This window comes from Camellia sinensis, chromosome 3 (genome assembly GCF_055761805.1).
Source record: "Camellia sinensis isolate YWXY chromosome 3, ASM5576180v1, whole genome shotgun sequence".
Lineage (NCBI taxonomy): Eukaryota > Viridiplantae > Streptophyta > Magnoliopsida > Ericales > Theaceae > Camellia > Camellia sinensis.
Genome location: NC_138963.1, coordinates 8,132,854 through 8,204,942, shown reverse-complemented (window position 1 = coordinate 8,204,942; position 72,089 = coordinate 8,132,854). Strand labels below are relative to the sequence as shown.

Genomic DNA, 72,089 nt, shown 5'->3' with positions numbered 1-72,089 from the left:
TATATCACCATACTCAGGTCGTATTTTTTCAACATGGCTTTGACTAGTTCTACTAGAAGTCGTTGCAGACATAATTTCCCCGTGATGATACCAACAATTATAACCTGGACTAATTCCATAGGATTCCAAGTGATCATGTACAACTTCTACAGTCAACATGTATGAATTCACACATTTCATACATGGACATGGAATTGTTCCATCATTAGATACATTGCGAGAAGCAAACTCCAAAAATTCTTTAATCCCTTGCACATAATCTCTTGACAATCTACTCTTCTCCATCCAACTCTTATCCATTGATTGATAATTAACTAAATTGAAGTACCACGAAACAAAATAAAAAGTCAAATATATTATATAAAAAGTTATCTATACTAACATAAAAAACACTACACAACTTAGGATAGGTGCACATAGTAGAATTATTTTTATATGACTTTCTTTATATATCTTTTCCTAAAATTGAACTATTTTATATTTATACGTTTCATTTTATTTTTATTGTTTTCTTGGATTTCATTTTCACAATTTATGTAACATTTTAATTTTTATGAGTTATGATTTTTTACTATGCCGACCCCAATTCATAGGACTTAGGACTTAGTTTGGGTATTTGCTTTATGGTTGCTAAACTAATTAAAAGGGTGGAATATTTCAAAGTTTTTATGTTGATGATAAATCTTCTTTAATGGTCTTTGGATTCAACAAACAAAAGGGCATACATGAATGTTGAATTTCCTTAAATCACATTATTAGGCGAGCAAAACATTGCAAGTATACTATGCATTAAATTCATAGACAACAATTTTCTCGAAAAAAAAAAAAGCAATGAAGGAATGCATTAGTCAAAGAAGCATGAGGTTCAGTTGTGAACCTAAAGACAATACTATGATTGGCTAATTCAGAACCATTGAAACAAGCTAATTAGATAAGGGAATATGCTCAAATTTTATTTTGGTCTTGCAGGTATGCAATAATTTTATTTTGGTTGGCTTATTTTGGAAGCATAGGACCGACTGGGTTTTTATAGCTTCTTGATAATTACCAAAACTTATGGGAACATGTAATACGTGACTGTTGATTAATAATAACTAAACTTTATGTTGGCATCCAGCTAACCATTTTATGAGGAAGAAGAACCTGCATGATCCTTTTCCTTATATTTACCCCCTTCCAGTGTAACTTTTGTGAGATTGGGTGATATGGTAGATGAGCAAATGGATTTATGATTGGGGTTGATCACACTTTTTATTTTTCTTACTTCTCTCCCCCCCCCTTTTCACTCCTACAATAGCATTTCCATTTATCTGATTTGTCTTCTTTCTTTCTTTTTTTAAATATATATTTTATTTTTAAATGCATTATTCTGGATACAGAATCTGCTAAAGCAGCTAGAAGGAAGCTAAAAGAAACCATTTCCTCAGTTCTGTTTGACATGAATGTCCCTACTATTTGTGCTATCAATCAGGTAGAGTATTTGTGTATTTTATTTTCTGCATATTTTGATGGTTTTTATAAGGTAGAAACGAAAAGAGGTTATCAAACTTGGATTCCTTAGTTTATTTCTGCATAGAATGACCAATAAAACTGTTTTGTTGTTGTTCTCTCTTACCCCCTAATGTAATTATTGTAATACATGTGTAGGCAACTTTAGCTTTGTATGTAACAAGACGAACATCAGGAATTGTTGTTAACATTGGTTTCCACCAGACCTCTGTTGTTCCAAGTAAGCTATAGGATCTCATTTTAATTTCAAAATTAATATTTGAGCAACTTCCCGCAGTTGTACAGTGCAAGTGGACCAAAGCTTTACGAAACTTTCTAAATGCAATTGATTACTTATAGTTGCACAGAATGCTTATACTTTCCCTTCACTGCTGTCATTATTACATCAATTTTAGAAATCATGCATTTTCTACCCGTTGCTTTAATTTTTTTTCAGTAATCTCATTAATCTCTTTCTTTCTGTTCTTTTTTTGTTTATGCATAAAAAATGGCTAGGTGTTCACTACTGTTTTCTTATTCTCTATTACATGATTTCTGTTAAGTTTCTCTTTTCCTAATTGTGCATGGTCACCTGCGACTCAATTTTCTAAGTTTTGGATTCTATTCTGCAGTTTTACATGGTCAAGTCATGTGCAAGGTGGGTGTTAAAGTTGTGGGAATGGGAGCATTGAAGCTTACAGGATTCCTTGGGGAACAAATGCAGTAGAAAAATATACATTTTGAATCACTGTACACTGTGCGCACATTAAAAGAGGTATTGACAGTGCCCTTTGCTCTATGGACTCTGATATTTGTCTTTCCTCTCATTAATGAGGAAAAGTTTGGCCAAAAGTGTGGCTGGCTTGTCAGCATGTAGAGTAAATGTGACATTCACCAATTGATTGTTCTAGTCAGCTGGATGGCTCTAGAAGTCATGAATTCCACCCTAGAATCCAAGAAGAAATAACAGTAAGTGATGTTGGAAACATAGGGTTTTGTTCTGTACTTGGGATTTCGTATGTGTAGACATCCGTAAGCTTCCCTCCTCCGGATGTTTTCTCCTATAGCTCTTCAAACAGGCAGGGATATGGTATGGTTTTACGATCGAAATGTATTGCCCTTGCCTAACTGAAAGTTAAGAAAAGGGATGCCTACAACTCTATGAGTTCTAGGAGCCTCAAGTCTATGCAAGACACCCATATGGTTAGCTCTCTTTCTAGGGACAAACTTTTTTATTGTCTAATTGATGAAAGCCGATTGATAATTCAAAGCCTCGGTCTCTATTAGATATTGCATTTACAGCTAATGCTAATCCATGAAAATCTCACTTCTTAGTGCTTTTGGGTATATTCAATTACTGATTTTAGCTTTTATAAACTTTTTTGGATGATATAATTAGTTCATTTTGTCCCCCAATAGCTAGGTTGACAGCTCATAAGACCACAAAAACCTTCTAAAACACCAACTATTTTCTAGCTGTTAATTTGATTTGATGAGGACATATTTTGGCAGTAGAGTCTCAAATGCTGGGAGGGTTTTGCTCAATCCCCTCACTGAAGTATATGAATCCTGCTAATAAGATTTTTAAGTGGATTTTCCACACTTGAACAGTTAAGATCATGCCAGAGGGTCCTCCACAAAATAACAACTGAACCCTAGTATAATGTTTATTACTTCTTTTCTGCATATGTTTGACTTCACTTTGGTAATTGTACAATACTTTCCTGCTTTATCACACACTATACATATTGCCTGATTTTGTTTGGGTTTAATGCACTCATAGAACCTATGTTATGTTGCTCTTGATTATGATGCTGAACTATCTAAAGATACAGAAGGGTCATTTGAAGTTGTTGCAGAAGGTTGGTTTACTCTTTCGAAAGAATGATTTCAGACAGGGGAGATTCTATTTCAGCCACGCATTGCAGGAATGTAAGTCTAAGTTTTCTTACATCTTGTTATAATATGTGATGATTTGATCAATGGCAGATATTGTTTGCCTATACTTTACTGTGTTATAATATGTGATGATTTGATCAATGTGAAGTAAATTTCAAAAACAGATAAATTTTGTAATTGGAATGATTCCCAGGAAGTCAACCAAAAAAAAAAAAAAAAACAAAGAACAACAGAACAAACAAATAAACTAAACGGTAGGCACTATTACTCCATTGTGGCATTTCATCAAATATCTGGCATACATAATGATTCCTCAAGCATGAACTTTTACTGTGTATCATCAACAACAATCCATTCACTTCATTAATTATATTGGTTAAAATATGATGCTCATAGATGATCAAATATGTGTGTGTGTGTGAATATCATAATCAAAATACATATTATGTTAATCAATCTATTTTCCAAATTATTTTCCCAAACTAAAATCATTCAAGATGTTTCTAAAATCCTTCAAAGTAGAGAAGTTTTGGAGATATTAGAAGCCATGCATGGATGGCAAGTATCTCATCTTAACAATGAATTCCATGGACCCAATCTTGTTCGAAAACAGAAGAAGAAACAGAGAGGGGTAGAGACAGAAATTGAGAGACCAGAAGAAAGAGGGGATAAAGAAGGAGAAACAGAGAGAGGAGGCTAACCTTGAAATCACAGTGGTTCTGTAGCTTGATGTCGTCAACGTATGCCACGATGGAGGATGAACGAAGACTCTGATACTTGCAGGAGAGAAGTGTTGATAGACTAGGGCACAAATTGTAATCAAGGATGGTTGAATGGTTTTTGTTTTTTTTTTTTTTATTGAAATGCTGATATGTTATTTTCGGAAAAAAAAATCTGATTTGGCGCGAAATTTTCGTTTTATTTGGCGGCTTCATTTTGCTTGGTTTTTGTAACGCCTGAGGTCAAACCGTTGCTAAAAAAAAAAAATATAGCAACGTTTTAAGAAAAAAAATGCTACTAAAAATTTTATATTTAGTTGTGGTCAATAACAGCTACAATAGCTCATCTATAGTAGCATTTTTCAGACCGCTACAATAAAAAACGCTGCTAAAAGTGAATTTTTTTGTAGTGTGTGATAAGTATGATGTGATACTTCAATGTGGCAAGTATGAATGTGACACTCCAATGATGTGACAGTCCAAAAAAAAAATTAAAAACTTCTTAATGTACTTTTCCTAAATGTGACAACGTGACGGATATGATGTAACACTTCAAAATTTTTACTAAAAAAAAAAAAAACTCTTTAGTAACCAAATGTGACAATGTGGCGGGTATGATGTGACATTTCAAAAAAAATAAAAACTCTTTATTGTACTTTTCTCAAACGTGACAACGTGGCGGATGTGATATGACACTCTAAAAAAATTAAAAACTCCTTAGCATATTTTTTTCAAATGTGACAACGTGGCGGATATGATGTGACACTTAAAAAAAAAATCTCCTTAGTGTACTTTTCTCAAACATGACAACGTGGAACATGACAATGTGTAGCGGGTATGATATGACATTCTAAAAAAAATTAAAAACTCTTTAATGCACTTTTCTCAAACATGATAACGTGGTGGGTATGATGTAACACTCTAAAAAAAATAAAAACTCCTTAGTGTAGTTTTTCCAAGTGTGACAATGTAGCGGGTATGATGTGAGACTTCAAAAAAAAAAAAATTCCTTAGTGTATTTTTCCCAAACGTGACAACGTGGCGAGTATAATGTGACACTCTAAAAAAATTAAAAACTCCTTAGTGTACTTTTCCCAAACGTGACAACATGGCGAGTATAATGTGACACTCTAAAAAAATTAAAAACTCCTTAGTGTACTTTTCCCAAACTTGACATGTGACACTCCGATGTGGTTGGTATGATGCAACACTCTAAAAAAATTAAAAATTCTTTAGTGTACTTTTTTCCAAATACGACACTCTAACGTAGCGGGTATGATGTGAAATTAAAAACTCTTTAATGTATTTTTTCCAAATGTGACACTCCAACGTGGCTGGCAAATGAGTCATTATACATCCAAAAGAACTAAATGGATCACAAGAAAAAATATGGGACTATATGGATTACAAGTCCAAAATATGGAACTTATTGGCCAATCTCCCTTAATTTAATTAATCAATGAGGTGGTTGTCACAAAAAGGTTCACTCAACTTTTTAATACATATCCTAAAACTCAAGTTTAATAAAATTTGACGTTTAGGTAAACCACCACACTCATATTCAAGTCCATGTGACATAAGTTTCTTCTAAACAAAGAGATCATGGATTTGAACCCCTTTTATGCATAAAACATGAGGATCATATTACCTTGGCATGAAAGGGCTGTGGTGACTAACTTTCCAATTTGATTAGTTAAAAATTGGGGAGATTAGCAATAATAAGCACCAAAAAAAATGATATTAGGATAACAATTACTTTCTGCAATTTTGATATGACCTTGCTCTAAACAAAAGTGAAAATGGGAGAAAATTACCAGACTATGTTAATGCTATGAAGGGGAACATTATTGATTCATACAAACGTTATGGATAACATTCGAAATTTTTTATTTAACTAGATTTTAAAATGCCTTCCAAAGAAGTAGTTTATATGTTTGAATGAGATGAGTTCAAAATCTAATTTCAACTTTCCTTTTTGGGCAAAGGCATAATGCAATGGAATTAAGCTTTCGCAAGATCTTGCATAAATACCAAGTACGTATGTGATAAATAAATATTTTTACATATTATATAATTTATTGTTGGTGAAAATATCAAAAAAAAATATATTTTATTGATAAATAATACAAAGAAAATGAGATACAAATAGATCAGGCTGAGGCACAGATATCTCGTTTTCTTTAAGGAGATCAAGCCCACTGCGGTAGCAAGAACCCAAATACCGGTGCAGCAGTCACAAAACTATGACTTGTCCCCTCCAAGAAACAACAGCCCAACCACTTGTCGTATGGTTCATGCCAACTCTGCACAAGATGGTGAACCCAAAGCTCCACAAAAAAAAAAAAAACACCCTTCTTTGCTAGTAATCTCTCAAGTATAAAAAAATAGTTAGTGAGTTGATGCAGAAAAGAGTAGATGAGATGGACTATTTATAGGCCACTAAGATATACAAATGACCAAGAACCTAGAGAAAAGGGAGGGTGTACCAAACATTAACTCACCACCAAGTTCTTGAATTCTAATTAATCTTAATTCATGAACAAAACAAAAGGACAACAAAGTAAGGAATCTCAATACATGAACAAGATGAGATTCATGAATAAAATAAAAGAAAATTCAAAAACAATATAAATAAATAAATAAATAAAAGATATTAAAATGGTTCAACAATCCCCCACTCATTTTAATATCAACAAGGAAAGAGAGATTACCAAACAAAGATAGACTAGTATGCATCATGAAGGTCTGCTCTGCATTGAACCTTCATTAGTGAAACAATAACCTCTACTCTAGAGTCAGTAGTGGTCTCAGACTTGAACTATGACTGCTTAGGGAAAATAAAGTATTACTGCTCACACATAATAATCCAGGTGTTGACATGAGCTTTTAATAGCTAGCACATTACGGTCTTGTGCTTATCCCAGTTTTCATGAGCATATTTGAGAATAAGCCTTGTTCTCATAGAAAGTAGCCTCACTTTCATGCTCACATTGGTGAAATCTGTCAAGGATGTTCCTGTAATTTACACACCCCACTCAACAAGAACTATAAAATTTCATTAAGAGTATAAAAACTCAACCCTCCAACATTACAGGATAAATGCACTTACATCATAAGGATGGATAACAAAATATTAAGGAGTGCATTTTTACAACCACCATATGATTCGTTCTTCCCATTGAACCTAGTTACAGGATCACTGGTCCCTAGGTTGGGTATCCTCATACATGGTTTATGATTTTATAGGCTTCAAACCCATCTTCCTCAATGTATTCCAGACCCTATCTCTCGCCAAGGCCTTGGTTAACTGATCTGCAAGATTATCACAAGATTTTACATAATTCACAGTTATGATGCCATTACTCAAATAGGATCTCACATTACTGTGTTTCCTTCGAATAGGTCTGGATTTACCATTATAAAAATGATTGTTCACGCTACCAATAGCAACAGTGCTATCACAACGAATTAACACAGGAGGAATTGGTTTTTCCCAAAAAGGGATTTCATGTAACAAATCTCTCAACTAATTCGCTTCCTCACATGCTGAAGCTAACGCTATAAACTCAGCTTCCATTGTAGAATTAACAATTATAGTCTGTTTTTTAGACTTCCAACATATAACACCACCACCTAAGGTAAAAATAAAACCCGAGGTAGAGAGAGAATCACCTGACAAAGTGTTCCAATTGGCATCACTATATCCCTCAAGTACCACAGGATACTTATTATAAAACAAACCATAATTTTTGGTACCAGATAAATATCTCATAATTCTTCCCATGGCTAGCCAATGATCTTGACTTGGCTTGCTAGTAAACTTGCTAAGTACTCCAACAACACATGCAATGTCAGGTCTAGTATAGTCAGTAGCATATCTCAAACTACCAATCATGCTGGCATATTCCTTTTGATTAATCACTTATTTTTCATTTGTTACAACAGATAAATGTATGTTTGCATCAAAAGGAGTAGCAACATGTTTCTAATCTAGAAAATTATATTTCTTTAAAATTTTCTCAACATAATGCGACTGATCAAGAAAAATGCCATCATTAGTCTTGGTAATTTTAATTCCCAAAATAAAATTGGCTTCACCAAGATCTTTCATATCAAAGTGGCTATTAAGCATATTTTTAGTCTCATTTATAATATGCAAATTAGAACCAAAGACAAGTAGATCATCCACATATAGGTTAATAATTACATGTGCATTCTCACAAGTTTTATAATATATGCACTTATCACATTTATTAGTTTTATAGTCATTCTCAAGCATGCAGGAATCAAATTTCTCATGCCACTATTTAGAAGCTTGTTTTAAACCATAAAGGGATTTAGTTAGCTTACACACCTTGCTTTCTTGGCCAGGCTCCACAAAGCCTTCGGGTTGGTCCATGTAAATCTCATCATCTAGATCTCCATTTAAAAATGCTGTTTTCACATCCATTTGATGAATTTTTAAATCATGTATTACAACCATTGCTATCAATAGTCTAATGGATGTAATTCTAGTAACCGGAGAAAAAGTATCAAAGAAATCAAGATCAACTTGTTGCTTAAAACCTTTAGCGACAAGTCTCGCTTTATATTTATCTATAGTTCTATCCGGTTTAAGTTTTTTACGAAGGACCCATTTACACCCAATAGTTTTACAACCTAGAGGTAAATCCACTAGCTTCCATGTTTTATTTAAAAGTAGTGAATCTATCTCATCATTTACAGCCTCTTTCTAGAAAATAGCATCAGGTGATGATAAAGCTTCTTGCACTGTAAGAGGAATTTCTTCCACATTGTAAAGATAATAGTCAGGACTAAAATCTTTTTCAATTCTAGCCCGTTTACTTCTTCTTGGTTGGATTTGAAAATTTTCTTGTTCTTGAAAAACTTGAGAAGGAGTAGAAGAGCTAGGCACAGATAAAATATTTTCAGAAATTATTTGACCGCCACTATTTCTAGATTTGAAAGGAAATTTATTTTCATGAAAAATAGCATCACCTGATTTAAAAATAATATTATTTTCCATGTCAAAAAATCTATAAGTTGTACTATGCAACGCATACCCAAGAAAAGCACAGGTGGTAGCTCGTTTACCCAATTTAGGTCGTTTAGGATCTGCAAGCCTCACAAAAGCTAAACAACCCCAAACCCTCAAATAACCTAGATTTGGTTTATGCCCTCGCCACAGCTCATAAGGTACAATTTTAACCTTTTTGTGTGGCACTCTATTTATCACATGCAAGCTGTCAAAATAGCCTCGCCCCAAAGATTTGAGAGAGCGCCTGAATCGATAAGCATAGCATTCGCCAAGTCAATTAACGTTCTATTTTTTCTTTCAGCTACGCCATTAGATGAAGGTGAATATGGTGGAGTAGTCTCATGAATAATTCTTAATGACTGAACAAAAGAGTTGAATCTAAGAGATTCATACTCCCGGCCTGTATCACTTCTAATTCTCTTAATCTTTTTACCAAATTGATTTTCCACTTCAAGAAGGAATTCTTTAAATTTCTCAAAAGCATCACTTTTATTTTTTAATAAATATACGTTTGTGTATTTTGAAAAATCATCAATAAAAGTGATAAAATATCGGTTACCATCCCGAGTTAAAATTCCTTCAAACTCACACAAATCAGTATGAAATAATTTTAGCAATTCGGTATTTTTTTCAACACTTTTATGAGGCCTCTTGATGATTTTTGCTTTACTGCAAACTTCACATTTCTCAAAATTTTTTTGTCACTTTAGGAATTAATCCTAAATTATTCATGATTCCCACATATTTACTGTTAATATGACACAAGCAAGCATGCCAAAAATTAATAGAAGACAACATGTAAACCGAATTAGTAGGTGGTTTATTAATCTCAACATTCAATTTGAACATCCCATCACAAGCATAACCCTTACCCATAAAAATATCCTTTTTGGTAATCACATATCAGATTCTATAGTTTGCTTAAAACCTGCATTATTCAACAAATAACTTGACATCAAATTCTTCCTCATAGACGGTGTATAAAGCACATCTTTTAAAGTAAGCACACGTCCAGAAGTGAACTTAAGGTCAACCTCACCACTCCCAAGTATCTTGGTTAGGCTAGAGTCACCAAGCATAATTGTTTTCTCATCATCAAAGGGAGTATACACCTTGAACTAAGCTTGATCATAACAAACATGTCTATTAGCACCAGAATCTACCCACCCACCGTCTACATAATTAGCCATGCAAATGTTTGTAATTATCGCTACAAATGGCTCCTTGATAACGTTAGCCTTTGGGGCAGGTGCACGTTTTCGGAATTTGCCAGTTCGAGAAATATGCCTACTTTTTCCACAGACAAAGCATGTAAAATTTTGTGGAGGTGATGGACTTTGGTTCTTATTTGGATTAATCCATTTATTGTGAGGTTTACCATAATTCTTTATATTATTTTTATAAGGCTTCAAATAAGCATTCTTAGAATTGTGACCTTTGGGTAAGTTATTATTTGCAGAAACAAAGTTTACATTTGAGGAAGAATTGTCATTACCTGCTTGTGTTATTAATGCATCTTGGCCTCTAGCCTCCTCTTCGACTCGGATGCGAGTGATCAACGCCTCTAAGGAAGTCTCGCTTTGTTTGTGACGCATGCTGTTTTGGAATTCTCTCTAAGATGGCGGTAGCTTGTCAACAAGTCCTGCAACTACCAAGTTGTCACCAATCTTGATGCCTTCAGATCTTACTTCTGCAACTATCATTTGGAAATCTTGTGCTTGCTCCACAACATATTTTCCATCCACCATTTGGAAGCGAAAAAAGCGGCTAGCCGCATACTTTTTTGCTTCTACCTCTTCAGTATCATACTTAGTCTGTAAAGCTTTCCAAATTTTCTTTGCGGAAGTGTAAGTGGTGTCGTAGTAATCATAAAATTGATCAGTAAGGCAATTTAAGAGATAAAAGCGACATTTACACTCATCTATATTATAGGAAGCCACTTTTGCTTCATGTGCCTCGTGGTCTTCATCATTCATCTCTTCGGTTGGGATTTTGTTTGGGTTCTTCTCGGTAAGAACATATGCAACTTTCAAAAGGCTAAGGTAAAAAAGAACTTTTCCTTTCTACCTCTTAAAATGAACTCTCTTGAACTTGAAAGGCTTGTTGAGATCTCCAATTCCATCATTAGTTTTTTCTGGTACTTGATCCATGATTGTTCTCCTTAAAATTGTTGGTGAAAATACCAGAAAAAAATATATTTTATTGATAAATAATACAAAGAAAATGAGATACAAATAGATCAGGCTAAGGCATGGATATCTCGTGTTGTTTAAGGAGATCAAGCCCACTGCGGTAGGAAGAACCCAAATACCGGTGTAGCAGTCACAAAACTATGACTTGTCCCTCCAGGATACAACAGCCCGATCACTTGTCGTATGGTTCAGGCCAACTCTGCATAAGATGGTGAACCCAAAGCTCCACCAAGAAAAACACCCTCCTTTGCTAGTAATTTCTCAAGTATAGAAAAATAGTTGGTGAGTTGATGTAGAAAAGAGTAGATGAGATGGATTATTTATAGGCCACTAAGACATACAAATGACCAAGAACCTAGAGAAAAGGGAGAGTGTACCAAACATTAACTCACCACGAAGTTCATGAATTCTAATTAATCTTAATTCATGAACAAAACAAAAGAACACCAAAGCAATGAATCTCAATACATGAATAAGATGAGATTCATGAATGTGGGGGCCGAATAACGGGAGTCATAAAGAGGCCAAATAATTGGACCTGGAGAGTCGAAATATATATATATATATATATCACATTCGACCCCGTCTCGTAGATTCAAATCCTACCCTATTCGGCTTAATAGCCGGTTGAGCAAGGGATCGAGTGAAGAGCGGTTTGCAACAAAAAAAGCCGAGTAAATAGTTATACGGCGAATTGAGAGTGGGCCCAGTCTCGAGGCCTAAGAAAAAAAACATATAAATAGAAGAACATCAGCCAAAAAGAGGTATGTGAAAATCAATACGTTTAACTTAAAGTACAAGTAATCGAGAGAGTAGAGACTGACTTGTCCGTTGGAGTGCTAATTCGGACACCCCCGACCGAAGTGTTTATTCATTTTCAGGTCAATAGCAAAGGATCACGAGCGTCCCCCGGGATCCAAAGAGTATTTCCAAACCACCTTCCCCACAATTGGCGCTGTCTGTGGGAATACTCAACCACATCCATGGCGGGCGCAACGGAAGATCCTCCGATAATCGCTGATGAAACTACACTGGGAGATGATCTCATCCCAACAAACATGCTGGGACCAGAGACTATCGCCGCAAGATGTGCCTTGAACTTCAACTCACCCTCGACTTTAGAGCAGGAGACAATGCAAGCAATCATGGAACAAGCAAAGCAAAACGAATAGAGATTGGAGAACATGATCGCTGAGAACGAACGTCTCCGTCAGGATTTGGCCTTGGAAGTGGTGAAGTCCAAACAAGCTGTACGCCAAGATTCGGAACGACCTCTGAGGGTAGGTGGTCGACGACCTCGAGCCCGACCACAAGACACTGACAGCGACTCCGACTCATTATCCCCAGAGCCCAAGAGGAAGGGATGAAACGAGACTACCAGTTCCTCTGAAGAGAGTCCACGTATAAGGCATAAGCGAAGACAAAATGGTTCAGACGAAGAGGACCAGCACGACCCTTTTGTGCGGCGGATCGCAAAGGCAGTATTACCCAAGAAGTTCAAAGCTCCATCATTCACCTTGTACGACGAGAAATCGGATCCCATGGATCATATCTATCACTATAAGCAACCCATGACATTGTATGCAGACGACGAAGCTCTCATGTGCAGAATATTTTCGAGCAGTTTGGGACCGTTGGCAGTCAGATGGTATTATAAGTTGGAGCCGGTGTCGATTAAGAGTTTCCATCAATTACAAAAATCCTTCAGGGCAAGATTCATCACCAACGAGGTCCAGCCAAAACAAGCCGACTCTCTCTGGGCAATGCAGATCCAACCAGGAAAAACACTAAGAACGTATTCGGCGCGCTATTGGGAGTGCTTTAATCTTGTTGATGACACTTGCAACGACTCCATGGCCATCACCGCCTTCAAAATGGGTTTGCATCCTGACAGTGCTCTCTGCAGCTCCTTGACTAGAAGACCCCCCAAAATAGTCTGGTTGTTGATGAAGAAGGTTGAGGAATACTGTAAAGTGGAGGATGATGCCTTGCGGGTTAAAACCGGAAATGTGGCCAACAAGACGGCCCTTTTTGAAATTGCTCAGCCGATAAATTTTGTACCACCTCAAAGCCCTGACCCACGGCATCGGGCTAAACGAGAAAAGAGATGGGATTCTCACCGATCAAGCGACCAATGCCCCCATTGAGCAAATGAACAAATACAAGTCGATGGCAGGCGCACAAGGCGCACCGACAAGAAATACACAGAGTTGTCAGAGCCGATCAGCGCGGTTATGTCCAAAGTCCAACATCTTCTGTTCTTCAAATGGCCGTTCAAAATAGTGGGACCTCCTGAAATGAGAAGACGGGATAGGCGGTGCGAGTATCACAAGGATCACGGCCATGCTATTGAGAGTTGTTATGCATTGAAGGATCACCTGGAGGAATTGGTACAAGATGGTCAGCTACAACAGTACGTTCGAAAAGGCAACTCAACCAAAGCAATAGCCTTACGATAGGATTCACCTCCACTCGGTATGATCCACATGATTTATAGCCTGCCAATGCCATCCGCGGTGCATACGATTCAGTCGAATCCTGACCCTCAAAATCAACTCACTTCAGCTAAATGGCCCCATGAAGCTACGAGCATTGCTTTCGATGATTCAGATTTGGCCGGAGTAACACTTCCCCACATCGATCCCTTGGTAATTGGGTTACGCATAAACCGATTCAGCATTGAGCATGTCACGCCTCAAACTCGCCCCTAAAAGTTCGGGCATGACCCATACAGAAACGGACACTTAACCTGATATACATATCATATGGGGCCTGAACGGAAGCACTTAATATAATAAAATAACACAGAAAAGCATCCATTGAGCTAAACCTAACATGCCAGGATCACATTCATGAGGGCCATTTATTTTTATTTTTTTTTTCTACATACCCATACACATACATGATTGCATAATCGAACATTGGTATAAAAAGGGACCACATATGTGCATTTTAACCTTAGGTAAATAATCAAAGTGCAAGCCAAAATCTTATCAGAACTTGGCATAAATGCATAGACTTGGTCTGGGAGCCTGGACAAACTGAGATTGACAGCTGAAGGGTGAGCATCAAGGGTTAAGACGGACTCCCAAAGTGATTACCTACAGAACGGACATAGCACAAAGTGAGCGAAGCTCAGTGAATAATAGTACATAAACGATTCAATGTTCAACTTGAATTAAAATACATATCAATGCATACATAAATAATGAGGCATAAGGTTAATTGATTCTGTATTAATTCTTGAATGGCCTAAGGCCCAATCTTGAAACATATTGACTTGAAACATAATATCTTGGAACATAATGGCTTTAAGCCCTTGAAAAAAATGTGGCTATAGCCCTTGAACATATTAGCATTAAACTTTTAAACATGGTGACATATAGCCCTTGTACATATGGCATGAAGCCCTTGAAAAGTTGGCATAAAGCCCTTGAAAGTTGGCATAAAGCCCTTGAAAAGTTTGGCATGAAGCCCTTGAACATGTGGCACGGGGCCCTTGAAACATGTGTGTATGAATTCAAGAGGTGTCTCACACGGACTCTAGAGGTGACTCACTCCGTAGCACTTAGTTCCGTGTAGCACTTTGTTTCATATTATAATAACTTATCCGGAATGGCCATAGGCCTCATAACTTGCACATATGTATGGACTCAAGAGGTGGCTCGTACGGATTCTAGAGGTGACTCGCATTGCAGCACTTAGTTCCGTACAACACTTTGCTCCATACCGAAAATACAAAATGGCCTCTGGCCTCATAGATTATATAGAATGGCCATAGGCCTAGATTGGCTATAAGCCTCATTCATATATGTATGGACTCAAGAGGTGGCTCACATGGACTCTAGAGGTGGCTCACAATGTAGCACTTAGTTCCAAGTAGCACTTTGTTCCATACCAGTAATTAACAGGTTTTACAGACCAACCATACATATCATGTCATATCATAAACGGAAACAAATTCATACATATGCATTATGCTTAATTCATAAACAAAAATCAGAATTCAAACTTAATTATACCTGGCTCTTCAATAGTGCTAACAAGTCCATATAAAGCATTCTTGTTCTTCAGTACTAAAAACTTGTAATATCCTAGAACTTATAACATACGTGAACTTGTAACAGACTTAAACTTATAACATACGTAAACTTGTAACAGATGTAAACTTATAACATACGTAAACTTATAACAGACTTAAACTTATAACATACGTAAACTTGTAACAGATGTAAACTTATAACATACGTAAACTTGTAACATACTTAAACTTATAACATACGTAAACTTGTAACAGACTTAAACTTATAAACTTGTAACATACGTAAACTTGTATATACTTGAACTTGTAACATACATAAACTTGTACCATACTTGAACTTGTAACATATATAAACTTGTACCATACTTGAATTTGTAACATATATAAACTTGTATCATACTTGAACTTGTAACATATATAAACTTGTACCATACTTGAACTTGTAACATGCGTATAATTGTAACATACTTGAACCACGGTATTATGACCCCCGGGTAAGGGCCTTGCGCTAAGAATACCTTAAATACCTTTATATAAGTGAACAATCATTCCGTGATTCAAAACGTAACATGTTAGGAAATAGGGCATTTCTTGTCACATCATGTTATCATCGTATACTTAACAAAGATAAAATAATTCACGTTCTCAGGAGGGTTACAGAAACATGTTAAACCTTTTTGCCCTTATGTCGTGGTTTCTGAATAAATTCTCATTCACGCGAATACACATAGCTTTCCAAGTATTCTGATTCATCGAAGGTGTCTACCCTTGATAACCTATAACTGTCTCATATTTACTCAAAATCCGTTCTTCAAGAATGAACATAATTTCTCTTTATTCTTTAGGAAACGACGTAGTTCACTTGATCTATTACTCAGTAGCACATAGAAGCATACATCTTTGTTTGATCATTCGTATAAGTTAACATAGTTGACTTGTAATTAACAGAGTACTAATGGTAACCGTTACATCAGTCACATGAGTTAACTTAGTTAACTTAAGTCTAACAGGACATTCTTGATAATTATGAACAAAAGGTAAGCATGTTATACAGATTGAATAATATCAAAGATACGTGAATACCATAATTCCATAGTGCTTATACGTTCCCTTGGCTCGTCATGAATCACTATAGATATCTTGCACATAACGTTAGTATTCTTTGTCAACAATAAATAAAATGTATTGCACAATGATGCTTTTAGATTTTCAAATCAACATATTTGCAAGAAACAGAATATTAATAATAAGAACCATTAACGATCATTGAATGTACGGCTATCGTACTACTACTCACAGTGTTCAAATGCTTGGTCCGCCCCTGTAGTTGACCCTACACAAGTCATACTACACATAGAAATCGGGTTACATATAATTATTTCGTTCTTAACTTGTTTAATTCTCTTTATACCAAATTACACATCAATTTGCAATTCAACATAATTCAAATTAAATCCTTGAATCTCATTTCAACATTCCACAACCGAATTCATGTCTTCCATATCCTTGATAGATTATTTCCCCAAGTTTTCCTTTACATTATAGCATGAATTACAACGTTCATAACAAAGTTCATTCACAAATTTTAAACATAATTTTCAAACATTTCCAAATTCCAATTAAACTTGTACATATATAATTCAATATCTCAATTTCATTATTCTACCTTCAATTTGGGCCAAATTATTGGCTATCATCATTAATCAACCTAGGGTTTCAAGAAAATATTGAAATTGCAAGAAGAAAATCAAACTTATTAACCCATTACTTTATTCCAATCTTTCCCATTGATTAAACACCTAGGATTCATAATCCACCATTTTAACCCATTAATTTAACTCCCAAGATTCCATACCTCAAGAATCAAGCAAGCTTTGGTGAGATTCCTCCATAATTTCGGAATTCCATCGGTGGAAAATGTTGATCTTCATGCCTTCTTCACTCCTTGGTGGAAGATCTTGATCAAAACTTAGAGAAATGGTGAGGATTTGGGATCAAAACCCTAGGGTTTTCGGACCTAGGGAGAGAGGAGAGAAGAGGGGAAAAGAAAAATGTAAGAAATGATCTCAAAATCCCGTTTTTAAGTTGCTGTACTCGCAAAACCCGCTCGAGCATCCCTATTCCCGCTCGAGTGTACCTGCTCTCAGCACAGATTCCAAAACTTCAAACAGGCATAACTCTCCCATCCGAACTCCGTTTTAGGTCATTCTTGTGGTCAAATTGAAGCCCCGAAGATAAGCTTTCCAATGGTTCTAACCTCACATTCAAATTTAAAGTGTGGAAAAAGAAAAAGGCAAAAGAGTGCCGACTGATCGTAGACGAATTATTCGAATTAAAGTTTTTGGTCCAATCTTACTTTACCATCATATTACCACCTCAAGCAACACCCCAAAATAAAATGAGGAGGTTCCAAACATACCAATAAAAATGTCAAAAACGAACCCACGTGTTTCAGAAATTCAAATTCAACCTGGAGACCCGCTTGAGCGCCCAACCTTGCGCTCGAGCGTACGAACTAACAAAGCCTCCCGCTCGAGCGACCATTTCTACGCTCGAGCGGAAATTTATAACCCTTAGAATCTCAAGCCGTCTGCAAAATTGCTGGGAACCCCAAAAGTCCGCTCGAGCCTCAACTCTCCCTCTCGAGCGGAGGGACAAATTCCAGGTCCTTACAAGTCAATTTCAGATCATCAAACTCTTAAGGCTTTCAATTCTTAATCCCAACATTCTATTTGTGATAGATATGTCTCCTTATTCAATAGATATGAATCCATATTCATAAGGTTCACTTAATTAAACTTAATTCCATGTGACATTTCACCATAAGTATATAAATATGCATAATGAGGGACTGAAAATATATCGGAAACACATGCGAGGGTTGGGTTATTACAGAGCGCGTACTCATTGATCCGGGGAGCACATCGGAAGTTATGTATCACAAGACATTCACCAAACTCGGCTTCTCCGAATCGGATCTTTCTCCAGCCTCTTATCTATTTTTCGGCTTCAACGCGAATCCAGAATACCTGTTGGGGAAGATCACATTACCTGTTCGAGCGGGCTCCCGAACAGTGGATGTGGAATTCTTGGTCGTCAAGCTGCCATCGTCGTATAATCTCATCATGGGGCGAACTTGGTTGCATACTATACAGGCCGTGCCAAGCACTTATCATCAGCTGCTACGCTTCCCAACAGAACGCGGCATTGAGCAAATCCGTGGCTCCCAGAAATCGGCACAAGCATGTTATCTCCTTGCTAAGGTGTCGGATCGAGAGAGCCTCGATGATGTTGGGCGGCTTCCAAGTGAAAAGGCCACGGAAGCCCTAGATCTAGTTGAGATTGACGGAAACCCAGATAGGTTCTTCATGGTCAGCGCCTCCCTGAATCAAGCTGACAGGCAGCAGCTAATTTCCTTCATACTTGGCAATCTTAATGTATTTGCGTGGACTCCATATGAGATGTCGAGTGTAGATCCGTCTGTTTCGTAGCACCATTTAAATATTGACCCTAAATGCAAGCCGATTATTCAGAAAAATCAGCGGTTAGCTGCAGAGCACACTTCCGCCGTTGTTGAAGAGGTCGACCGGTTGCTTGACGCCGGAGCTATCAGGGAAGTGACTTACCCCACATGGCTTTCAATACTATGGTTGTGAAGAAGAAAAATAGGACTTGGCGAGTCTGCGTTGATTTCATGGACCTAAACAAAGCCTGCCCAAGGATTGTGTCCCCCTCCCCAGAATAGACCAACTTGTAAATGCGATGGCACGCCATCAGCGTATGAGCTTCTTCGAAGCTTACAGAGGCTAGGGCTGCTCGCGGGTCGGTTTTGGCTGGGTGCGGGTCAAAACCGACCCGACCCGCACTTATGCGGTTGGGGAAAAATGGACCCGCAACCGCCCGCGATGCGGTTCGCGGTTTGTGCGGGCGGGTGCGGTTCGGTTTGCGGTTTAGTTTTTTTTTATTTTTTTATTTAACTTAAGCAAATTTGACATTTTTTGTTACTTTCTAAACACTTTTTTTTTTAGAAGAGTTATAAATTAAATTACAAGATATACAATTCATGATCATAATAAATAGTCCACATGTTAGATAAGATGATATGGAACCATGCTTGAGGATAGTAATTAATCTTCCTCCTTAGCTTGCAAAAACAAACCCTTAAAAGTCAAACCAGTAATACTAATTTAAATATGCAAAAACAAACCCTTAAAAGTCAAACTAGTAACACTAATTTTAATAGTGGATTAATCTTCACTGTTTAGTTTTTAATATGCAATAATGTGATAATAGAATGACAATTCAAAATATCATATTTAACTGTGTCTACTAGACTAATGGAATATAATGATTTTTTTTTATATATATAAATAAAAGTCAAACTAGTAACACTAATTTAAATATCATTAGATCATGATAATGTATATAAGTGTCCATATAATAAATTTTACTTTCATCCAAAATGTAAAAATAAAAATAATAACTAGTTATCTCGATCCATCCAAAATGCAAAAAATAATAATAATAACTAGTTATTTTTTCTTTAAAAAAAAAAAGATGCGGGTTGCGGGCCGGTTGGGTTCGACCCGAACCCGATCTTTTGCGAATTTCTTGACCCGCACCCGCCCGCCTACCTACATCGAAACCGCCCAAAGCACTGCGGGTAGGGTAGGGTCGGACGGTTTGTGCGGGCGGGTGGGTTTGTTGCCCAGCCCTAACAGAGGCTACCATCAAATTGCCATGCATCTGGAGGACCAAGACAAAACTGCATTCCTCACCCCAAGAGGAACCTATTACTATAAGGTTATGCCTTTTGGGCTGAAGAATGCAGGGGCAACTTACCAAAGACTGGTCACTGCCATGTTCAAGGAGTAACTCGGCCACACTATGGAAGTGTACATTGACGATATGGTGGTCAAGTCCAAAGAAGAGCAAACTCATCTAGCCGATCTGGAAGAGACATTCGGCATTTACGCAAATACAAAATAAAGCTGAACGCTTCCAAATGTGTGTTTGGGATCGGCTCTGGAAAATTCTTAGGTTACATTGTCAACTACCGAGGAATCGAAGCCAACCCGAGGCAGATCACAGCAATCTTGGAGCTCGGCTCCCCTTGTTCAGTGAAAGAGGTTCAAAAGTTGATGAGGATGGCTGCCGCACTCAACAGGTTCATCAGTCTGTCCATAGATTGCTGCCGATAATTCTTTCATACACTACGGCAGGGCAAGGCTTTCGAATGGTTCGCCAAGTGCGAAGCGGCTTTCAACGGCCTCAAGACCTACCTCCGATCAGTTCCACTCTTGATAACACCTTCGGCAGGTGACCCGCTCATTTTGTATCTGGCAGTTTTCGACCAGGCCGTCAGCACCGTACTGATTAAGGAAGAGCTGGGGGAGCAGCGACCAGTGTATTATGTGAGCAAGGCAATGGTTGACGCCGAAACACGCTACCTTCCATTGGAAAAACTCATTCTGGCTCTCATCATGGCAGCGAGAAAGCTGATGCATTACTTTCAGGAGCATACCATCGGGGTACTAACGGATCACCCCCTCCAGTCGGTACTCCGTAGTGTAGAAGCATTAGGGCGTGTTTCCAAGTGGGCTCTTGAACTCGGCCAGTACGATATTCAGTTTCTGTCTTGAACCTCAATCAAGGGACAGGTGCTTGCCGACTTTGTGGCCGAATTCACTGGGGGCCTTCCCGACTTCAAGTCTGATGAAATTTGATTTGAGGCGAACTGGAGAATTTATGTTGGGGACATTTGGCAGTTGTATTGTGATAGATTAGCCAATCAACGGGGCAGTAGAGCCGAAGTAGTAATCATGGCCCCCGACGGCGCAATAATTGAGCAGGCCCTCAAACTCGGCTTCAATGCATCAAATAACGAAGGGGAATACGAAGCCCTTCTAACCGGTTTGCGGAATGCACATCTTCTGGGTGCTCGGTGTTTGCTTGTGTTTTGTGATTCAAAACTGGTGATCAATCAGCTAAAGGGAGAGTACGCGGCCAAAAATGACCGTATGGCGGCTTACATGAAAACGGCTAACTTCTTGCTGGCGAAATTTGACCATCACGAATTGAATCAAATAACATGAGATCAGAACACACATGCAGATGCCCTGGCTTTCCTAGCCTTCGCCATCAACTCAGAGATTAAACGAACCATCGAAGTAGGTTTCATCCCGAAGTTGAGCATTGGCCCTTCGGAAGAAGTCCAGGTCAATGTCATAGAGTCAGGACCGAGTTGGATGGACTCTATTGCTACATTCCTGTCTTCCGAACAGCTTCCAGCGGACAAGAAAGAAGCGCACAAGCTGTGAAACAAAGCCCTGCAATACTACTTGGATCCGCAAGGAAAACTTTATAAAAAATCCCTTTCTAGTCCATACCTGGAATGCGTGCATCTAGAAAAAGTCGAAGAGCTTCTAACTGAAATACATGAAGGCAGTTGTGGCGCACATTCTGGCGGCGCTCTTTGGCTCATTGAGCTATAACACAGGGGTATTATTGGCCGACGATGAGAGCAGATGCCGAATGTTATGTGAAAAAATGTGAACAATGCTAGAAGTTCTCCCCCTTAACCCACTGCTTGCTGAAGAGTTAAGCTCTATCACCAGTCCTTGGCCGTTCGCCCAGTGGGAACTTGATATCATCGAACCATTGCCGAGGGCCCTAGGGAACAAGCGATACTTGATTGTCGCGGCAGATTACTTCACAAAATGGGTCAAAGCGGAGGCATTAACGCACATTCGAGATGCTGATGTTAAGCACTTTGTATTGAGAAATATCATAACACGATTCGGCATTCCAAGAGCACTTATCTCAGACAATGGCATCTAGTTTGATTGTGGCATCTACCAAGAGCTGTGCAGCAAGTATGGTATCCGGCCTTACTTTTCCACGCCGGCTTACCCACAAAGGAATGGTCAAACTGAAGCCTCTAACAAATCCATCTTGGACGGCATCAAGAAGAGGCTGGAGAAAGCTAAAGGCAAATGGGTCGAAGAATTACCGAGTGTGTTATAGGCTCATCGACCTACGCTGAGGCGATCCACTAGAGAGACGCCGTTTGCTTTATGCTTTGGAACCCAGGCAATCATACCCCTGGAGATTGGCCTCCCAACCTTGAAATCAAAAGTTTTTGATAAGGGCCAAAACGACATGATGCTGGCCTTGGATTTGATTCTGATTGAAGAATGAAGAGATCGTGCCCTTGCATCCATGGCACAGTATCAGCAGCAGCTTGCTAAGTCATATAATCAACGTGTTCAGCTGCACCACTACACACCAGGACAGTTGGTCCTGAAGAAAGTACTCCCAGCTGCCAGGAAACCGGCTGATGAAAAATTGGGTCCTAACTGGGACGGCCCCTATTAGGTCGATTCGATCGCGGGAGTAGGGGCATATCGGCTCAAAGACATGTCTGGAAGGAGTCTGCCACGGCCTTGGAATTCAACGCACTTGCTTAAATTTTATCATTAAACCCGACCTGTGGGGAATGCTACTAGTTTTGAATGGTTCACCATGTACATATTTTTCCTTTGCAATGCAAAGTTCTCCGTTTCCTCATTGCGCAATTCAGTCCAAAAACCTCCGGATTCGGAGTGCCCTTCGTGGATATCACGATTGGCCAACCCAAGTCTCCGGATTCGGAGCCCCATTGGTACATGACACCTTTGGGCCGAAAAAGCCTCCAGATTCGGAACGCTTTTCGTGGATATCACGATTGGCCAATACAAGTCTCCAGATTTGGAGCCCCATTAGTGCAACACACCTTTGGGCCGAATAAGCCTCCAGATTCGGAGCGCCCTTCGTGGATATCACGATTGGCCAATATAAGTCTCCGGATTCGGAGCCCTATTGGTGTATGACACCTTTGGGTCGAAAAAGCTTCTGAATTCGGAGCGCCCTTCGTGGATATCACGATTGGCCAATACAAGTCTCCGGATTCAGAGCCCCATTGGTGCATGACACCTTTAGGCCGAATAAGCCTCCGGATTCGGAGCGCCCTTCGTGGATATCACGATTGGCCAATATAAGTCTCCAGATTTGGAGCTCCATTAGTGCAAGACACCTTTGGGCCGAATAAGCCTCTGGATTCAGAGTGCCCTTCGTGGATATTACGATTGGCCAAGTCTCTGGATTCGGAGCCCCATTGGTGCGTGTCACCTTTGGACCGAATAAGACTCTGGATTCAGAGCGCCCTTCGTGGATATCATGATTGGCCAAGACTCCGGATTCGGAGTGCCCGAATAAGACTCTGGATATCAGAGCGCCCTTCGTGGATATCATGATTGGACCGAATAAGACTCTGGATATCAGAGCGCCCTTCGTGGATATCATGATTGGACCGAATAAGACTCTGGATATCAGAGCGCCCTTCGTGGATATCACGATTGGCTAAGCCAAGTCTCCGGATTCGGAGCCCTATTGGTGCATGACACATTTGGGCCGATTAAGCCTCCGGATTCGGAGCGCCTTTCGTGCATATCACGATTGGCCAATATTTAAGTCTCTGAATTCGGAGCCAGAACCGTGCATAGCATGTTTGGGCCGAATAAGACTCCGGATTCGGAGCGCCCTACACGAAAGTTAAAGCATACAGATTCAAAGTGAAATGCTTCGTTAAGATTGAGTCGGCAAAAACTATGTATTTCATTAAATGCAAAAACTATGCATTTCATTAAATGCCTAAAGCATACAGATTCAAAGTGAAATGCTTAATTACTTTGAGTCGGCACAAATTGTATTTCATTAAGTGCCTAAAACACGCAAACGTTTAAAAGCAGAATATTTTATTAAATTAACCAACATAACCAACAAATACATTCAGATTAGTACATTGGAGCATTTACAATACGGTCAGTTCTATTCGGCGTCACCCTCGTCATCGCTTTTCTCAATTTCGAAAGCGCCATAAGAAAAATGATGGCGTTGGTATAATGGCGACGCCGATTCAACTTTTGCTTCTTGAAGAGCCTCTACGGCTTGAAGAGCCTTAATCCACCCGTGCCTAAAGCCCCGGTTCTCGCATCGGCAGACCTCCTCCGTGAGTTTCTCTTTGGTCTTGTTTATCCCGACTTTCCAGCCGTCGTGGAAGCCTTTTTCATAACCCATGGTCCTTGCATTTTCTACGGCAAACATGCTTGTCGTATCTCGATCGGCAATCGCGTGACTTAACAGCCGTTGGGTCACTCTCTCATCCACGACCGGGTTAGATTGACCTGCCGCACGCAGCTTAGTGGTTTGAGCCTTCCTAAGCTCCCTATGCTCACGCTCGGCCTTCTCCGCACGAGTCTTTAAGTTTTGAATTCGTTTATCCTTCTTCTCTATCTCCCGCTGCGCGGCACGCAAACACATGCCGACTTCATAGGCGGTGTATAGCCCTCTCACTACTCCGTGGATGCCCTCTCAAAATACTTCAAAATCCTATCGACCAACCATCGACTGCTGGACTTCCGGTGAAAAAATTTGTCGAGCAAACTCGATTGCTACACATGGGTCATTGACAATAGAATCCGCCTCCGTCATCGGTTTATTCCCTACAAAAACAGTAAAACTCAACGGTCGCGGCGTCACGTCGGACTCATTTCTCGGTCGTGGGGAGCTTCCCCGTTGCTGTTTTTCCTTTCGGGGTGATTTGCTTCGACGACTTGGGGGCTGACATTTTTTCCGTTCCCTAGACGTCCTACCTCTCATGCGTGTGGGCTCGCTGCTACAATTCATTTCAGTATCGAGCTCAGCCAATGTTCGCCCTTCTCCTCTGCTGTTGAAGAACAGTCTATTTGACATTCGCACTTATGTAACCTTACGCGGCAAACTGGTTTAAATTGAGTCTGAACACAATAAGTGGAATCTCTGGCGCGAAGAGCCCACCCCATTTATTCCAAATGCATGCAGCACCCTCGAGGCTATTTCATTAACGCTAAACTCCAAAAGCCCGATGCCGATCGACGTGTGCCGCAACCAGTCCATGAACTAATAATATTCGGTTTTTTAGAGTTCATGCATTGGTTGGGGTAAGGGCAGATATATTAATCTAATCAGCCAAATATCTAAGCCTGATGCCGATCGATCTGTGCCACAGCCACTCCATGAACTAATAATATTTGGCTTTTTAAGCCCGATGCCGATCGATCTGTGCCGTAGCCACTCCATGAACTAATAATATTCGGCTTTTTGGAGTTCATGCATTGGTTGGGGCAAAGGCAGATATATTAATATAATCGGCCAAATATTTAAGCCTGATGCCGATCGATCTGTGCCGCAGCCACTCCATGAACTAATAATATTCGGCTTTTCGAAGTTCACGTGTTGGCTGGGGCAATGGCAGATTTATTAACCTGATCGACTATTCGATGAGGATAACTTGTTAAATTGCCTTAGTTATCTAATCGACAAGTGTACATGAATGTTTTATCCAAAATAACAAAAAGCAATACCATTCATCAATAGCAAAATTAAGCACAAATAATAGCAAAGTATAAATGAGATTTTCATTAGTAAATTGGGCAGTCTGTAGCTATTTTACATATGAAAACTACCAAACAAAAAGCTACGAGTTTGCATGAAAATGCCTAGCAAAAACCTAAAAACTGTAGTCATTTTACACGTAAATAAAAACTACTAAACGAAAAATTCCAAATCCTTAAACAAAAACAACTAAAGTGTCGCCCTAATTAATCTTCGGAGTCAGACTCCAGCGGCTCAACATCCACTTGCTCGTATGGAATCGGTATAGCCAATGTCACATCAGCAGCAACAAGGGCTTTGAGCCAGCCGTGTTTGAATCCCTGATTTTCAAATTTGGGGACCTCTTCCACATAGTTGGCGAGAGCAGCGCTTTGCCCGGCCTCGTATGCCTTGGAAGCCTCGGAGTCAGCGGCTTCCTTCGCCTTCTTTGATTCTTCCAATTCAGCCTCCAGTCTGGAAATTGCCTCTTGGGCTAACTTGAGCGCATCTTCGCTCGCGTCTGCCCTCTTCTTGGCGGCCAATCTTAGTTGGTCCGCATTTCTCGCCCTCTCCATCTCGGCCTCGGCCCTGGCATTTTTCATCTTCGCCCTCGCCGCTTCAAAATCAACCCTACTCTTTTGGCCCTCTACCTCCGATTGTAAACGGCCAAGTCATTCGACGACGTCATGCTGGCGACGGCCTATCTCGGCTATTCTCTTGACCATCTGCAAAACAGGAAATTAAAACCAAAACAATATTTGCATAAAAGGGAAAGACAAGGTCAAGGTATATACCAGAAGAGCTGATTGAGCGGCTAATGCTATTGCCAGCAGATCCGGCTCTGCTTGGAAAGCCACCTTGTCAGCTGGCAATGAGACGGACGTAGCTATGCTCAGTGCGATGGCTGGGTCTTTAATAGCCGAAGCGTCAGAGGAGATTGGCATGTTTTTTTTTATCTTTGGTTGAATGACAAAAGGCACAATCACATCCGACTCCTCTAAACGCGGCCGTTTGTCAGTACAATTTTCTTCTGAGTCGGCCTCGACCTCGGCAGGACTCTTCTCTGCCCTTTGCTCAGCCTCTTAATCGGCCTGCACAACCGCCTTGGACTCAGCACTCTGGTTCTGAGCCTTCTCCTCATTGATAATAGGCAGGGAGGGCTGAGCAGGTGGCACAACCACTTCGGACTTGGCAGGTGGCACTTTAGATCGAATGGCCTCTACTCTTCGCCGCGCAGCCATTCTTTTTGCTTTTTTCTTCTTGACGAGTCGTGTGAGGTTTAGCCCAGCCATCTCTTCAGGGTATGCGCCGGGATGGTCTTCCAAATCGGTAAAAATGTCGTCAAACGGAAGATCCCCTCGGCTCGAAGTGGAGGGAGGGTTGTCAGAATTGAGGTCGGCCTCCTCGAAGGCCAACTTCAGAGCCTCGTTTACTTCGGCTTCAGCTTTGTCTACCTCAACTACTTTCACCCGCTCCGAATCGGACCCCTCGAAACCAACTTGTCGCAAGTTTTTGAAGTCGGTCAAAATAAGAGCCGTAAGAAACTCTTCACCCCTCGAAATTGGGATGTTTTCTGCCGCAAAAAACATCGTATATGTCGGATCGTAGCAAAGGAGAATGTGGGCCGCCCTCCCTTGTTTCTGAAGACTCGGACGACCGAAATATTTGAGTGCGACTTTAATTTTCGAAAGAACGGCGTCATCGGTTGAAGTCAAGACTTTCTTCAAATTGTTTCCTACACAAACAAAATCATGAGATCTCAAAAATGAAGATTTATAAATGTAAGAAAAATAAACGCAAAAAACTATACGGCCGCCTGGTTTGCTTCTCCGCCTAGGAATAGGATCAAGGCGATCCTTGCCTTCGCCGAATTCCCATTTACCTCGGACAACAACCATAACATCATCGACTCGCTTTCCAGAGCTAGAAAGCATAGTCACTAGTTGATGGTCGGTGTCCTTAGCCCTAAGGAAATAGCGTCCATGCCGACCAGAAGACTTTGCCAAGGCGTAACAATGCCGAATAGCAGGTATGCCGAGGTTAATCCTAAGGCGACGGTTTAGCTCTATAATCCCCATTACGATTCTAAAAAAATTGACATTGGGTTGAGAGGGGATTAGACTCCAATGGCGAAGGACAACCCTAAGAAATGGATGAAGCAGGAAACGGATTCCGCCCTCTGTAATTGATAAGAGAGGGAAAACGATTGTGCTTTCATCATCCCTCTCCATATCGAGAGTGCCGTCTGTCACAAGCGACAGATGGACATCATCAGTGATAGAAAAATGGCATCGAAAGCCAGAGATTCGATCCGCGGAGAGGAGGTCTTTCAAATGCTTTGCCATTTCAGTCAGCCTATAGGAGCGTACTAAACTAAAGACAAGCCAGGAAAAGGGATTCAAAGCAGAGAGGAAACAGAGAGGAAGAAAACTTACAAGGAACGGAGAGGACAATGAGGGATGAATGGAAGTTGCAGATGTGAGTCAGAAAGCAGTCCAAAAACTCTAAGCATCAAAAAATGTGTGTTTGAAAATGCGACAAGATCTTAAATCACAATAAATGGAAGCGTACGAAGGGGCGGGAAGTTGAAACGATAACTGAGAGGCGTGTGCTCTAACATCCGCGTTGGAATGAGGTTAGCAGCCGAATTTCGGCTCTGACTTTTCGAGTTCGAAACCAAACACTCCAGCTAACTGTCGTTAGTGGAGTGCTTGGGGGACAATTGTGGGGGCCGAATAATGGGAGTCGTAAAGATGCCGAATAATTGGACCTGGAGAGTCGAAATATATATATATATATATATATCGCATTCGGCCTCGTCTCGCTGATTCAAATCTTACCCTATTCGGCTTAATAGCCGGTTGAGCAAGGGACCGAGTGAAAAGCAGTTTGCAACAAAAGAAGCCGAGTAAATAGTTATACGGTGAATTGAGAGTGGGCCCAGTCCCGAGGCCCAAGAAAGAAAAGATATAAATAGAAGAACATCAGCTAGAAAGAGGTATGTGAAAATCAATACGCTTAACTTAAAGTACAAGTAATCCAGAGAGTAGAGACTGACTTGTCCGTCGGAGTGCTAATTCCGGCACCTCCGACCGGAGTGTTTATTCATTTTCAGGTCAATAGCAGAGGATCACGAGCGTCCCCCGGGATCCAAAGAGTATTTCCAAACCACCTTCCCCACAATGAATAAAATAAAAGAAGATTCAAGAACAATATAAATAAATAAATAAATAAATAAAAGATATTAAAATAGTCTAACACTTATAACGTGACATAACTTATCATGTTGTTACTAAATGATTAAGGAAAGCATTCATAATTAGTTTTTATGAAAATTCTGCATAAAAATTCTATTTCTAAGGCATGTATTGGTACCGCATATGTATGTACTTGCAATACCTATGTCGAATTCTAGCAAAGATGGTAACATGGAAAAAAATGTGTCCAATTTACATTTTTTTGGGAATACTAGAGTATATGATAACATTTTAAAAAAATATCTTTTTGTATATTCAACTGAAAAAGATATACTCTAGTTAATCTTCAACGATTACATTCTCCCATCAATAGTACTAACTTTTTTGTTGGTAACTGCCAAAAAATAGTTCAGTCGAAAAGGACTATTGCAAAAATCAAACTGCTATTAGATCCGTGATTTATAAAAAAAGATATTTCAAAGTTATAATTAACCTTCTTGTTACGGTGACTTTGATAGAAACACATATGGTGCAAGTTCACCGGACAACATTTTTTGATTAAGACACATAATCTGCATCTGTGGCAAGCAGCGATTCAAGAATATAGACACGAGGAAAACCCGTACTAATATAATGTTGTCCCAAGACAGACCAGCCCAATGCCTTTGAATTATCATCATGACCTGTCCATTTCTTCATAGATGCTCGAAGATATATGTATATATTCTTTTCAAACTCTTCTTCATGTTCTATTCAAGCCTGAGTGAAACAGCCCACCAGCCTTCATTGTAAATGGGGTTGGTTGGTTCATTGTAGTTTTCATCTTTAAATTTTTTTCAATACCTACCCAATTCCTCTAATTGCCTTTACCATATAACCCACGACTGTCATTAAAGGTGTCCTGTGGACTGTGGAGACCACAAAGCAATATAGCACTAAATTGGAAAGGCACAACACAAGAAAATAGGGAAAAAAAAATGTTGTGAACGGTGGTCGATTGTTTAGGAAATAGGAATCCATACTTGGTGGGAAAAAATTGAAAGCAGGGCATGATCTAACTTTGATAGGGAGTCGCATTTTGTGTGCGTGAGATTATAATTAAGAAAATGTCAAAAAACAATGTTTTTTTTATCAGCAAAAAGGAAGTAATATTTTATTAATTAAAAAAAAATGTTACAAAGAGGGAGAAACAAAAGGAAAATGAAGTTAAGTCAAACAACAATGTGATGATTCATATATCACTAGAAAGGCTACATGATGGAGAAGCAAGATAAATGTGAATTGTGATATACACAAAAGCTTGATAAAGTTGGATTAATATCACAAAGCAATGTTCATGGCATAGCGATCGCAGTTTAAAACCATAAAAGAACAATAGTTTTAAACCATTACCTAACTTTTCACATTGAAATGAAAGATAATGACATGCTTTCTTTTTTATTTTTTGAGAAAAAAGAAAAAAGAAATAGGAAATCCATAAAAAAGTTTGTTCTTAATGAGAGTTGAAAAAGTGACACATACCATACAATGAGAACATAAATACATATGCCAAGATTTGAAGCCCAAAAAGTTTTGGAACTAGATAGCACTAGCATGAAGAAAAAAAGACTAGTACTAGTCAATTTGTTAAGGGGAACTAATCCACCTAACCGCTGTTAGAATATTCACCATTTTTTTTTTTTTGGGGGGGGGAATATCATATAAATAAGAAACAACTAAAATAATTGCAAATAATTGGAGTGAAGTGAGAACTATGTAATTACTTGCATGCAACTGGCACATATCTCATTTATTTTCCACTGATTTGTAATTAGTTTTTCCATTACCATTTATATATGACATTTTGCAACTCTCTTTTTTATTTTTTTTCCTGGTTTTATGAGTGCCAAAATAAAGATGTGGGGATCATGGTAGCAAATGATGCAGTTCAGTAGTAGGACTGTAATGTTCAGGTGTGGCATTTTCACATAATTTATTACATGAAAGTCTTTTAGAAAAAATTAGGAGGGCAATTTTGTAAAATGGTTTGCATAGTGACAGTGGTGGTCCTCTGCCAGTTATGACAGGCTGTTTGGTTTGCAAACTCATGGGGTCCTCACTCAACTATTAAGCTTTTTCATTTCCCTCTCCCACTCTCACAAAAGGTCACACAAACACTCCTCCCAAACACTCCTTTTTGCCTCTTGTTATATAAAATGGGAGTCTGAGGAGAGCACAATTGCATATGACTCTCTCTCTCTCTCTCTCTCTCTCTCTCATAATGTTGGTTTTTGAATGAGAGGGCAACTGGAGGTTGTGGCACAAGAAGGTGAGTGTTGAGCAAGATGGAGAAGCAGGGCACGTGCATTACTAACTCATGCACCAAGGCATATTTTGAAGCGCAGTTACGGCTCTTTGATATTTTTCTGTGTACATAGCATTTCTGATCCTTCTATTACCTCTTGATGAGTTAGTGCTTCATGTGCCCGTCTTCCCCATCATGACCACTCGGCCTTATTACCATTTAATAGCAATACCAACTACCAAGAACAAGAACGAAGTTTGGTGTTTATTGCTGTTGAATCATGCAAGCAAGCATGAATTCATATACCGGCAAAGCTTCATTTTCAGGTAAGTCATAATTTATAAATTTCGCCATAATTAGACATTTTGATGAACGCTTTTCTTATGGTAAGTTAAAATTCAAAGTGTATGATGATTATAATAAGGATAATGATCAAGAGGAATGTTGTGACAATTGTAAATTAGGCAACTATAAAGAGAAGATGAACACGCATCCAGTGGTCCTATAGATTATGACTAGTGTGATTTTTAAACGAAGGTGAGATAGAACTATTGACTTGAGTATCAGATTGGCGGAGAAATTAAACCATGTGGAGGTTACCAGAAGGCATATCCATTGTTGATCCCATGGTTTGAAGTCTCTCTGTGTCTTTCTCTCTATCTGAATTGGGTTTCAAAACTGAAAAAACACTTCAGTTTATAACAAAATGTTGTTTTATTTAACGAGAGTTCCAAAGATATATTTAAAGTTAATCGAGTCTAGTGCCTATGGTTCAGTTCATAGCCAATAGTCTGCACTAATGATTTAACTGTGCTTTGGCTTGAGACAAAAATGTCAAGAAACTTTGACATTTAAAGCCAATTAAAAGCTGATTATTCAACATTTTATGTGAGAGTTCAGAGAATTCCTTGGACTCTTTGGTCATTAGTAACTGACTTGAGGGAATCATTAAGATAGGAATGGAAAAGATGAATTAATTATCACAATGGTCACAAAGACGCTATGCTATATAATGAAAGGTCCAATGTTTTGAGGACATGATTGAGAAGCTTCCAAGAACAAGAGATAATATACATTGGACAGATGTGTTGATCTGGGTATGTATCATCTTTTAAGTTTCACTCATGTTTTACATATATGCATCATCATATTTTTTTTTTTTCTACTGTCATTTTTTCATTTTCTGTTTTTTCCCCTCATTCTTCTTATTTATTTATTTATTTTTGTTCTTCTTTTTATAACGAAAGTGAAGCATTTGAAAATGAAGAATCCCACAAAATGGTTTCAAACAAAACGCATTGAACAATTTTCATGCAAGGTCTTGTGAAGAGATGAATGTAAATGCCACTAAAAAGGGTTCATACTTTGAATCAAAGGACACAAAATTAATAAAAGCACCTGAAACTTAAAACTATAATTTATGTAGTTGTGGAAGGTTTTCTTTTTCACTCTCACTCCCTCCAACAAGACAAGGTTTTAATGTCTTAATCTTGATTTGAACTCATAGATCCAAAACCAAAAAAATAAAGACTTTGAAGTAGAGCAGTAGAAGCAAGTATGGGGGAGGAACGGGAGAAAAATAATGAAAAGATCCTAAAATCTAAATGGGCCCGAGATTTGACAGAGAAAATTGGTGTTATAAAAGTTTAATATATAGTTAAAATCAATTCATTTCTTGGAATCAATGCTCTTTGCCAAAAATACTCATGCAATGTCAGCATGATAATGTACTGATGATGTTCCAAGAAAGTTGATGGATTTACATCATATATAGGCAACTGAGTATCACCAACAAGGAGGCGGTACATTTATGTCTCTATTCCAGCTTTGGTTTTTCTTCAATAAAGCACACACAAATACTTTCTTCTCATCCAATTATGAGATTTCAGGTATCTTCTACAGGAGGATTCTTTCTAATTTGGTTGTGTTTGGAAGCTACTTCACGGAGAGAAATAATTTTACACGGACATGTGTTGTGTTATTTCAGAGTCCCCTCTCTTTCTGTGTTTTCAAAAGTATGATGGTTGTTATCTGTTTTGTCCATGCGTTCCTACAGAAAAAAATTGAGATCTTTTCGATATGCGAATAACCTTTTTGGATTGGAGTTATCTGGGGAAAAAAAGAAGAAGAAGAAAAACAACCGAGAAAATTATTATAATTCAGTGTGTTTTTGGATGCAGTAAAAGGGACTAAATTAGTTTGGCTTTCCAAAACTGATTGTTTATGTGGAAAGCTACTGAGTTTGTGTTTCAAAAGATTGTAGTTTGAGACTCATGATTGAAGTTCTAATGAAGCTTTTAATTTGAATACTATGTAGTTGATCAAGCCTAAGACACTGTTGATCAGCTTCATGGTTTTGTTGAGTTACAGTGAGCAATCTCCAACAATCTCGTCATAATGGAGAATTCTTGCAAATGAAAGGCCAGATTTCATCCCAATTGTAGTAGAGGCCCTGTTTGGTGCAGCTTGTAGTTTTTTTTTTTTTTGGGTGGGGGGGGGGGGGGGAAGATTGTGAGTCTTTTATGCAACTTCTACTTACAACTTATAAGACAAAAGAGTAATGCTAGAGACCCAAAAATTCTACCAAATGTCACACATGGGTGTGGACCCACACCCTGTGAAGCGAAGTCCCACATCGCCGGAGTACTAAAGTAATATTAAGCATATAAGCGTGAGGGCACCCTCACCTTAATAGTTCCTTTTGGGGTGAGTTCTATCCAAAACCATATAACATGGTATCAGGGCCAGAGTACTCAAGAATGGGTAGAGTGTGTGTCCCTGACCTACACGCCGCAGGTGCTGCCGAGTGAGCACGTTGGGCGTGAGGGAAGGTGTGAAGCGAAGTCCTACATCGCCTGAGTACTAAAGTAATATTAAGCATATAAGCGCGAGGGCACCTGCCCTCACCTTAATAGCTAGCTTTTGGGGTGAGTTCTATCCAAGACCGTGTAAGATGGTGTCAGAGCCAGAGTACTCAAGGATGGTAAGATGCGTGTCCCTGGCCTACCTACACGCCGCAGGTGCTGCCGAGTGAGCACGCTGGGCGTGAGGGAGGGTGTGAAGTGAAGTCCTACATAGCCTAAGTACTAAAGTAATATTAAGCATACAAGCATGAGGGCACCTGCCCTCACCTTAATAGCTAGCTTTTGGGGTGAGTTTTATCCAAGACCGTGTAAGATGGTATCAGAGCCAGAGTACTCAATGATGGGTAAGGTGCGTGTCCCTGGCTTGCCTACACGCCGCAGGTGCTGCCGAGTGAGCACGCTGGGCGTGAGGGAGGGTGTGAAGCGAAGTCCCACGTCGCCTGAGTACTAAAGTAATATTAAGCATATTAGCGTGAGGGCACCCTCACCTTAATAGCTAGCTTTTGGGGTGAGTTCTATCCAAGACCGTGTAATACATTCATGTGAGACATTTGGTAAAACTCTTGGTAGAATTTTTGAGATTTCTAATGTTTTTTGAGACAAAAATAGCTTAAACAAACAGAAAAAGCAGATTATTAGAAAGCAAATTCTGCCTTCTTGAATATCAGTTTTCAACTTTCTGGAAGTGAGACGTTGACTCTATTCTGAACTTGTATGAGTTGTGTCACATTCATTGGTAAGGTATTTCAAGTCAATAGTTGCTGAACTTTGAACATGATAATTTTGATATGCTACTTTTTGTGGAAATTGGAAAACCAGATTATAGTAAAATACAATTTTTCTTTTTATATCCAAAATCACACCCTATTCTATTTAGGGTCTCGGAGTCAATTTAATCTTTTGAACACGATCAGAAGCCCGAAAGACAACTTCGAAAGAGGTTGGAATCATCTGCAAATGTGTCCAAAAGAGTAATCAAAGATGAGAATTTTGATTCAAACTCTATTAAATCTGTCTTTGTCACACTTATGTGTCATAACATGAGAACTTAGAATAGGCTTATCCCAATTATCAACCCTAATGTGAATAGACTAGAATGGATATGTTAGGTTTTTATTCTTGACAATTCCGTTTGACAAAATTTCTTTCAATTGTAATTATATTCGATCTTTTATTTCAGTGAAGTTATGAGTTTTAGATGCGAATCCAATCCGAATTGTGCCTATGCAGAGGAGTTTGTGATATTAATTCTTTCATGTTTGCCACTTTGGAACCTTTTAGAAGTTTCACTTGCCTGCAAAAGTACTGGGAGTTGTTTTTTTCTGCTCGAGCGGCCATTTCTGCGCTCCACCGTAGATCAGCTCGAGCGGCCATTCTTGCCCTCGAGTGGAGATCGCGGATCTATTTTCTATAAATATGTGTTTTAATCTGATTTTAGGGTACGACTTTCAGATCTTGTTCTTGGGTATTAGGGTTTTTATCTGGAGCTTCTTTGCATGTTTTCCTTCGATATTTGTGAGAGATTAATCATGAATTGAGTGGATCATATCAAAGTGTTTGTTTGCTTTATTTATTCAATACAAAAGAGAAAGTTGTTCTTCGGTGGATTTTGTGAAATTTGGGTCTGAATCTTTGGTGGATTCTGGAGTGGCTCATCGTCATGGATTCGATATCGGAGTTGTGGATTCAACGTTGGGCAAGATAATTCTGAGGTGAAGACCACGGTGGAAGAGACGTATAGGGGTCGGTTCAGTTCGGACGTGGATTCGCTAGGTAATTGAGAGTACACTTGTGTAATTCCTTTTGTCTTCTTAGTGAATTATTTTGTGCTTTTGCTCGTAGTTTTTTTTTATCACAATTGGATGCGCAATTGGATGCGCTCCAATTGTGGTTTTTCTACGTTAAAATCGTTGTGTCGATTTATTTTAATTGTTTGATTGAGATTGTTATTTACTAGTTAAAATTGATACATAATTACAATTCAATATCTAAGGGATTTCTAAATTTTTCAGGATAGTTGAAGCAGCCTAGACATGAAGTCCAAACAAAAATGTTTGAGAGCTCTAATAATTGATAGGAGCTCTAATTGAGGGTGGGCCCCACTGTGATAATGATGTTTGTGTCGTGTTTTTTTTTTTTTTTTTTTGGTATTTTGATTTTTTATGTCATTAGAACTCATTCATTTAGAGGGATGTATCATTGTTGGAAGTCCAAAACATACAGTGAATGGAGTCATAACTGATATTTTCTCAAATGAGGAAATTATGTTGTCCCGGCAGTTTTAAAGTAATTAAAACGATTAGGTCGATGAATCATTATGATGGGACACTAGATTGACCCGTTAAAGTGCTAATGATAATTAGGCATGATCATACAGGAACTGTATTGGACGGTTCATTACTCCAAATTAAACTTTGATTTGATTCAAAGGCCAAGTTTGAATGGCAGATTGGCCAGACAAAAGCAGTAAAGAACAAAATGTCCAATGCCACACCTAGTCACCGACACCAACCCCTCCTTAATAGTTGGTGAGAATCTATCTGTTATGAATTATAGTGATTCTGCTCTGCCAAAAACTATTTACTCAAATAAAACAAAATTACAACTAGAAGAATGTAAAATGAAACAAAAAACAGAACCATGAGACAACACAAATTTAAATCAGAATGTAAGACCAGAGAGTGCTAGAGCATACAAAAGTACGGAAAAACCTGTTAAGTTAACTAGTTTTCTTAAATGGATTAAGCTAAAATTGACAGCCACAACTACATGAAATAGAGCACAAAAATGCCTCTTTTATAGTAGGCAACAAATTGAATACAATCAATCTTGTTGCAATGTTCATGGTGGGTACGTGATCTTGTGGTTCAGCTCTTCATCAGCAACGTGCAAGTGATTGTATGGCTAGTTCAATGTTCATATGAGAGCTGCAATGATCCAAAACAAAGGTGAGTTTCAATGTGAAACACCGCTATGCACCAAGGATTACTGCTAGAGATTAACAAATTTCAGCTCAAGTCCCTCTCCTCCACCTTGGTCTGTCAACACAACCTTTTTGTACACACTCAAATATGAATATCAAGAACCAAACCCATCAAAAGCTTATTTCATCTACCTTTGCAAACTTCCAATAATTTTAACCTCATTTTGGTGTAGTGTGGGCCTATCTCACTGGATCTCGGATTGAAAATTGGTCTTTAATTGTGACCCATTTCACCCATGAAGATTATGCTTTCCTGCTCAAGGCCCACAAATGTCTCATCATTGTAGCTTTGTTCCATTCCTTTCAGTGATCTAACGGTCAAACCACTCTCACACCGGGAGGGAGCACACACTTCACCCCATTGGACTTACGCCCATTTTTTTTTTTTTTTTTTTCTAAGATTAGTGCCACTCCACAGAAAAGATGTAAGCAAACATTCAATTAGCTTTTAAAACTTTTTGAAGCAATATGAATAGAGAGTTATGGCCCAACAAATTAATAGTAGGAGGGTTTACGTATAGGTTCTAATAGGTAAATTTATTGTCTAATAGGTTCTATTATAATTAATGATAATTTTCATCAAATATTATTAAAAAACGTCACTAATTGTTAGTTTTTAGTAACAATTTAAAATTTTGTCACAAAAATGTCGGGCCTCGTTTGGCAAGTGGCTTTTTTAGCAAAAAAAGTCAAAAAGTTACTAAAAAAGTCAAAAAGTCAACAACCTATACAAAAAAGTCAAAGATTCCCTTTTCTCTCTACTTTTTGCACATCTTTTCGTAAAAAGCCAAAAAATCATCTCAAACATACTAATTTTTTTAACTCATATTTTAGCCAAAATAATCAAAAAGTTACTAAATTAGCCTATTCCCAAACGAATAAATTTTAGTAATAGTTTAAAAAAATGTCGTTAATTTTTAACTTTTTGTGACAGTTTGAAAAATTCGTCACAGAAAACGTTACTAATTATAAGTTTTAAAGACAATTTATAGAAACCGTGACAAAAAAGTCACTAATTGTCAATTTTTAGCGACATGTGCAAAAAATTATCACAAAAAATTATTTTGAGCAATGATTTTGCTAGGACTTATTTTCAATAGAATTTGGTAAGAATTAAGTTAAACTATTAGGACTCATTGGTAGTTGACCCAAGAGAGTTACATATAGGTCATAATAAGTATACTTATTAGGGGTGGGCGTGGGTCGGTTGCTGCCACGGAACCTCTAATCCGTCATCCGTCCGCTAGATTGGCGGATTGGAGAAAATCAATCCGTATCCGTCCGCCAATCCGGCGGTTGTAGATTAAGCGGATTGGCGGTTTGGCGGATGAATGCGAATCGGTTTGGCGGTTTAAAATTTTATAAATTTTCAACATAATTCAACTTGTGCACTTCCTCAAAAAAAAAAAAAAAAAAAAAAGAAGAAAGTATTACAGTAAATGACTTAAAAAAATATTACAATCACTGCATGCCTCATCTAAAGTAAGAAATTTTGAAACTTTAGAATATCACAATCACTGCATGACCCATTCATATAAAGTATTACAGTCTGTGGTTCTTAAAATATAAAAACAATTCAAACCACCAAAACCATGAACAGAGCAGTAATAGAGATTGTATGTCTCTGTATTGTTACATCTATATCTGTTTTTGAAAATAAAAACCAACCAGCATATATCATATTTTCTATTTATTATTTTTAGAGATAGATTTAAAAATAAAAAATATAGATAAATAAGACGTTTTTCTTTTTCAATTCAAAAAATATATTCAAGTTGAAAACTTTTTTTCAACAGAATATTTAAACTCTTTTTTAATTGAAACACAAACAGAATATTTAAACAAACTGGAAACACAAAGTCTTATAGATTAGTAGGGGTGCTTGCGGTTTGGCGGTTCGGTTGCGGTCAAAAGAATCTCAAATCCGTCATCCGTCCGCCAAATTGGCGGACTGGAGAAAATCAATCCGCAACCGTCCGCTCGTCATCATGCATCCGTCCAAAAGGCGGCGGATCGGATCGGTTCGGCCGGTTTTAGCAAATCGGTATATCCGCTGCTCACCCCTAATACTTATTATCCACTAGGTCCTATGATAATTAATGATATTTTTCATCAAATATTAAAAAAAAGTTACAAATTGTTAATTTTCAGTGACAATTTAAAAATTGTCATAGAAAATGTCATTAATTATAAGTTTCAGCAACAGTTTAAAAAATTGTTACAAAAAAATGTCACTAATTTTTAACTTTTAGTGATAGTTTTAAAAAATTATCATAAAAAAATATCACTAATTGTAAGTTATAGTGACAATTTATAAAAATTGTGGCAAAAAAAGTTGGTAATTGTCAATTTTTAACGACATATGTAAAAAAATATTTTTAACAAAGATTTTATTAGGACTTTTGTTTATTAGAACTTGATAAGCATTATCTAATTATTAAAACCAATAGATAATTTACCCAATGTAATGGACTCATTAATAGTTATGACATATTAACATGAAAGGATTGCTTATCAGCTTTGCACAAAATGAACGAATCATCAGCGCAACACTTTGCGCAACATTTGGCATGAAAGCTAAAAATCTATTTTGTGCGACACTTTTTGGAGAAACGTACGTTGCGTTTGGTAGAATTTTATAAATATGATTTGAGAATATGAGTTATATTTTGAATTTATGAGTTTTGAAATTATGATTTGAGTGTAAAAAATTTGTTTGGTGAATGAGTTTTGAAAAAGTTTGAAAAGAGTTTTTGAATTGAGTGATGTGACATAATTTTTATACAAAAACTTACAATTCATAATCAAAATTCTATTCAAAACTCATAAAAAATTAAAAAAAAATTGAAAATATTTTTTATTTAACATATAAAAATAACAAGTGCAAAAAAAAATAAAAAATAAAAAATAAAATCAAGAACACTATTCCGGTCAACCGGTCGGACGTTTGGGAGACATCTGGGTACACGATTTTTCAAATACGGGTGTGGAAATGTGTTTTGAAAATCGTAAACAAACGTGAAATTAGAATGTATGGATAGGAAACTATTTTCAAAATCGTTCCAAACAGAGCCTTATTATATCCTTTAAAAATGCAAACCTAAAGAAACGGTATGCAACTTTGTGGTGTTAGTTTTGTTATTGAAATTTTTTTCGATCTGCATCTTAACACAAATTTACGTAAATTTTCATAAATTTATATAAGAGATCTCACAAAAATACGTGGGTTAAATATAAAGTTGCACAAGTTTAAAATAAGCTTAAGTGAATTTATATTTAATTTATATATTTTTGTAAGATAACTTATTATGGCTTCGTTTGGCAGGAGTTTTTTTTGATTATTTTAGCCACAAAAGACCAAATAGGTTATTTTAGACGTAACAAACAAAATATCACATCCAATCCATAATCATTATAGTCTTCTCTTACAAAAAAAAATCAAAAAAATCAAAAAATTTAAAAATTCCTTCTCAAATCAAACTTTTTAACCCAGACTAAAATAGTCAAAAAAATAAAAAACTAACCCACTTCTCAAACGGTGGCTATGTAATTTTGTAATATGATATATATGATGCACATTATACAAAGAAACATTAAATGAAGTAGTTGATGATTCATTATTTTCTAGTTACCAAACAAATATGGGTCAAAATTATCAACAAGATACAAGATTTGTATACGGTTTTACATATTATTTTTTTATCATTATTTAAAGATAAATTTGATCACTTTGTTTCAAGAAAAAAAAAATTATTTTTAATTTGTTATAAAAACCAATGAAATTAAACCAACCACCACAAGTCACAAACAAAATCCCATTTCACTAAGGTCCTGTTTGTTTGAGGTTATAGGAAGGGGATTAAGCCTACTAATATCTTGGTATTATTAATATTTTGTTTGTTTTGAGAGATGACCTTAAGATTATTAATATCTTGGTATTACTAATACCCTTGGAAGGGGGATTCATAGTAAGGAGGTAGAGATGGTATTAAAAAAATAGTCAGGGAATTAGAAATTTTTTTATTTTTTTATATTGAATTTTTTTAAATATTAATATTTAATTTTTATATTTTTTATTTATTTTATTATTTTATATAAAAATAATTTAACAATTTCTCACTATTAATCCCCTCACTAACTGTGGGGACGTATTTTCTAAATACCAACGCGTGGCAATGTGATACCGACGTGTCAGCCGAGGTGCCACGTGTCCTGGTTGTGATGCCGAGGTTATCTCGACTAGGCCGAGGTTATCTCCGAAGATATCGGAATCCGAGATAAATGGATACGGGGCAAGAGTCCTAGAGTAAAAAGGGAACCTTGCTAAGATAAGGATAAAACTCTTAGGGAGTTTATCTTTATCTCTTGTGAAATCTAAAGTAAGCACTGAATGGGAGTCCATAGAAGTCAGGCTTCTAGTGGGATTAAGATTGAGTTGGTTATAAAAGAAAGGCACCCCCATGGGTCTAAGGTATGCTTTTTATGCTTAAGCTTGTGAGTTTAGCACTTGATTATCTTTGAGAGATATACTGACTTGATCGTCGGAGTGCCCCCGGGTGGAAGAGCAACTGCCGGAGCCTTTTCTTTCTGTTACAGGTTAGTTGAAGCCATCTATTCTACCAGTGCTTTTCCAGCTGATTACTAGGCGGGCAGTGTGGTCAGAAAATTACCCACACAATTTGGCGCCGTCTATGGGAAACTTAGAAGAATAGATAGCCAGTAACGGACAGAAGGAAAACATTGGGGGCGACACTCCTACTGGGAGTGGCAGATCAATTGACCTTGACGTTGAAAGAGACAACCATAATGCAGAAACTCATGACCAGGGACACGGAGAGAAAGACGTCGGCCAGGAGGGCGACACTTCGAAGAGGATAGACCAAGGCAAGTACTATAACGAAGATAACCTTCAGGTATGAAGGGATAGGTGCCTACGAAGGGATGAGAAAGTAAAAGAATTGGCAAACAAGTTGGCAGACCTACAGTCGGTCGTCAACTTCATGATGCAAAACAATGTCATGCAGCCACCATATCCGCTGTAAGATACGCCGATGCCAGCAACTAATACCCAGAAGGGAGGAAGAAGAACAATTCCCGAAGTCCCTCAGTACACTAGGAGCGGAAGGCACTCTCACCGACCTTCTAGGGAAGTCGGACGAAAGGAGCCGAGACGAGAGGAGTCCCAAAGAACGTATCACACGAAGGACCTAGAGCCCAGAGGACATCGGCATGTTCAAGGGCAGGTACTGTGCTTCGACACAACTCATGGAGAAGGGTCAAAAAGGGCTCACCACGAGACCGAGAGTAGTATACCGAAGAGACTGAAGTCGAAAGATAGCCGAGCTCCTGAGCGGAGCAAAGAAGACTTAAGAGATTACCTCAAGAGGAAGCAGCAGATTGCCGAAGCTGAGGTAACATCCCCAGATAAGCTAAGGACACCATTCTCGGTGGAATTGGACAGGTTCGAGGCACCAAAGAGATTCAGTATGCCGAGATTTCAAATATACGACGGCAAGTCAGACCCCAACTTTCACGTCGGACTATATTTGAACTCAATGGCATTGTATAGTGGAAACGAGCCGTTGCTCTGCAAAGTATTCCCCCCATCCTTCGGGGAGATTGCATCAGATTGGTTCCATAAATTACCGAAGGGAAGCGTGAAGACTTTGGAAGGCCTGGCCGAGATGTTTGTGGCCCGGTTTGTGACAAATAAGCTACAGCCATTAAGGGTGGACGCATTGATGGCCTTGAGGATCAGTAAGGATGATGGCCTTAGGGCTTATGCAAAAAGATACTATGAGGTATTCAACCGAATACTAGAATGTAATCAAGAAGTAGCGGTCGTATCATTCAAGAATGGCCTAAAAGACAATTGTCCGCTACGAAAATCTTTGGCAAAAACTTTGCCAAAAAGCATGGAAGAGCTCATGGCAAGAATCGAGAAGTATGCCAGAGCCGAAGAAGACACATCAGCAAATAGGGAGATAAAACAGGAGAAAGGGAACGGCTCGCCGATGCGAGGCCGAGGTAACAATGGAACGAGCAGGCAAGAGGCAGAACTAAGGGCCACACAAGCAGTAACAACCGTGTTCCGGATCCCAATTCCCAAAGTCCTAGATCAAATTCGAAACCAGCCCTATTTCAGAATGCCAGAAAAGACTCTAGGAGAGTTCATGGGAAGAAACATTGGTAGGCATTGTGCCTACTACAATGTAGATGGACATACGACTCAGGGTTGCAGAGCACTAAAAACATATTTGGAAAACCTGGTAAGACAAGGACATCTGAGAGACCTTGTTGATGAAACCAGAACAAGGGAAGAACGGGCGAGATTGCCTCAAGCACCAGAAGCCCCACCTCCCCCAGCACAATAACCACAGGCAGGAGGACCTCGGGTAATCAACGTAATCCACTCAAAGGTCAACGAAAACCAAATCCAAGGAGAAACCCAGAAGGTAAAACACCTACAACATGTCTATCAAGTCGGAGAGAAAAGACATCGGGCAGAACAGTACCAGAGACGGATGATAACCTTCACTGAAGCTGACCTAGAGATGGTCCAGCACCCGCATAATGATGCCTTGGTAGTATCCCTCCAGGTTGGGGAGTGCCAAGTGAAACGCATCCTGATTGACCAAGGAAGCTCTTGTGACATCATGTACATCCGATGTTACAAAGAGCTCGGCCTTCACCCATATGACATGGAACGATCCAACGGCCCAATGGTTGGGTTCAATGGAATGCCGACATGGCCACTGGGAGCAGTAAGCTTGGAGGTACAGGCTGGCACCAGGAAAATCAAGACAGAATTCACCATCATCGACACACCCTCCCCTTACAACGTCATCTTGGGAAGACCATGGTTGCATACGATGGGGGCAGTTCCCTCAACATTGCATCAATTGTTGTGATTCCCAATAGAGCATGGGATAGAAGAAGTCAGGGGTGATCAGCTGCAGGCAAAAATTGCTCCATGGCAGCAATGAAGTCTACTTGCAGCGTTCGAGAGCCAGAGAAGGCAGAAATTGAAGAAGAGGACGTGGAAGTCCTAGAAGACGTCGGCAAGGAGCCAGTCGAGAAGAGCGAAGAGGCACTAAAGAAAATCCTCGTCCAGGATGGGGATGAAGAACTTTTGTGCAAAATTCAAGATCAAGAACTACTTCTCAACACCAAGTTTTCCCCAAAGCAATGAGCAAGCAGAGGCATCCGACAAAGTAATCTTGGATGGAATAAAGAAGAGGCTGCAGGCAGCAAAAGGAAAATGGGTAGACGAACTGCCCAATGTACTCTAGGCATATCGGACTACGCCGAGAAGATCAACTGGGGAAACCCCTTTGCCATGGCTTATGGCACAGAAGCAGTCATTCCACTAGAGATCGGCATCCCTGGAATCCGAACCTAAGGGGTAGAAAACGGAACCAATGATATTCTCTTAGCCCGAGAGTTAGATCTTCTGGAAGAACGAAGGGAGAAAGTTGCAGTTCGGCTTGTAGCATACCAACAACAGCTTGCTAGAGCATACAACAAGAAGGTCAATTCAAGAGAATTTCAGAGTGGTGACCTCATCCTAAGGAAAGTTGTCAACAACAAGAAGGATCCCAGAGAGGGCAAGCTTGGACCAAATTGGGAAGGACTCTACAAGATCATCTCAGTACTAGGAAATGTGGCATACTGGCTTGAAGATAGAAAGGGCAAAGAACTGCAAAGATCTTGGAACACTTGTAATTTGAAATTTTTCTATCATTAAGACTCCTTTGTTCCTTGGCCATTTGCCAAAATAAATAAATAAAGATTTAGTTCTGTTTTCAAGATACTTGACATTGTCTCTGGAGTACATGTATAATGCGAACCCAAGTGAAACTCAGGCTCACATTAGGGGGCAGAGGGAAGAGAAAAGTATTGCTTGACACTTGTTGAAATTTGTGGACAATTTACAAATTAAGTTAAGCCGAAATCATTGGTTAACACTTATTGAAATGTGTGGACAATTTACAAGTTGGTTAAAATGAAAAGTATTGCTTAACACTTGTTGAAATTTGTGGACAATTTACAAGTTAAGTTAAGCCGAGATCATTGTTTAACACTTGTTGAAATTTGTGGACAATTTACAAGTTGGTTAAACCGAAAAGTATTGCTTAACACTTGTTGAAATTTGTGGACAATTTACAAGTTAAGTTAAGCCGAGATCATTGTTTAACACTTGTTAAAATTTGTGGACAATTTACAAGTTGGTTAAACCGAAAAGTATTGCTTAACACTTGTTGAAATTTGTGGACAATTTACAAGTTAAGTTAAGCCGAGATCATTGTTTAACACTTGTTAAAATTTGTGGACAATTTACAAGTTGGTTAAACCGAAAAGTATTGCTTAACACTTGTTGAAATTTGTGGACAATTTACAAGTTAAGTTAAACCGAGATTATTGTTTAACACTTGTTGAAATTTGTGGACAATTTACAAGTTGGTTAAACCGAAAAGTATTGCTTAACGCTTGTTGAAATTTGTAGCAATTTACAAGTTGAAGTTAAGTCGAGATAATTGTTTATCTTCATTTATTGAAATTTGTAGCAATTTACAAGTTGAAGTTAAGTTGAGATAATTGTTTATCTTCACTTGTTGAAATTTGTAGCAATTTACAAGTTGAAGTTAAACCGAATTAATGCTTAACACTTGTTGAAATTTGTAGCAATTTACAAGTTAAAGTGAAACCAAAGACAAGAACTTGCCGAGGTACATCATCGGTTGGCATAACCGAGGTGTGTCACCCCGAGAAGATTTTACAAAGTGGGAAGAATATACGTGCAGAATATTCTAAGTATAGAATAGCCCCAGAACAGCCAAGAAAAGGCAAGATTACAAGCATTCAATAAAAGAAAAAAGTTGTATTAACATTCAAAGATAAAAGGGAACGTCAGCCATACAAGAAGATTACATTGTTTCCAAAGATAAAGAAGAAACAAAGGTAAGCAAAGGAAGAACATAAAGCTAAGACTCCTCTCCATCGGTTTGTTGAATTTGAAGATCAGATACCACCTCGGCCTCATTCTCTGCCACTATCTCGGCGTCAATTTCTTGGAGAGTTTCTTCAACAGTCTTGACCTCAGAAGGGATGTCGACTGGTGCGATGTCGGGAACAGCTTCTTGGACAACCTCATCGCCTTCTTCATCATAAGTCAAGTCTAGGACTTGCTTATTCTGAAGAGGGGACTTGGCCCTATCAGCATCTTTTGATTTTCTAATCAAAGTCTCGTCCTCTTCCTCCTCGGCCTCATCCTCACCATCAGATTTGCCGACATCTTCACTTGGAGTTGGGGCTGGAGGAAATGGCAAGGGAATGTCGTCGGCCTTCCGCAATGGAAAGTCATCAGGAACATTAAGCTTTTTAAGAAGGGACATCCAACCAAGGGTGAAACCCTTGTTGCATGCCTCCTTCACTTGTTTTTCATTTGCCTCAGTAACGTCGGCCATACTCTATGAGTACGCCTTTTCGTCAGCGTCTTTGATATCAGCTTTTTTGGTGGCCAGGGCCTCCTGAAGCTCTTTTTCAGCTTGGGCCATTTTTTTCTCGGCCTCTCTCCTTTGCGATTTGGCCACCTTCCTAATGGCCTCAGCAGCCTCAGCCTTTTCTTCGGCTTCGGTCTGAGCCTTGATGGCTTCCTCAGCTTGGTCTTCCAGCTTCTTCATTTTTGACTGGAAGCCTTTGTTGGTCTTTTGGAGGCTGGAGACCTCCCTCTTCATCTTGGCAAGCCTCTCCCTATTCTCAAAAGACTGCATTGAGAAAGAGTGGGCATGCTGGATGGCCTGAAAGAAAACAGAGGTATTAAAGAATATTCAAAGTGTGAAATAAAGAGAGAGAAAAATTTACCAAGTAGAAGACGTTTACCTGAACGGAGTGCTGTAACATTAAGGCATAGTTCTCATACTGGCTATACTGGGCGTTCCGCTCCAGGTCACCTGGGAGAAGTAGAGCGGTACTGAATGCAACGCCGATATTGATATCGTTGGCGCTGTCACTTGCCATTACGGGCTTATCCTCTAGGGTGATTTCAGGGGCCCAGGGGGCATCTGGTTTCTTTGAACCCGAAGTCATTGCAGATGACCTCGGCCCTTTTGATTTAGAGGATTCGGAAGGAGGTACTTCGACAGACCTCTTCAAAGGGACAGAGGCAGTTTTCTGACTTGGAGCCAGTTTTGAGGCTGGCAAAGTGTCCTCAGTCTCAACCTGAGTCACTTTCGCCTTCGATTGAGCTTTCTTAATTCTTTTTGGTTTTTCTGGAGGTTGGGTTTGTGTTGGTTGTTCGTCAATGGATGATGGAATGTTGGCTAGAAGGTCTTTAGCAATTGGCTTTGCGTGACCCATCTCGGCTGTAAGAACAAGATGTCGGCGACGCTTTCTTTGGGATGGTGGAATGAGGTATGGAGGCGAGGTCGACGGCAGTTCTGCTGGATTAGAGGTTGATCTTTGGTCTGTTCACGATGTTGATGTAACTGGAAGAGTTGTAGCAGAGAGAGGAGATAAGCTCTTCTTATTCTTTTTCCTGGAGACGTCAGGGAGAGCTGATTTGTATGTTGGGATGAAGTTGAGAAGCAGGGGTGCCTTTTGCTTCTGAACTGGCAGGTCCAATAATTTCTTTAAATCCTTGCTGGGAACAAAGGATTGGCGAAAGTTTTTTGGCGGCTGAGGAAGAACTGCAAAAGCAAAGACAAAGCAGACATTAGGAAATAGATAAAGTATACAAGACTTTAAAAGTAAAACAAGTATGAATGTAAGGCTCTTACCATTACCCTCTATAAAGATTGATCGTCGGAAAGAGAAGAGATGAAGGTCTTCATTTGGGGCGAACTCTCAGTTCCTCGAGGTAATGAAATAATCGTCACCAGCTCCCTTGTTGGAGTCTGGGAGGTCGGCTACAATTTTGAATTCTGTGGACCTCGGCTTAAGGTAATAAATGTAGTCTTTTTCTTTCAAGTTAAGGCCACACATGGTATAGCAATATTGGATGTCGACAAGGGTGATCCTAGCGTTTTCCTGTTTAGCTAGGGCTATAATACCATTGATCACTTGGTAAGAATTGATGGCCAGTTGCATAGGGTTCAGCTTATAGTAATGGAGAACCTCACGAAACAGAATGTTTAGTGGAAGCCGAAGTCCACACTCAATAAAGGCGACTACGGGGAAAGGCATGGAGTTGGCAGTGGGCATGCTGGAGTCATCATCCCCAACCAACCTCAAATGGACGTCGGCTGGGATGTCAAACCCCTGTTTAAAGTATTCTAGTTCGGAGGGGGTGTTTACCCTATGTTTCCATATACCCATGATATCAGCTTAATCTTGGAAGGTGGGTCTCAGAAGATGTTTTTGGAAGGTTATTGGAACCTCGGCAAACAGTAAGGTAGGTGCAGGTTTCAGTTTTTTCCTAAGTTATGGGTTCTACAGACAAATCCCAGACCTAAATCTATGGAAACACGGATTTAAAGCAAGAATCTGGAAAAGATGCAAGAAATAGAAAACAAAAACGAAGTTTCAGAAACAAGAACTGCGATGGGCTATCAAGAACATGAAGAATACAAGAGTATATGACCAAGAACAGTGGCAAAAATGCAAAGAAGTAATGAAACAGTGCGTGTGTTCAAAATGTGGGCAAAAGCAAAATCATGGATAAATGCATTCAGATGTATGATTTACGAATTAAAAAAGCTTGAAACAGTACAGTAATGGCGACAGCAAAAAAAGAAGAAACATGAGGGAATTGAAAATGAAAAGAACAGTAGCTTACCAGAAAAAGGGAAGTCGGAAAGGGATTTGCCGATGTCCTACGACGGTTGCAAGAGTAGAAGACTGGTGGAAATCTCGCCGGAAGAGGTGAACGAAGAAGGTTGCAGAGCTTTGGAAGCTTGAGCAATGGAGGGTTTCAAAAGCTAGAGAGAGATAGCAGGAGATTCGAATGAAAAAGTGAATAGACGGAAAAAAGGGGAGAAGTTTTTGATTAAACAGAAACGGCGGCAAAAGCAATCAATACGCCTAGAAGAACGAGGGCGTCAGACGGCGCACATGAAAAAAGAGGCGGCTAACAGACGGGTCATGTGTACGGACCAGTAAGAGGGAAACGCGTGGCTAAAACGGTTGGGTTGAAGTGCATGACAGCTCATGCGCGTGAGAAGGTCCTTAAAAATCTCGATTTTTTAGGGAAAGCATGTCGGTCTGAAATAAATAATCTCGGCTGTCAAATTTTATCGATTTACTGGAAGAAAATACAAATATAGGTTCCATCACCTCAGAATGCCGAGGTAATAGAACCAAAGGGGCAGTTGTGGGGATGTATTTTCTGAATACCAACACGTGGCAAGGTGACGCCGACGTGTCAGCCGAGGTACCATGTGTCCTGGTTGTGACGCGGAGGTTATCTCGACAAGGCCGAGGTTATCTCCGAAGATATCGGAATCCGAGATAAATGGATACGGGGCAAGAGTCCTAGAGTAAAAAGGAAACTTTGCTAAGATAATGAGAAAGCTCTTAAGGAGTTTATCTTTATCTCTTGTGAAATCCAAAGTAAGCATTGAATAGGAGTCCATAGAAGTCAGACTTCTATTGAGATTAGGATTGAGTTGGCTATAAAAGAAAGGCACCCCCATGAGTCTAAGGTATACTTTTTATGCTTAAGCTTGTGAGTTTAGCACTTGATTATCTTTGAGAGATATACTGACTTGATCGTCGGAGTGCCCCGGGTAGAAGAGCCACCGCCGGAGCCTTTTCTTTTTGTTATAAATTAGCTAAAACCATTTATTCTGCCAATACTTTTCCAACTAATTACTAAACGGACAGTATAATCAAAAAATTATCCACACACTAACAATTCTCTTATTATAAATTCCTTCCATTCTATCCCGCAAAACAAAAACGCCTAACAAATCTCTGCACCAGAACACCACGACCACAAAAAACCTTTCACAACAGATCCACACCAAAAAAAAAAAAAAAAAAGGTGTCCTTTTCAATCATCATTCTGTGTGTGTGTGTGAGAGAGAGAGAGAGAGATCAATCGGGGATCGGTCTGGTATGGCAGAGGCGCAATCTAGCTACCCCTACCCGCCGATGGCAAACCCAGTGGCCGTGATAAGCCCACAATATTGCGCACCGTACCCAGTTGATCTAACCATCGTGAGGAAGCTCCTGACCATAACAGAGGGCAACTTCGCAGTCACCGATGTCAATGGAAACATCATGTTCAAGATCAAAGGCAAGATTTTTAGCCTCCGCGACCGCCGAATCCTCCTCGACTCCGCCGACAACCCCATCCTCACTCTCCAACAAAAGGTCACTCCTTCGTTCTTTAACCTTTAATCCCCTGTTTATTGTCAAATTGTAATGGGTTTTTCTCGATTCTTACCCATCTGTCAATTTGATCTTAATCCCCTGTTTATAGTCAAATTGTAATGGGTTTTTTTCTCAATTGTAAGTAATGGGTTTTTCTCAATTCTTACCCATTTGTCAATTGTATGTCTATTTGACGTTGAATGAAATGGGTTTTGTTTAAAAATTTGAAAGTCTAAAACAGGGCTTTGTTCGGCAGTCTATCTCCCTAAACCATGATATTTACATTTTTTTTTTTAAAATTTAAGTATAAGCTCGATATATACCCATTAAATATCATGATTTGGTGATGAAGACGCTAATCCGTTTTGATTGAGGGGTTTGACAAGAAAAGAAAAGAAATGGAGAGAATTAGGTTTCACTTCACTTGTTTGGATGATTAATGAAGTGAATAATGGTGAGAAAGACAAATCACACCAAATTTAAGCTTTTGCTCTTACAGAAAAATTATGATACTTAAACTACCCCTCTGAATACAAAACAAATAAAATAAAAAGACACATGTATTGTTTGTAGTTATTGTCCATCCAAATAAGAAGGGGAGAAATCACAATCATTTCTTTTCTTTTCTTCAATCATTTCCTTTATTTTCTCATCTCACAATCCCAACGAAAAACAAAAAAAAGGTAAGAATGAAATTACTGAAATTTGTATTATTTCCATGCACCTCCACTAATTCGGGGCCTTAAAGTTAATGATTGGGCAAATCTTGGGTGACTTGAACTCGAGAGCTTGTATTTTATCCTCAAGTTTTTACCGCTAGGCCAATCGCTTGGGGTTGATGGAAGGGTGGTATTGAGACTTATCCAAGCATGAAAAGTTGACTCTTACAATTATTAGAAGTTAAAGTGACAAAAGTAAGATTTGGTATAAGAAAAGCCTTGTTTGGAGAAGCTATTTCTTTTTATTAATTCTGACATTGATTCTTGGTTTTTGGTCTAGTTCTTGATTTTGTTTCCTCTTTGAGCTAGAGTTTGTATTCATATTGTGTTGCTCTGCCCCCTTGGATTGTGTCTTGAACATTGAGCAATATTATAATAAAAAAAACATTTACTTATCCCAAAAGAACGGAAAAAAAAAAAGAAGCAATGGTATATTTCAATTTTGTTGACGTTGGCTTTCAGATATTGACTGCACATAGGAGGTGGCAAGTGTTCAGGGGACAGAGCTCAGACCCCAAAGATCTGCTTTTCAGTGTTAAGAAGTCGTCACTTATCCAATTCAAGACCGAATTAGATGTGTTCTTGGCTGCCAATACTAAAGAAGAAGTTTGTGATTTCAAGGTTAAGGGAAGTTGGCTTGAGAGGTCATGTGCCATACATCTTGGAAATACTCCAACCATCATTGCCCAGGTGAATTTGTCTTAGATCAAACCCATCTAATGCCTTGTTTGGTTGCATGAATTGTTTTATTTTAAATTAGTCAGTTGGGGTTACTCAAAACAGATTTCAATCTCCCAAATTTAGATTAAGCAATTCAATGTTTTTTAAAAGAAATAAAACCTACTTAATGTTTATCAAATGAATATATATTTTTGAGCTGTGTCAGTTTTACAACTAAATCCATCATAAGGGTTTGTCTGATTAGAAATGAAATGATGATTGAAAGTGAAATTGTTAGAAAGTGAAATGAAAGAAAGGAGAAAGAAGAAATTAATTTTTTGCCTGCATTTGATTAGGATGAAAAAATTTCAAGAAAAATTATTTGAAATTTTGGTTTTCTAGTTTGAAAAGTATGAAGTTGTAAGAAAATTCTTCGATTATACGTAATTGTCTTCATTGAAACTATGGGCAAATTTGAAAAACATGAAAATCGTTCCCCACTTTACCAAGAAAGAAAATTCCATGCAAATTTTGTGGGAAACCAAAGCCTGGGTTCAAAAATTTAAGATTGTATGAAATATTTCATTTTTCAACACTTGCTTTCAGAATTCTTTTGCTTAGCATACACTAAAAAGTTTGTTTGTTTGTTTGTTTTCTGTTCTCTTGCATTTTCCATCACTATCTTGTTAATGAAATGGACCCTAATGATTTGATTACAAAAAATATATAATTTAAAATGGCTTAATTCATGTTTCTGAGACAACCAAATGGCACCCAAGTAGTTGATCCCTATCATATATGTTTAAAGGGGTTGTTTTTCTTGATGATTGTTTAATTGCAGATGCACAGAAAACACAGTGTTCAAAGCGTTGTTCTTGGAAAAGATACGTTTGTGGTGACTGTGTATCCAAACGTGGACTACGCCTTCATAGTTTCTCTTGTGGTTGTTCTTGAAGAGATCAATGAGGACAGAGAAGATTGAAATCACCTCAAGTGAAGTACCTCCTGTTTACATTACTAGAATCATTCCTGTTTACATTACTAGAATCACTAAATGTGGTTTACTAATGTGCCACTCATTATGATGATTCCTAGAATTTCTGGAGGGCTTACATAAATAAAAGTGACAATTTTGTGTGTGAACAAGTTTTAATCCGCACATACTCATTGCTCAAATGCAGTTTAGTTTGAGATTATTTTGAAATGATTTTGTCTTGTATTGTTGGATACAATTACAATTTCAAAATTATTCACTTTTGCAGAGATTGATGATTTAATTTTGAGATTTGGGTACAGTAGTTGAAACAGGGAGGTTTGAGTTCAGTTTCTGATGAGGGAGGGTAGTTCTGAGTTCACCAGCTCGGCCAAGATGAAGGGGCATTGTGGGCTTGTTCATGACATTGGTGTTTGAGTCCTAACAACCTCTTCCCCCTCTCTACCATGTTCAAAAAGAACAAGAACAATACAGAAGAAAGTTTCCTTCAACTCTTAGTACTTACAGATGATTTTTTGAGCGTTGGAGATTCTTAGTACTAAAAAGACGATTTGAGTGTTCCCATTATATTCCAATTGCTCTCTATTCAATGCTTTTGCAGGTACTCTTTGATGCCATTGTAGGGGAGGCGTAGCAATTTGATGATTTTTGTGAATGTCGTAGATTGTTTTATGACTTTGGCATATCTTTTTGTGTTGTATTATTGGGTACAATTACAATTTCAAAATTATCAACTTTTGCAGAAATTAATGATTTAATTTTGAGATTTGGGAAGAGTAGTTGAAACAGGGAGGTTTGAGTTCAGTTTCTGATGAGGGAGGATAAGCCTGATGGAAGTTTTATTTTGTCATTTTACTCAGAATTGTGAGAGTTGGAACTTGTTTATTTCTTCTCCTCTATGAACAAGGCCAAATTGGTCAAATTTGAGACCAATCATCAAAATTTCGACCGATTTTATGCAGGAGCTCGAGCATAACCAGTTTGATCTGGTCTTAGCAGTTTGATCTGGATTAAGCAAGTGACACCAACCAAAGCAACTTTAATTTTTTATTCTTTCATCCTTGGCTTGCTACTTTGACTTGGTCCCTGGAATAATTAATTGTAAGTATGCTGTCAAGCTACGACTTTTTTCTGATCTATATCATATTGATTAGGACACCAAACAACGAAAACAATAAAAAAAATCTGTACACACATGCAACAGGGAGTCGTTGAATTCATCCGCAAGCTATAAGAACCTCACTCAAGGACCTCTAACCATAACTCTAAACAGAGGTTCTTCATCTGCAAGCTATATGGCACAACCAAGCTATTATTTACCCATAGCTAATCCTGTTTGGGTCATAGGTCCTCAGTATTGCCTTCCTTATCCTGTTGATCTTGCCATCGTTAGAAAGGTCTTGACCATAACAGATAGTAATTTTACCATTACAGATATGAACGATAACATTCTGTTTAAAGTTAAAGGCCGCATATTAGCCCTTCATGATCGATGCACCTTACTGGATCCTGCTGGAAATCCTATTGTTACTTTACAGCAGAAGGTAATTAAATTCAATTCCTTTATACGAAATTGTTATTTGTGTTATTCTTCAGTGTATATATAAACTGTTTGTCATATGCTCTTGATGTGCACATCTTTGAATAGAACCTTTAATAATGTTTTGGTGAATGCAGATAATGACTATGCATAACAGATGGCAAGTGTTTAGGGAGGAGAGCAAAGACCCTGCGGATCTGATCTTTAGTGTTAAAAGATCTTCGGTCTTCCAACTCAAGACCAAATTAAACGTGTACTTAGCAAACAACACAGCCGAGGAGGTTCGTGATTTCAGGGTTGAGGGAAGCTTGTTCCAGAGGTCCTGTGTCATTTATGCTGGCGAATCATCCACCATTGTCGCTCAAGTAAGATATACTCCTCAAAAGTAAACATAAACAAAGAGATTGCTGCCAATTTTGTTGTAGTGTGCATAGAACTGAATTCATTGACTTTGGTGATTGTTGCAATGCAGATGCACCAGAAATACACCGCTGGAAGCATCTTGTTTGGGAAGGATAGGTTCACGGTGACGGTGTATCCTCATATTGATTATGCATTCATTGCGGCTCTTATTGTTGTTCTTGGTGATATTAACAAAGAGGAGGATGATGCTTATTGGTATGCTTGATGATATTAACAAAGAGGATGATGATTGCCTAGTTGACTTTTGTCGCAAGAATTTGCCCCGTCATGTTGTTATGTATTTTTTTATGGCTTTGTAATTTTTGTGAATGTTATTAATGAGTCGTTTTTCATTTTAAAATTAATATAAAAATCAAGAGAAAATATCATTTTACTTATTAAATTATTACGCGAAAATCAATATAGTACCTAGTGTGGACTCGCCTTTTTCTCGCGTCCCGCCTTTCAGAAAGGGTTTGAAAGGAAAGGCCTCACAGTTGGGACTCCTGGAGTTTTGAATCTAGTATTACAAGTACAATATGAAACTGATAAACACTAAAGAGTCCAAATTCGGTAAATCTTTTGAAAAATCGATTTTAAAATCAAATAATGTCAAAATTGGACTATTTTGTCAGATATAGAGTCGTCACTTAAATATTTTATTTGTTGAGAAAATTTATGAAATCCTGACTCGTGTCAAGGGCACGTGTCCGTCATCACTAAAATTGTCTCGGCTCGGGAATTTGGGTACGAGAGGGGAAGGTCTTGAAATAAGCACCCTCGCTCGCACGATCAAAGATCGGCCTCTACTAATCATGATATGTCATTTTATAAACATTATGCGTTCTTATTACGGTTATTAATGTAACCTTATTATGTGATGCGCACAAGCAAGTATAGACTAGTCACAAGATTTGGAACAATTCAACTCACGTTTGTTTTCGAAAATGGTTTGAATTTGCCACTCTCAAGTGGGCTTAAAAATGTAGATTTGCTACCAAATATAGGGGGCTTAAAATATAATTTGCCACAACAAAGTGGGCTTAAAACACACATTTGTTGAATTGTTCCAATTCAAACAAGAAGCCTTCATCTAGAGGCATTCATGCAGTTTAGCATTTAAGCACATAGCCTTATGGCAAGCATGCGAAACATGGCAATATGGCAATCACACTCATGCAAGTATGCTAAAGTATAAAACTCATAGAGTACGCTAAATCAAAACAAAAACTAGTTAGAAAAATGCATGATCCTAACTATGCAAGATATCTAATGCAACACATACAATAATGCAATTAGTAGGCTTGGCTACTAATTATGGCATATGAATTGATTTGAACAACATGCGATTAAACACGTATTCAAATAAGATATTGAAATAACAATACAGTTTGAATAATGCGCCGAGCCTCGGTGCATGCAAGACAAATGAATAGATGCAATCATGCAAACATAAGGTATGCTAATTGAAAATGTCCCTAATCTAACCATCGAAAGCGATTAAATAAAATGAAGAAAGATGTGGGGTTGGAAGACATACATACACGCATGCAAGCATGCACACTCATTACAACATTACGCTCTCGCGAATGAGGGTCCGAATAAATAAGCTAACTAGTTACGCTAATTATTACAACACAATTAACTAATTATTCTAAGCTAATTACATATTAAAAAATAAATTAATTAGCTAAACACTTTAACTAACTAATTACAAAACAAGTAAATTAGCTATCACTAATGAAAATTGCCTTGCCATCGGACACCTCTGTTTGTACTTGTTTGAACACTGAAAATTGCACCAACTTCCAGAACACTTCTGATCTCCTTTAGGAGCACACAGAATGGCCGGTCGGCTACCATTGGTGGTCGGTCGGCTACTTCTGGTGGCTGGTCAACCACCCCTTCCCTGAACTTCTTTTTTTGCTATAACAGAGAACAAACAGAGGCAAAATAATGTATTCTCAAGGAGCGTATGTATTGCTACCCTTCTTATCATCACACAAACTCAAATGAGTGTAGTTCTTGGCTCTCAAGCCATTAACCAAGCAATTTTCATGCATGATGGCCAAAGAACCAAGCTTGTACAAGCTTAATGAGTGCAAAACATGACTCAACAAAACCACCACCCTATCATGCATGATCAAGGGTGATGGTGACCAAGAAAAGTGGCATGTTTTATCACTTTGAGTATAAAACGTCTCATTTTTCTCGTGTTCGAATTAACGTCCGATCCGAACACATGCAATGCAAATGAAAGATACTTATCTTGCTTCTTTTACTTGCTCATTTTTATTTACTCATTTTAGCTTACCAATCCATTCTTTAATTGATTAGTCCAAAAGTTGAGTGTCCTCAAATGAAAAGATGGCTTAAACCACAAGTGCCTTGAGCAGGAAAGAGACCTCATGCCGTTGGTTAGTAGAAACCCTTAAAAGAGAATTGAAACCATTAAGCACGAGTGTCTCAATTTCACATTCAAGCCAACAAGGGGTTCAAAGCCCCTTTCAAAATAGATGAAAGATTGAAGAATAGAGGGAAATTGCAGAGAATTCAGTGCTGAAATGGAGTACAAAATGACACTAAAACATGCAAGCAACTCATGTAATTCATGCTAAAAAGCCTTTTTACACTACAACCACACAATACAAGCCTCAAAGGACCAAACCGGCTCAAAACAAAGTTGAAACCAGTCAAAACAGTAGCAAAAACATGCTAAGATTAAGGTACAAAATGCTAGAAAAATATGCTCACATGTTAAGCTATCTAAGCATGCAAACAAGACACAAGGAGGGGGAGGCTACCCCCTCCAATTTTGGACTTCAAAATGAGGTTTTTACCACTGAAATAACTCTGAATTTCAGTGGTTTAAAGGCCCAAAAAGTTTGACTTGAAAGCCTTGAAAGATGGCACAAAAGCTCACATAATTAAGCAACAAGAATGGTGGCTCACCCCTTAACACAAAATAGCCTAAAACCATCATGTTAAGCCTCAGAAACTAGAGTTTTTTGTAGTTAAAAACCAGCTTAAAAACAGTATAAAAGGATGGCAAAACAAGTGTGCACAATAAGCTTAAATGGGGTAGGTTCTCTACCTTTGAAGCACAACACAAAACAGCCACAATTTCAGGCTCAAACCTCCTTTCAAAGCTCAAACTAGGCTCCAAGGGACCTCAGCTCCAAGGTGGTCAAGTTTGGTTAAGGGTTAGTGTGCAAAGGTGTAGAGAAAACTAACTACAAAGCACAAAACAAGAAGAGAGAGAGATAATTCTAGAGAGAGAGAGAGAGAGAGAGAGAGAGAGAGAGAGAGAATTTTGACCCAAATTTTCTAACCCCTCCAAATGGGAGAGAGCACCCTTTATATATAGAAAAATAAGATTAAGGCTTGAAATCATCCTACCATACACGTGTATGGAGATGCACTTCAGTGAACAACAACTGGCATAGCTGGCAAACAAATATCTGAAAAAGGAGAAAAATGGCCGTTGGCCACCACTGGTGGCCGACCGTCCAACAACATAGCTGACCGGCCACCACTGGTGGCCGACAGGCACAAGTCATGGCCGACAAGCCACCCTCTCCTCCAAATTTGAAACAACAAGCTCTTGGTCCACAACCAAGCACAAAACAAACATGGTTCGAAGGCTAAAAAACGAGGCGCTCAGCCAAGATCTTCGGGTACTCAACACAAACACGAGCATACAAAATTATCGAGTGTTCAAACAACGATGTCCAAGTCTCGAGGACGGTCAAAAATGGGGTGTCTACAATTATCCCTCTTTGACAGAACTCGGAAGTCATGAAATGACGGGAGTGAATATCAAAGGCTAGAGATGACCCATTTTGACAAGGCCAAAGACTTGGTCAAACAGACAAGCAAAACAAAGAACGGTTGTGCCCACAGGCTGTCTATGTATCCCTTTATAAGGAATCAAACCAACGTAGTTTTGGGGCAAGATGCAAAATGATATGCACGATGCAACAACATAACTTATGATCATGCAATAAGGCTGTAATGAAACATCTAGATGCCAATGTTATGCAAAGAAATGATATAGCAATCTCACATGTGAAAAGAAATAAGCAAATAAGAACTAAACCACATTTCATGCAGAAAGGATGTAAGAAAATTATGCAATCTTAACTATGCATCACGCAGGAAAGGTAAAGAATAACACAACCATCGGGCACACCCGAGATATCAAACAAGATTCTAACGCATTGCGCACGCGAGGAGAAATATGGTGTGAATCAGGGACACACTTGAAAGTTTTAAACTTAAACATCCCAACACGTCACACGCAAGAGGAGAAGAATCAGTGAGAACATCAGGATGCACCCAAATGCCTCTAACCAAAGCAGGGGGAAATAAGCATCGGGCACACGTTCAAATGCTTCTAACCAAAGCAAGGTGTGGTATAAGCATCGGGAACACGTCCAAATGCTTCTAACCAAAGCAAGGTATGGTATAAGCATCGGAAACACATCCAAGTGTTTCTAACCAAAGCAAGGTGTGGTATAAGCATCGGAAACACGTCCAAATGCTTCTAACCAAAGCAAGGTGTGGTATAAGCATCGGAAACACGTCCAAATGCTTCTAACCAAAGCAAGGTATGGTATAAGCATCGGGAACACGTCCAAATGCTTCTAACCAACAACGAGTGGTGTAAACACCAGGCGTACCTGAATGCTTCTAACCAATAAGAAGTGGTGTAAATACCGGGCGTACCCGAATGATTCTAACCAACAAGGAGTGGTGTAAACACCGGGCGTACCCGAATGTTTCTAACCAACAAGGAGTGGTGTAAACACTGGGCATACCCGAATGTTTCTAACCAACAAGGGGTCAGATCAAAGGACATAAGCCGTCTCACCTGGAACTTCTCTGAATGAACCATACATACAATATCGTCTGGTTGCATCAGCCTTGAATGAACCGCACATACAATATCGTCTGGTTGCACCAGCTCTGAATGAACCACACATACAATATCATACATGCATAAGAAAGAGACTTAATAGATACAACATGATAAAGGCGCATACTCTATGCGAGATGAATAACCATAACAATATGTTAGGGAGATGTTTCATGCATAACATGCAAGGAACAAAACTGAAGCATATCCTATGCAACAAAAATTGAGGCATGCTCCATGCAACACCAAAATGCATAGTTTATGCCATACTAGCGAACGCATGTTCTAGGCAACATACACAAACATTTTTTAATGTAAACGTGAGAGCACGTGAAGGCATGCACAATGCAATATGCGAACATTTTCTATGCAAATGCAATACAACGCACTATGTGAACATTTTCTATGCAAATGTGACGACAACATAACTTATGCAATAACATGTTCCACACTAGCGTACAGAACGCATGTTAATTAAAAAAAAACACGCTCTAAGTTAAAGTACCAAATGCATGACACACGCCTCACATATGTAATAAAGGAAGACGTAGCTACCGAAGGATGAAAAATCCTTCAAATGCGACAACTTCAAAAGCAACTCTTCGATCTACCTCTCAGAAGAGTTGTAATACACAAAAAGGATACACCTCGTCTAATGAAAGGGAAACAATGATCACTGAGAACATAATTTCAAGCCTTTGCAAAGAGAATTTGAGCTCGACAACAATTCTTCCTTGCACCTCTTGAGGAACAGGGCCCAACATAGTAGGAAAAACACCAAAATAGGAGCATTGGGAATTGATAGACCACTAGGGAGGGGTGCCGGCCACCCATCGGCCATCCCTAGGCATTGTCAGCCACAAATTAGCCTTGTCGGCCATTGATGGCAGATTTGGGGCAGAATGGGTTTTTCACCCTAGGTCTTTATATTTACACCCTAAAACCTCATTTCTTCATAACCTCAAGTTTGAAAATCACCCTCCTCCTCCTCTAGACCTTCCTTCTCTTTAGATTTGAGCCTCAAACGCGTTTTCCAACGCCCCATAAACACATTATTCGCTAAACCATCGGCTTGCACCAGACCATCGGCTTGCCCGAGCCGGTAGTTCCCATGTCACCTCCGACATATATGAGAGCCATAGAGAAATACACTTTCCAGGAGATGATTGATTTCACTAGAGGCTGGGATGTCAACTTCTTCCGAGTCGAGGGTGATTACATAGACTTCATTCAGACATATCTTATGCCACCTCTGACTGGAGCTCGTAGAGGTGAGAGAGCGAGGGCTTCAGCTGTGGAAGAGAGAGGCAGGGAGGCTAGGGTGACTAGGACCTATGGTAGGATATGTTCTGGGACGAGACAGAGGACTGGGCGGCCAGAGCTGCCTACCACACTCAGCTGCTGGCGACACATCGAGGAGGCTTAGTAGATCCCCATCGAGCCCGCACCAGCCGGGCATGAGCTTGTTGGGGTTTGAGGCCCGACTCCAGTATGTACCACACTTTACACTATGTATGTTCAATTCATTTCAGTTGTGCTTTATAGAACACAGATCTTCTCAACGTACTTGTAGGCACCTATAGAGTACATCGGGCAGGCCCTCGAGCTAGTGGCTTCCCTGACAGAGATGGTGCAGAGGAGCATGAACCTGTTCAGCCTCTACAAGATTTCGATAATTTCCTTCATTTTGCACTTCATGCCATCAAACTTTCTACTAATACATTAGCGTTTCAACTATAATCCATTCCACGCTGCACTGATCTGATACACTGCACTCAAACACTGCATTCATACATTGTATTCGTTTATTGCATTCCAACACCGTATTCAATCACTGCATTCCAACACTACATTCAAACACTGCATGCTGCACATCATTTTCATTCATTTTTTTTTCATCTGGTATACACCGCAACTAATGTATTTGACAAACTGTCATTTTCAGATCCCAGCCACATCGGATGCTCTAGCGGGAGCTGCAGTAGGACCATCAGTACCTCCTCCGGCAGTAGGGAGAGAGAGACGGGAGGCTCCGGCTTGCAGCCGAGGCAGAGCTAGGGGCACCCATGATGAGAGTGGCCCTTCAAAGCCTGTTTCGGATGATGATGATGATGAGACGAGTGAGGACGAGAAGGCAGCGAGTCCACAGCCATAGTCATCTGAGGATGGAGAGGACAATGCTGACTTAGATTCTGAGGGCGGAGATGATGCTCAGGCAGGTTTAGCTGCTAGCTCAGACACAGGGGCCTCTGATAGTGGCGTTGATGGAGATAGTTCTGAGTCCATGCCCAGGAAGAGTAGTTGGCACCGGTTCACATGTTCTTGCTTAGTTTCTTTTTGCTTTTTTTTCTTTTTTCTTTTTTTAGCTAGTAGTGTTAGCACATTGTACAGTTTTAGACAGTTTCATTTCTTAAAAACTTGTACCCTTTTGTAAAAAGAAACCATGATTGAAATGAAAATCAACTTTTTGAAAAAAAAGTGTTTTGTTTTACATTCTGAGCATCGTATTGCACCACATTGCACAAAACAGGATTCAAAACTGAACATTGTACATTGTATTGGCAATTACTTAATCAGGTAATGAACCGACTGACACATAACAAACATAGTAAAACAACTCAATAAACAACTAACGATAATAACTCGATAAATAATACAACAACTCGATAAGCAAAACAACATCAATATAATTTGATAAGCAACACAACAACTCGATAAACAAATCGAAACAACACAAAAGCAACTCAACAAGACTACTAAAACAGAACAACAGAATATGCCAAGAGCAGAACAAAACACAAGCTCTCAACATATAGAAATTGACCAGAGGACAGATCAGAGGACCAAACAGGAGGCCATCGGCTAGGAACAGAGGTTGTCGGCCATAAGAAGTGGCTGTCAACCACTAGTAGTAGTCGGTTGGCTACAAAAGGTGGCCGGTCGGCCATCAACACTGGCCGGTCGGCTATCAATGCAGGAGACCTCCAGATTGTTGCCACCTATCTTCCACTTAACACCTTATTTTCTACAAAAGTTAGGACTTCATAGTTTCTTCATTCCAGCTCTGTTTTTGCCACAAATTGAACCATTCTTCGCCAAAAAACTCTCAAATTGGATTGCAACTTTAGATGGCTCGAAAAAAGTAAATTTCTAGGATTTCGGGATAAATGCACTATTCACACTAAGTCGTACCCCACTGTGTTTTCCGTTCCTTCATGCCGCGGCTAGATGTTGGAACCCGGTTACATATGTTTTCAGCTTCGGGGGACAAGAGATATGTCCTACAATTGAAGAATTCCAAGTTTTGATGGAATCTCGGCGTGACGAGGAAATCTTGCCTCAGTCCCGTTTTGGTCACATCCAACCTTTAGGAAGGATGTGTGGGATCAATTTACATGAGGCTCGCTTCTTGGTTCACAACGGGGAGTTGGATATCCCCATGTTGATTCATCGATTTTCTGACACCGGTGACTGCGACGACCGTCTTTGGCAAGGTTTTCGGCAACATGCCCTCTGTTTGTGTATGTTGGCTCATTTTCTACTTGCCCCCAGTTCCGGAGGGTCTAGCATTCGACTAATCGAAGTGGCTCAAGGCTTGAAAGAGGGCAAAAATTGCATTGGCTTGACATTAGCCGAGACTTTGACAGGCTTGGATGCTTTCCATCGGCGAAAGACAACCAAATTGGCAGGGAGTCCACTACTCTTGCAGTTAATATTTCCCACCTTATCTTACATGTGTTTCTCACATCACTCGACACTCATGCTTTGTTTTTCTCTCAAAACCCCTTCTCACTTTTTCTCTCCGCATACATCTCTTTATTCTTTAATCTCTCTTATTTTTCATCCCTCCCCAGATATGGCTCATGAACAGGTTGAAAGTAGTAGACTCTTGCCCTACATATTCAGCACGAGGCTATTCCTCTCGCCAACAACTAGTTGATTTCCTGAACAATGGGTGGTGGTGCCACTGGATGTGCAATAGGTCTGCTGTCGACATTGCTTGGCGTTGCCCCTGGTTTGATCTGCCCAAGATAAGCAATAGCATGTCTCGACAACCTGGCATTCAGTTGATTGGCTTGACACACTGTGTCTTCTATTTTCCATTCTGGTTCAGGCGTCAGTTTGGACACGACTAGACTTGCCCAGGAGAGGGGGTAGAGTACCGGGCTCCATTTCCAATCTGAGGTTCACAACTAGTTCGATATCCCACTGCATGGAGGACAAGAGAACTTCTGGCTCCCGCTCCCAATTTCAGTTGCGCCCTTTCTAGAGAATGCATAGCTTGGCTTAAAGATGAGGTGCAAACCGGGCCTACCTTAGCATCTGAAGCTTCCACAAGCTCTGGGAGGGGATGCAGGAACACCGTACTCACCAATGCCCCAAGTTTATTGCTTTGATCTGTACTTTCAATTTTTCTTTTTGAATGTAATAAAAGAAACTTTGATCTGAATCAAGAGTTAGAGAATTTTGTATTGAAATCAATGAAATTGAAGTTATGGGCACTGAATTTTTTCCTTTTGGTCCAAAAATGGTCTAAGTTGTAAAAAGATTAATTTGAACAAAATCAACTTTTATTAAAACTTTCCAAAACCATTTTTGATAAGGATCATAACTAGATACACCTGGAGTCTATCCTCGAGATGTATAACCCTGAATCCCGCAAATGGAAAGTTGCCCCTTGTCTGAATAGTACTACACTGTATTGTAACCCGCTCTCATAGTGAAGATCACAACCGAACTCTTGGATACAGAAAAGACAAAGATGACCAGAACAATCTCATGGACACAATGGATTTGGAAGTGTTTATGGCTGGACTTCAAAATGAAATTGCCTACGTATCCCGAAGATGGGAATCAAGCCTTATGTAGTTCGGTTCGGGTTCACTCGGGTATTAACACTCTCATTTTGTGCTCTAAATTTTGCCAAGGCCGCCTTTTCTGAGTTTTCAACCTTGCGAACTCAGTTTTTTCTTTTTTCTAATTTTTTGTACTCTAATTTTTTCCTAGGTCGCCCTTTCGGGTTTTCGGCCTAGCAAGCCACTCAAGGATAGTATTTCTTCAACTTGTCCATGTTGATTGGTTGGGAGAATTCGAGGCCATCTAGGTCCATAAGAATGACAGCTCCACCCGACCAAATTGACTTGATGATGTAAGGACCAGTCTAATTAGGTCTGAACTTGCCCCTAAGGTCATGGATGGGAGCTTGGTTGTCTTTGAGCACCAAATCCCCCTCTTTCAGATTCCTGGACTTAACTCTCTTGTTGAAAGCCCTGGCAATCCTGCGTTGATATCCTTGGACATGGTACAGTGCTTTCAGTCTCTTTTCGTCGAATAACATTAGTTTCTCAAACCTGCTCTGCTGCCAATCCGCTTCTGCGATCTGGCACTCAGCCATAACTCGCAGCGACGGAACCTCAACCTCAATCGGCAGAACAGCTTCTATCCCATAAACCAGAGAATACGGAGTTGCCCCAGTAGATGTTCGAATTGAAGTCCTATAGCCCCAAAGAGAAAATGACAACTTGTCTGGCCAATCCCTGTAAGTTTCCACCATCTTCTATAGAATGTGCTTGATGTTCTTGTTGGCGGCTTCAACAGCTCTATTGGTTTGCGGCCGGTATGTGGGTGACTTATGAAAAGCCATGAAGTGGGAACCATTGTTTGAAATGATCTCATTCGGGACCCTATAACGACAAATGATGTTATTCTTGATGAACTTGGCTACGTGCGACGCTTTCAGCACTACATAGGATTGGGCCTCAACCCACTTTGTAAAGTAGTCTATTGTCACCAGGATATGCTCATGCCCATTCAAGCCCTTCGGCGTAATTGCCCCAATAACATCAATTCCCCAGACTGAAAATGGCCATGGTGAAGACATGTTGTACAGCATTGACGGTGGGATGTTCATGCGATTTGCATGAATTTGACATTTGTGGCATTGCCGAACAAAACCAATACAATCCTCCTCCATGGTTGACCAGTAATAACACTGCTTGAGAATCTTCCGAGCTAGCATTGCCCCATTCATGTGCGATCCGCACTTTCCCCCATGGATGGCCTCCATTAGGCGTTTCGACTCTTCTATATCAACATACACCTTGTGCATTCCCAGATGGCCCTTTTTATACAATTTACCCCCGCAAATGACAAACTGAGCAGCTATTCGCCGTGTCGCCCTTTTATCTTTGGCATTTGCCCCTAGTGGATAAGCTTCATTTTCCAAGAAGTTTCAGATATCATGATACCAGGGATTTTGATCTTGTACTTCTTCTATTGCGGCGATCAACTCATAGGCCGGCACATACCTCTGTTCAATAATGATCGGACGCTTCCGGACTCCCAAAGTGATGTCTATCATGGAAGATAGAGTTGATAAAGCGTCTGAGACCTGTTGTTCTCTCTTAACAGATGCATAAAGGTTAGCTTCTCAAACCTGGGAATCTGAACATCCAGAGTTTGGTGGTAGATTTTTATCATTTCTTCCTTAACCTTCCAATCTCCTTTTGCTTGAGATACAACCAGGTTCGAGTCCTCAATGACGTCCAACCTTTTTGCCCCTAGTTCCAGGGCAGCTTCCAATCCAGCGATACATGCCTCGTATTCTGCTTCGTTGTTAGATATTTTAAACCGAAGTTTGAAAGCTAAGGGTATGTGGGAATTCTCGGGTGCTATCAGCAACACCCTTATCCTATAACCGTATTAGTTAGATGCTCCGTCAAAGTAGATGGTCCAAATCTCTTCCTTGACCTGCAGAATAGCCTCATTTGGAAACAAATACTCTACTGTTTCGTCTCTTTCTACTGGGTGATCAGCCAAGAACTCAGCTACTGCTTTTTCCTTAACAGACTTGCGAGTCATATACTTCAAATCAAATTCGGAGATAAAAAGCAGCCAACGGACTAGCCTACCCGTAAACGCGGGTTCTCGAAGAGATATTTGATGGGATCTAATCTCGAAACCAGAATTACGGAGTGAGCTAACAGGTAGTGCCTCAACTTCCTGGTAGCCTATAACAAGGCCAAGCAAGCCTTCTCCAGCGGAGTGTAACGAGTCTCATATTTCAGCATCTTCTTGCTTAGGTAATAGATGGCCTTCTCTACTCTATCCTCAGATTCCTGTGCAAGCATGCAGCCCATTGTCGTGTCGGTTATTGATAAGTACAAAGTCAACGGCTTCCCCAGCTCTGGCAGTGACAGCACGGGTGGGTTCTGAACGTATTGTTTGATCTGCTCAAAAGTAACCTAGCATCGGTCATCCCATTGGAATTTCTTTCCTTTCTTCAGGGGACCAAATAGTGGTTCACAAGTCAAGGTTAATTTTGCAATAAACCGTCTTATGAATTGCACTTTACCAAGAAAGCCTCGCACCTCCTTTTCAGTCATTGGTGGTAGCATTTCTAGGATGGCCCTGATTTTAGAAGGATCAACCTCAATGCCCCTCTGTATGATCAAGAACGCCAGCATCTTCCCTGCTGTGACACCAAAAGTGCATTTCTGTGGGTTTAGCCTTAACCGTTATTCTCTGATCCATTGGAAAAATTTCTTCAAGGTGGTATAGTGGCCCTCTATTTCCTTGGACTTGACAATCATGTCGTCCACGTACACCTTAACCTCTTTGTGGATCATATCATGCAAGATCGTGGTTGCAGCCCGTTGATAAGTAGCCCCAGCATTTTTCAGACCAAACGGCATCACCCTGTAGCAGTAGGTTCCCCATGGTGTGGTGAATACAGTCTTCTCTCTATCCTCGGGTGCCATCAAGATCTGGTTATACCCTGAAAACCTATCCACGAAGGATAGCAACGTGTGGCTTGCGGTGAAGTCACCAATTCACCGATGTGCGGTAGAGAAAAGTCGTCCTTCGGAATAGCTTTGTTCAGATCTCTAAAATCCACACACACCCAAATTGTACCATCTTTCTTCGACATGGGAACAATATTGGCCAACCAAGTAAGATACTCAAATACTAACAAAAACCTTGCATCTATCTGCTTGGTGACCTCTTCCTTGATTTTCAAAGCCCAATTCGGGCGTCTTCTTCGAAGCTTCTGCTTGACGGGTCAAGCCTCAGGGTCAAGAGAGATCCAGTGCTGTACAATCTCAAGATCGATTCCAGGCATGTCTTTGTAGGACCACACGAAAACATCTTTGAAATCTTTTAATAAAGCGACTAAGCATTGGCGTTCCTCTGAAGACAACGTGGACCCAATCTGGACTAGACGCGGATCCTTCTCAGTACCCACATTAATTACAACAATCTCATCAATAAGGGGTTTTACAAAGCTCTCCTCTTCTCGATCAATCAAATGTTTCAAAACTAGAGGAATTCCTTTATCGTCGTTTTTATCAAAATTTTGAAAATCATGATCAATGCAATATACAAGCGGCACAGAAAAGTACTCAAATATAACAATGGTACCATTCTCATTCAAAGCTTCCAGCTTGTCCAATTCTTTGGTTACAACCGACTCAAAAGAAAAGGAAATAGACGACCTAGACAAAACAACGGCATCTAGGTTATCAACCCCAAGAATATCGGACTCTAACTCAGAAGAACTGGAATCTGATTCCGACTCCACAGACTCTGTGGAATCAGATTCCAGTTCACTACCTGATTCAGAACTGCTAGACAAAAACCCTTCTTCGAACTACCAAACGAGCGAGGGTGCGATAGATGCATCTAGAATTCCACCGGAAGGGTCCACACCTAATTGATCTCCGATCATGGAAACGGTGAAGTCATCCCCCAAGCTCTCTGGTTTGATCTGAGGATCTGAAAAGAGACAAGCCAACGCTGCTCTTATCTCAAGTTCACTGCCATTGGACTCATCCTCTATACTCTGTTCAGCCTCAGCTGGTAGGTTAGTCTGTTCCTCTGTGGATTCATCCTCTTACAGCTGTAGATCGAAGAAAATCTCAAAGCCGGGCAAACGCCGCTTCTCAGAGTTTAACCATGGCTCAGGAAAGCCGCAAAATGGGAAATTTTCCCCCTCACGGACAAAGTGGCTGTTCAGGGTTCCTTGAATGGGTCTATGCACCAGCTCATAGTGCTTCCCACTTTGCTTAGCTTTGGCTCTTCCTGCCATTTCCTTCCCTTTTCTTATCCAGTCTTCTTTGGTAGGCGTGTAACCTAGACCAAAGGTATGAGGGTTATGTAGAACTTCAGCCAATGTAGCAATGCCCTTCCGGCCACTCCTTCCCAATCCCATTTCGGGTACATGCTGTAGCTTATTCATGAGGTAGACTGATTGAGCATTAACGTATAACCCCTCATCAACAACTAAAATATCTTGTACAATTCGGGCCTCAGCTAAGGTAAATCTGGACAGGAAAACATCCTTGTCGCCATGTACAATCTCCAGTACTGGTGTAGTGACCTCGGGCGGGGGATGTATAGAAGAATTCCCAAAAATAGTGGCCATCCATTTTCCAAGAGGATACTTCAGCATCTGATATAAGGTGGAAGAAACGACTTTTACTTGGTGTAGCCACAATCACCCAAGTAACAAGTTAAAGGTAGTTGGAACATCTAGGACGTGAAACTCAATATCCTGTTGTGCTGGGCCAACCTGCGTTCTGATCCGAATTGTCCCCATCACTTCTCGACTTGTATTGTCATAAGCCTAAATCACTTGGGCCGTTGGTACAAAGTCTGCTGGCTTCAAGCCAATAGCATAGGCCGTGCGCGACGGACACACATTAATTGCAGACCTAGTATCATCGAAGACAACCGATATCCACTTCTCTTTACATTCAACAGAGATGTATAATGGTTTGTTATGCTCAGAGCCCTCAGGCGACAATTCCTTATCTGTGAAGGTCAAAGTCGGTGAAACGCCTCTTGGGAAAATTAGTCCCACTAATTACTTGGGAGTTGTCCCAATAGAGAGCTTAGCCTTATCCATTGCTGATAGGATGACTTACCTGTGTACCCGTGAAACCATGAGCAACCCTCAGATGGATATGTCCGCTTGAATCTTCTTCAGCTGCTTTAGTACAACTTCTTCTTCTAGCAATTTCTCTTTCTATTTTTCGGCCTCCTTATCTTTTCCAGATGTTTCTGGTTGGTCCAGGTGTGGGGGCTTAAAATACCGCCCGCTCCGAGTCGTGATCGACTTCCTCAGAATACCATGTATCATCTGGAAGATTCTGTCCCCAATCTTCATTCGTATGGGCAAGATGCAAATTATCATCTTCCCACCCCATTCCCTCGGCAACCAATAAGCAACTGTCTGGTTCCATTGTAAGCATTCCCGTATCCACATCACAGTCAGTCCCAGCAGGGCCTTTGGCCTTTCTAGCCTTCTGATCATTCTTATCACTTTCGTGTTCAAACCGCTTCAGTGCGGCCTTCTGCACTGTATCAGCTGTACTAACACTACTCAATTCTTACCGGTGCTCTCTGGCAATTTTCCCTTGTCATTGACCATTCTGGCTGTTGCAGCAGTCCCTATTTCCAGCTGTTCCTGTTTTGGTTGAGACCCCTCATCAACATCTGGTTCATCACTAAGCCACCCTGTATTATCCGTTGATCCGTTCATATCAAACCAGTCAATCTGTACACTCCCCAGATCTTGTTCATCGAAGAACTACAGGTTACTGATGTCCTCCTCGAGATTGGCTAAGTCATCTAGTCCCTGGCTTGGTCTGTCCTCCCAGACTACATTAATCTCTATTTCCGTTGGCAATTCCACCCTTGGTCTGGCCTGACTGGTTGGTACAATGTAGCGGCATGGGTTGTATTCCTCTTCAGTTAAGCTCACAGAGCCCTCAGGCATGCCTTCTTCTACCACAACTACTACCACAGGTTCGAGTTGGGATATAGACGCACTCATCATGCACAAGTCTGTGCTTTTCGAGATGAACAGCGCCGACTTAGGTAGGTGGGAGGGGGTGATGTATATACTGGGGTTGTAAGAGACGACCAGTGTTTGGATAAGGTTTATTTGCCGGGGTGGAGGGGGTTTGGTTATGTGGTGGGAGGGGATTTATAGTGACGTTAGGCTTTTGAGGAGGCCCTATCACTTTGTTGTCAATGAGATCCTGAATCTCATGATGCAATATGAAGCATAGGTCGATGTCATAACCATGTTGTTGGTGGAAGGCACAGTACTTGGGCGAGTTGTGTATAGGATGGAGGGGATTAGGCAATGGGCACGACTCTAGGGGCTTCAGATACCCTTTTTTAATCAGGACCCTCAAGGCCGCAGATAGAGACATATAGAGTGGGGTGAAGACCCTCTGGCCTCGGGGTTGGTGCTTTGCAGGTTGTGAGGTGGTTTCGGATGTACCGGTATAGGGGGTGGCAGTTTTTGATGTGGTGGTGACCATACCAACATCAGAGGTCTTTGCAGCTGCATTACTACTCGTAGCCGCATTGGAACTGCGCGTAAAAGTTCTCTTAGGCTGCTCTTTCGCATGGTCTATCAGACCCTGTTTCATTGCATCCTTTATCTGCACCCCTATTTCATGGAGGTCAGCAAATGTAGTCAGAGGTAAGACTATCATCTTCTGTAGTAGCCTCGGTTGCAGATTACGGACGACCATTCTGATCTGGTCCTTTTCAGCTGGCCGGGTGGTTATCATGGAGGCCTTGGTCCTCCACCGAGTGATGAAATCGGAGAAGCCTTCCTTCGGCTCTTGGTGAATTGCTTCGAGATCACGAGTTGTGACCTCGATTTGAGTGTTATAGGAGTATTGAGCAATAAAGGCCTCAAACATCTCTTCCCAGCTCCTCTTTACAGAATCTTCAAGTTTAGCATACCAAATGGCCGCGATACCCGACAAGGTCCGGCCGAAGAGGGATAACTTCTGCAGTCTAGATAGGCCCGTCGCAAGTGGACCATAGGATCACCCGAGCCATCAAAGCGGTCTATATGCGGCATTTTAAACCTATCCAGCAAGGTTACTGCTGCATCGGTATAGCCATCCTCTATATCTGGGATCGAATTAATACCCGAAGCTCTTTTGAAGAGCTTCTCAAGCTTGCTCACTTTTAGTGCGGTAGGGTTGATCTCAAACTCAAACGGTGCCTTCGTTGGGTAAACTGGTGCTTTGGAAGTCTGGGGTGGAACTGGCTCTACCGGAATGTCCGTATTTTCCTAGACATTAGTTGTAACCCTGGGTATTAGAACACTGGGGGTGGATGCAAAGTAGAAGCTGCTTCTTGTTGTGGTTGTTATTGCTGTTGAAGCTTAGTGATCAATTCGGCATGCTGGGTTGCAATTTTCGCTTGGCGGGCGGTGACCTCTGCTTGGCAAGCAGAGTCTAGCTGCATTGCCTCAATAGTTTGTTGAAGTTGGCGCAGCATATCCTCTATGTTGACCACGGGATGTTGATCTATCAGAACTGGTGTGTACTCCCTTTCTGAAGTAGAAACAGA

At 39.7% G+C, this 72,089-nt stretch overlaps 4 protein-coding genes and 1 long non-coding RNA gene across 9 annotated transcripts in view; 4 read left to right on the top strand and 1 right to left on the bottom strand.

Annotated features, from left to right (window-relative positions):
• Nucleotides 1-300, bottom strand: part of LOC145821299 (uncharacterized) — a 13,931-nt gene extending 13,631 nt beyond the window's left edge. The window contains exon 1 of the mRNA XM_082917799.1: nt 1-300. This exon is cut by the window's left edge and continues 1,366 nt beyond it. Within this exon, the coding sequence (XP_082773925.1) occupies nt 1-300 (300 nt within the window).
• Nucleotides 301-941: 641 nt separating this feature from the next.
• On the top strand, nt 942-10,734 carry LOC145821298 (actin-related protein 8-like). Its single transcript, XM_082917798.1, has 7 exons — nt 942-969; nt 1,380-1,471; nt 1,648-1,729; nt 2,121-2,211; nt 2,400-2,457; nt 3,272-3,350; nt 10,604-10,734. The coding sequence occupies exons 1-7, from the start codon at nt 942-944 to the stop codon at nt 10,732-10,734; spliced, it is 561 nt and encodes a 186-aa protein (XP_082773924.1).
• Nucleotides 10,735-31,181: 20,447 nt separating this feature from the next.
• Nucleotides 31,182-36,429, top strand: LOC145822312 (uncharacterized). The gene is made up of 2 exons (XR_014363417.1): nt 31,182-31,637; nt 35,406-36,429. It is a non-coding gene; the product is annotated as an uncharacterized LOC145822312 (long non-coding RNA).
• Nucleotides 36,430-50,041: 13,612 nt separating this feature from the next.
• LOC114319814 (protein LURP-one-related 10) lies at nt 50,042-53,055 on the top strand. The gene is made up of 3 exons (XM_028266875.2): nt 50,042-50,472; nt 51,654-51,881; nt 52,693-53,055. Exons 1-3 carry the CDS (start codon nt 50,215-50,217, stop codon nt 52,831-52,833), a joined length of 627 nt encoding a protein of 208 aa, XP_028122676.1. The 5' UTR covers nt 50,042-50,214; the 3' UTR covers nt 52,834-53,055.
• Nucleotides 53,056-53,113: 58 nt separating this feature from the next.
• Nucleotides 53,114-55,190, top strand: LOC114319813 (protein LURP-one-related 15). 5 transcript variants are annotated; one of them, XM_082918996.1, is made up of 6 exons: nt 53,114-53,446; nt 53,808-53,946; nt 54,050-54,192; nt 54,280-54,389; nt 54,523-54,750; nt 54,858-55,190. In XM_082918996.1, the coding sequence occupies exons 3-6, from the start codon at nt 54,141-54,143 to the stop codon at nt 55,011-55,013; spliced, it is 546 nt and encodes a 181-aa protein (XP_082775122.1). In that variant the 5' UTR covers nt 53,114-53,446; nt 53,808-53,946; nt 54,050-54,140; the 3' UTR covers nt 55,014-55,190. The 5 variants fall into 5 exon arrangements, with proteins under 5 accessions (XP_082775122.1, XP_028122673.2, XP_082775120.1 ...); XM_082918997.1 differs by lacking the exon at nt 53,114-53,446 and adding an exon at nt 53,574-53,709; XM_082918994.1 differs by having other exon boundaries at nt 53,306-53,446; nt 54,050-54,389.
• The last annotated feature ends 16,899 nt before the right edge of the window (nt 55,191-72,089 follow it).

What these genes read in the sequence shown, in the direction of transcription:
- LOC145821298 (XM_082917798.1), top strand. Translation starts at nt 942, where the DNA reads ATGCTCAAATTTTATTTTGGTCTTGCAG. An exon ending in CTATTTGTGCTATCAATCAG is followed by an intron (nt 1,472 to 1,647) that starts GTAGAGTATTTG and finishes ATACATGTGTAG; the next exon opens with GCAACTTTAGCTTTGTATGT. An exon ending in GAATCCAAGAAGAAATAACA is followed by an intron (nt 2,458 to 3,271) that starts GTAAGTGATGTT and finishes ATGCACTCATAG; the next exon opens with AACCTATGTTATGTTGCTCT.
- LOC114319813 (XM_028266872.2), top strand. Translation starts at nt 54,141, where the DNA reads ATGGCACAACCAAGCTATTATTTACCCATAGCTAATCCTGTTTGGGTC. An exon ending in TTGTTACTTTACAGCAGAAG is followed by an intron (nt 54,390 to 54,522) that starts GTAATTAAATTC and finishes TGGTGAATGCAG; the next exon opens with ATAATGACTATGCATAACAG. An exon ending in CATCCACCATTGTCGCTCAA is followed by an intron (nt 54,751 to 54,857) that starts GTAAGATATACT and finishes GTTGCAATGCAG; the next exon opens with ATGCACCAGAAATACACCGC.
- LOC114319814 (XM_028266875.2), top strand. Translation starts at nt 50,215, where the DNA reads ATGGCAGAGGCGCAATCTAGCTACCCCTACCCGCCGATGGCAAACCCA. An exon ending in TCCTCACTCTCCAACAAAAG is followed by an intron (nt 50,473 to 51,653) that starts GTCACTCCTTCG and finishes GTTGGCTTTCAG; the next exon opens with ATATTGACTGCACATAGGAG. An exon ending in CTCCAACCATCATTGCCCAG is followed by an intron (nt 51,882 to 52,692) that starts GTGAATTTGTCT and finishes GTTTAATTGCAG; the next exon opens with ATGCACAGAAAACACAGTGT.